This window comes from Mus musculus, chromosome 10 (genome assembly GCF_000001635.26).
Source record: "Mus musculus strain C57BL/6J chromosome 10, GRCm38.p6 C57BL/6J".
Classification (NCBI taxonomy): domain Eukaryota; kingdom Metazoa; phylum Chordata; class Mammalia; order Rodentia; family Muridae; genus Mus; species Mus musculus.
In genome coordinates, this window is record NC_000076.6 from 42,561,572 (window position 1) to 42,632,768 (window position 71,197).

Below are 71,197 nucleotides of genomic sequence, written 5' to 3' on the forward strand. Positions count from 1 at the left end.
CCACACCACTCACCAGTACAGTGATTGCAAACTCCTGGTCAGGACTGGAGTCTGGAAACCCAGTGAAATGAAGACTGTTTGCCAGCCTTGGTCTTCCTCACACAGCAATCTTCCTAACAGATGCAATGACATCTGAGAGCCTTAGAGAATGGGGTCTTATATTTTATTTCTTTATTCGCCATTTTACAAATGAGATTCACTGTAGGAAGGGCATTTCTTTTGTTGCTCAGTTTCTTCCTGCTCTGGGCTGGAGAGCTCTGAGCTTTGTTTTTTTTTTTTTTTTTTTGTTTTTTGTTTTTTAATTTATTTTTTTTACACCAGCTGGGGATGCTACCACCTTGTAACTGATGGGGACTAACAAGCCAGAGAGGTGGGAAAGAATCAGGCAGTGTTTATTTAAATTCAATATATTTTTATTCTTTGTAAATACAATGAGTACAACCTTTTAACTTCACAAATCAGTTAATTCACTTTGTACAAGAGAAGTTTGACTCATCCTATGCTAAGCCAGTGCTGAATTTCCCCCCTCGGGCTAGTACCTAATAAATCAAAACGTGAAAAGTACAGCAGCTATTTAAAACTGTTTGTTTCTATATTTCCATAAGTATAGATTCATACCCAAGGAGCAGCTTGAGAGTATAGGATGGTGTGTGGGGGTGGGGGGTACAGGGTGGGGGGAGGTGTATGTATGCATTTGAGGCTTTATTAGAAACCAGAGTTTTCTGAAAGGCATCCAAGAGTCTCAGGCTGTTAGCAATGGAACGTTCAGGAATCTGTTTAGCACGCATCTCCTTGAAGTTCTTTCTGGCTTGTGTCCCTCCCTGTTCACTGTCTGGTGTGACTCGCTGACCCTATGGCCTTTGGTTTCAGCACTTTGATGACGGGACAGCGACCACCTCACCCAATCACCTGGTTCCACGTCATTTGGTTTTGCTGTCTGGACTCCTCCTCCTTGGACGGAGGTTCTCAGTAGAGCTGTTGTGTCTCACCACCGCTGCGCTCACCCTGAAGTCTTGCGGAGAAGTGCCATTGTCCTCAGTTCCTTTAACGAGGTTGCCTGACCTACGGTATGAGAAGAGAGAAGAGAGAAGAGAGAAGAAAGAGAGAAGAGAGAAGAGAGAAGAGAGAAGAGAGAAGAGAGAAGAGAGAAGAGAGAAGAGAAGAGAAGAGAAGAGAGAAAAAAAGAAAAGAAAAAAAAAACAGAAAGGGGAGGAGGAGGAGGAGGGAAAGGAAATCACACAGCATAAGCTACGTTTCGCTTACTCGCTTGGTTCTGAAGGCCACTTAATGAAGTATTATGATAGAAGGAAAATGTTTGATAATACTTTTGATTTAAAACCTAAGCATTATTTTTTAAGTAAATGTTCCAACCCAATCGAGTTCTGAAGGCTGCAGTATATGATGGTGTCACATAAAAAGCTACTGTTGATCAACTGACTTTATGTGCTACGAAGGAGAAGAAAGCATGGCTTGTCTTTCAGCTTTGAATGATTCAGCGGGATCTTCCAGGTCAGAGGCAGAACCTGGCTCAGCCTGTGCTGGTGAGCCCAGTTCACCCCATCCCAGGGCATGGCGACAGTAACTGTTGTAACCACCTGGCCTTTCCAGCTGTCCTGTTTCAGGGGGACAGCAGGTCATAGCTGTTGTTTTGAGTCCGTTGGCATTTTTTTTTTCCTGAAGGCCACTCCCTCCCAAGTTTTTCCTTCCAGAAAGTCTTTTTTTTTGAGGCTTGACCTGCATGTAGATGTCCATCTAATACTGCCCCATCTTGGAAAAGTGGGTACTGGAGCCCTTAGATGTCACTGGATTTGTACATATCTGAAAGTAGTCTTGTAATCGGCACATTGCCGATGGTTTTTTTGAAAAACACTTCTTCTATGGTAGATGGGCTAATTGACCGTAAAGCTGGTAAAAGCAACAGGAGTTTCCCGAATCGGCAGGGTTGGGTGGGGTATCTGCAATAGGAGAAGGCAGGAAATTGATGTCAGGGCCCCACACAAACGGCCATTCACAGCTTATGCTTGAACACACATCATCTCCCAGGGAACTGCCTGACCAGGGCCTCTTCAGAAACATATTGTTCCCGCAGCAGACTTCAGGACAGGTGCCTCTGTCTCTGTTTCACAGGATGACTACTGGAATCCTCCAAAACAGGAAAAACACTGCCCAAATCACATGCTCACTTGCTTGCTCACTCACTCAATCTATCCATCCATCCACCCACCCATCATCTATCCATCCGTCCATCCATCCATCCATCCATCCATCCATCATCTATCAATAACTTTCTTTCTATCTCAATGTTAGCAAAGGGAGTACATTTTTATTTCTAGAAAAATCAGCCTTAAGACACCTGATGCTAATTTTAGCCACATAATAAAAGCAATGCTATCACTGTAGGGAATGACCATAGGGTTGATTATGAAGTTGGCAGTGGAATTCATATTTTTAAATTCTCAACACTCTTGAGCAGACGATTTCTCTCAAATAAAATGGCTTCTTTTGCTAAGCAATTCTCTAAATTATCATTCAGGCATTATACTTTGTCACTCTCAGGAATAATTCCACCCTTATTACACTGCAAATTAAAGACTAAGTTCTGTTGGGTGGCAGTGCCACCCAACTTTCATGTCAATGAAATTGGCATATAATTAAAGATGGGAAAAATTGCTTAACAATGTCCTTACTTGATGTTCAACATACATTTGCACTCAGATGTGCACGTTCATTTCCCCGCTGTCTTTAGATGCTGTGTCCCACCTCTTAAACCCTGATCCTACTCCAGCCAATCAAAGGTTTGAAGTCGGGCATCAACGCCCTCTGCAGAAAAGCATCCCTTCACTAAGAAAAAGCTACCTAAAACTGAGCTCCAGAGACACTTGCGTGGCTGATCCATGTTCCACCTCTACCACAGGTGCCAGAAACTGAGAGATCCTTCATTAATCCCTTCACAGGACCTTGTGGACTGTGCTTAACTGCCCAATAGCCCCACACTACAGAGAGAGTCAAGGAGAACAACTTCCATGTTCACCTTATTGCTCTAGACAAAGAAGAACTTCGTCCAGCCAGACACAAAGCGTATAAATCACTCTGACCGTTTGGATCTCACGGACGAGGCACCAGAGCACACTTACTAAGGTAATACAGAAATGATGACATTTATCTAGGGTTAAAAACAAATGTTAGCTATGGTGGCTCATCCCCATAACCCTAGGACCTGGGAAGCCGAGAAAGAATGGTTGCCATGAGTTTAAAACTAGCCTGGACTATGTACAGTGATAGTGAATCGGGGTAGGTCTGGCTTATAGAATGAGACCCTCAATCAGACAGCAATAACCAAACAAAAACAAAACAAAATGCTCAACTAAACAAAAATACCAAACAACCTCATTAACAAACAGAAAAGCAAAACAGCTAAGTTTCACCATTTGCTCTGTTGGCTGAGCGATCTGCTAGGCTTTCCTTTAGTTTTGGTCATTTCTCTCTTCTGAGGTTCTGTTTCTCTCTCCAGATTGGGCTCAGGTGAGGTAGCAGAGATGCCTAGAGTGTCTACTATGTCCAATACACCAAACCCTCCCTACTGTGAGAAGCTGCTGCAGAAAACAACACATTCTGGAAAGGATGGACCTGGGAGAACCCAGAAACCACAGACAGCCAATTGCCTTGTGCTTGCGCTGGAATGAACCCAGAGCCTGTGTGTGCACAGCAATCAAGTACTCTGTCACAGAGCCACACCCAAGCCAAGTGTCAGCTCCTGACTATTTGGCAAGTGGGTCAGCTACTCATCCCTTCCACTACTCTTACTCTCTAGCTAGGAAAGAGCTGGCCACTCCGTCAGTAAGAACAGCTTACTACACACGCAGTAGTGTCCCTAGAAACAAAACAATACGTGTGTCCATTATCTGGTTGCTCAAGATTATTTTGTAGTGGATTTAAGGACCGCTCCAAGATGAACTCATGCCTGGTACTGTGTTAATTGGGCTAAGAACCTGTGACTAAGGTGGTCATACACCTTAGAGAAGAGCCTCCTAGTATTATGTTGATAAATGAACACTATCAAACTGCTCTCCTAATTTTTATCCATTTACCCATAGTTAGTGTAGCTCCCAGCTCTCACCAGGGGGGCTGCTTTTTCCAGGAGATCAGTAGATGATACTGCAGAGACCCATACAACTGGTCAAACTGTAGAGAATAAGCGACTGGTGGTGGTGGTGGTGGGGTGGGGGCTGGAGAGATGATGGCTCAGTGGTTAAGAGCACAGGCTGCTCTTCCAGAGGACCCAGATTCAATCCCCACCACCCACATTGCAGCTCACACTGTCTATAACTCCAGTTCCAGGGTTAGACAGTGATAAGCAGGGGTGGGATTCTCCCAGGCCACCCTACTGGAAGCTGTCTCTGAGGTCCTCTGGCACCTCACACAACACCTCTGGTGGCACCCCACCCCCCGGGGCTGCACTCACACTTCCTTACTGAAATCCTTCTACCACAAGAAGCCCCTCTCAGGTGTCCTCTTCATTAGCCAACCTTTCTGGGGCTGGGTCTGCTTTATTCTTTCCCAACTAGAATTTCTCTCTCCCATTCTTCCCTCTCTCCTCTCTCCTGTATGAACTGAAGGTGGTGTTTCTGTCTGCTTCACACAATGGTAAGGGCAGTCTCTTGACCTTGGAGATAATTTACATCACCCTACTTGTGCACAGACTGGGCTGAACCAGTAACTGAATTCCATGTTTTCTGCTCAGTGTTCTGAATATACTCCCAGCTCACAGGGTCAGAGGTTAGTTGTGATATACAAGTCAGAGCTTAATGGGAGAAACATGCTCAGATTAGGTACTGTTCCATTTTGTAACTCTGAATTACAAAATTAAGTGCTTCCGGTTTATATGCTATAGTTCAAAGTGGATTTTACATCTCCAGCCGTGGCACTTTACTGTGGGAAAGCGCACATACATAAACTACCAAGCCAGGTCATTTCAATGGTTTTTGTTTGTTTAAAAAAATGCAGTACAATTTTATTCCCTCAACATTGAAAGGGTGACATATGACACGAATAGGGATGTCCTAGCATCTAAATGGACACTGCTGACTTGGGACTTATCCCTTAGTGAGGGAGGCATTAATGGCCTTTGCCCATAGGCTTACCTCCACGGGGTATCTGTGGCTACTGTTGAGATGATCAACATTATCTCTTAGTCTCCGTTCTACTCCAACCTCAGATCTACCACACTCCTAACTTAGGAAGCTAGACAGGTCTCACTACCCTTTTTAAAGCCTGCCTTTTTGTGCCTCGAAATAGATTTGCAAGGACCACCCTGGTGTTGGACTGGGGGAACTTTATTGATCTTCCAAGTTGGAGAGTTTCTACCAATATCCTGCATCAGTTTGAGGGCCCTGCTTAGACGGAGGTAAAGTTGTGGATGCTGGGACCCTGTCAGCAGACACCAACCACTAAGAGCAAGTAACAGTCAAAGATGGCTAAAAGCTCTGTGCTCCTTGAACTTGGGGTTGGCCTATGAAGGAGCGCTCCTGTCTAAGGGACGATCTGTGCCTTTTCTAACTCAGTGTTTCTGACTGCAGTGCTTTTTGACTTTCTCCATGCCTAGACTCACAAATGCACGCATCCTCTTGGTTGGTCAGCTTGTTCAGCCAGCACAGCATTCTGTGCCCGACAATGCAACACACACACACACACACACACACACACACACACACACACACACACACACACGCCACCTAATTCAATTTGCCCTTCTCACCCTCCCCTCTAGAGACAGGTGAGGACATGGATTCTAACTCAATTAACTGGCTGGCAACAGGATAATTAGCCAGGACGTTTGAACTGGCTTCTTACAGCCTGCTGGAGCACTCACAATGGAGGCAATTTTCTTAAGTACACGTTCCCAGCAAACAGCGGTCACCTGGTATGAATGTAGCTGTTGAGAGTTAGCTGAGCCTCATCTTGGAGAGCGGCAATGGCGGCAGCATTCCGGAAACTTCTCAGTTCAGAACCACTGTGTGTAGGAACTAGAAAGGGAGACCAGGAAACTGTGAGAGACAGCAGGGAGTACCGCGGGCACACTGAACGAGTGATGAACAAGCAAGCAAGTTGCCAACCTTGGAATGTCACTTCTGTGAAAACACCACCTCACCTCCTCCCATGTTTCTCCTTCTCCCCCCCCCCCCCCACCTATAGATCAGTCTAGGCTAGGCTCTGAAGTAGCTGCATGAATAGGGTGGCAAGAGATAGGGGTGTGTGCCTGCTTACCAGCTTTGAAAGTGACAATACATTTCAGACAGGCAAATTCAGTGGCGTCTAATCGGAGCTGTCTGAACCGAGCCACCACCTCTTGCAAAGCCTGTATTTCAGATATGATCTTGTTCAGCTTCTGGGAGTCTGTGTTGTCAGTATTCATGCCTAGAATTGAAATCTGGGATAAATCCTCTACTATGAAGGCATTTTCATGTTTTAATATTGATTTTTGACAAAATCCTGCATATCAATATCTATCCAATTGTCACTCCGAGATATCTGGTTCCATGTAAACTGGCTATATTGTATGAAAGTTAATATAAAATCTTCTCTTGGATGATAACAAACACAGTAATTTGCATTTAAATAACAATGCAAGCAGTCATGAATACAACGAAACAACATTATTTGCATTTAAATATAGATTTATAAATGACAGGTAGACTCTATTGTTCCGCGGGAATTTGTTATTCTTTACATGTTGTTCTTTTTTCAGTAATGTATTTTTATGGTAATTTCTACAACAAAGTCATTAAATTGTGCAATTCTTACCAGATACAGCCAGTAGAGTGTTAGCATCAACCGGAATGGCCCATTGTGCTATTCCTAGAACAAACAGTTCTCTCCACGCGTCTTCCAAAAGCATCAGCTGTCATACAATAGATGTATAATATAATATAGTGTGTAATTTATAAATTTATAAACAATTTCCATATGTAAATTTCCGTTAAAGTGTTTTAAATGCCTGTCTTGGTACATTCCCCCCCCCCCAAATAATCTATTTCCCCCCTATCTCCCACATTTTGCTTTTTGAAGTGGTGCTTATAGACACACACAGGCATTTCAGAGTCAGCCCCTCCAGCTCATCAAACTTCAATCCCCTCAGGAAAGAGTTAACCCCTCATGTCCTTGCTTCAACCTGCTGGCCACCCAGAAACTAGCAGCTGCTGAGCAGGTAGGCTGCTCTGGTGTGAAACCCTGAAGACTGGCTGAGCTCCTAGGTCAGGGTTCCCATCCTCCTGGAGAGGGAGAATTCACTAATTCCCAGGAGGCGAGGGAGGGAAAATCAGGCTGTAATTATGTTAATCGGGTTTTGCTGCGTTTACCTCCTCTCCCTGCCTGATTTTTCTGAGACTCATAAGTGGACAGCATCAAGGTGCCCGCCATCTTCATTCTAATAAAATGTGCTACTGAATATTTAAAATGAAAATCTGGCTCCTTTTCCAAATTAATATACTGAATTCCACTTCACTGTAGTTTGCTTATCATTGAAGGGTTTCTAGTCAAAGGCTAAGTGGCAGACAAAAAGTGAATTTTATTAGGATTAGAGTCTACAAATTCTTGTTTTCAGAAAAAGTAGCCAATTTATACATACATGTGTGTGCACGCACACACACACTCGGAGGGAAGCAAAAGAATAAATGTAACCAGTAAATCTGGTCAAAGATAGGACCTACAACCTTGAAAACAATCCTCCACATTTAGAAATCTGTCAAAACCCTAGCCAACGCTGGATGACTTACATAAAATAATGTAATTACTTCGGAAAGCCAAGACTCATGAAGGTTTGTAACTAAATTCACAATTAGACCAAAATGCTTAATTTTTAAATGCATTCAAAATTAGGGTTTTTTACTGCATCGAATACAGGAAATATTTTTAAATGAGAGGTAAACCATAATTGTGGTCATATCTCACGCTAGGAGGTCACATGTGTTTGGCACATCTTTTGCCCTCCTCAAAGAAGCATCTGGAAGATGTGCTTATGATTAGTTAGCTATGAAAAGAGCTAAACTCTCTGCTTTAAGAACTCTGTATTAGGGATCCATGTGTAACAGTGGCAGAGCATTCGCTGAGCACCCACTGAGCATGTGCAAAGTCCAGGTTTGACCAGAAAGAAAAGAAGAAGAAAAAGGAAAAAAAAAAACAAAAACATTAGCCTTTGGGGAAAGGACTGTCACTACATTTCTGTGAGTGCTCTCGAGAGCCTGTGACTGTGGCTGCCCTGATTCTTTCTTCCTCTGTTTTTAGAAAAACAATTTATTTTTATTTTATGTGCACTGGTGTTTTGTCTACATGCACATCTGTGTGAGGGCGTCAGATCCCCTGGAACTGGAATCATGGACAGATGTGAGCTGCTGCCGTGTAGGTGCTGGGAATTGACTACAGAGCCTCTGGGAGAACAGCCAGCGCTCCTAACCACTAGACCATCTCTCCAGCCTCTTAAGATTAAAAAATACATTGACAAAGACGCATCTACCTATGGAGTCATTAGTTAGAAATAAGTATGGCCAGGTGGTGGTGGCAAGCGCCTTTAATCCAGCCCTTGGAAGGCAGAAGCAAGTGAAGCTCTGTGAGTTCAAGGCCAGCCTGGGCTACAAATCAAGTTCCAGAACAGCCAGGGCTACACAGAGAAAGCTTATCTCAAGAACAACAACAACAACAACAGAAAAAAGAAATGTAATTGTGTCATAATGGCATTTTTAATAATTTTTATATTCCCAACAACAAAATGTATGGGATTTGCTAAAATGCAAGGTTTTCTAATACATAATTTTCTTACTTTTGAACACTGTTTATAACTAAAGAATTACGTAAAATTGCTTTTTTTGTTTTGTTTTGTTTTGTTTTTCCCGAAAGCTCTAAAAGCAGTGAAAGAGTCAAGAAAGAAAGCAGGAGTGTCATCCAGCAATATCACGTTTCTCTCACACACGAGGCCCTGGATTTGATCTCTAGCAAGGCCTCCAAACAGACCAACAGGAACAAACCTAACAAGAGACTAGTCAACAAGACAGGTGCACAGCATCACAGCATCTCCTGGTTCTACATGGTGATAAATCCATAGTCAAAACTGTGCTTATCACAGTGGAGAGTAAACAGTTGAAGATTCTTTTGCCACCTTCTACTCCTCTCAGTTTGAGTGTTTGTAAGAAAACATCATTGTATCAATGGTTTTCCTTGTAGCTGAAGCTGGTTGCAAACTCAAGGTTCTCCTGCCTCAGCCTCCTGAGTGAGGCTGAGTGGGGATTAAGGTTGTGTTTCCTGAGCCTGGCTCGTCACCAGTGTTAGGGAACACTTAAGATTTTAAATTTGATGTCTCAATGAAACTGTAAAAAGATATAATGTACTTCTGTATGTGTTTTACCTAGAGCACATCTGGCTACCCTGAAATAATGTAGTTACATTTTCTTTCTTTTTTCAAGATAAGGGTTTCTCTGTGTAACTCTGGCTGTCCTGGAACTTGCTCTGTAGACCAGGCTGGCCTTCAACTCAGAGATCCACCTGCCTCTGCTTCCCAAGTGCTGGAATTGAAGGTGTGCGCCACCACTGCCTGGGCATAGTTACATTTCTAACTAATTATTCCATAAATATTTTGGAACTCTAGAATGATACTGTTAAAGATAAGTGGCTTCCTTGTGGTTCCGAAAGCATGCTTGCCTTGCTGGTACACAGCATGCTTGCCTTGCTAGTACATGCAAGGACATCCAGCTCACAAGGCTGAGCACCCTTGCTTCCTTTCACACATACCCCTTAGTACCCTGTTGGTCGTACCTGATCTTGTAAAGACAAAGTGGAAAAGGCTGGCACACTCTTTGCCCACTTGATGCTCATAAAGAGAAGCCTGGCAGCTGATTCACACACGGACTCAGTGGCCACTTCGTAGAGATACATTGGGGTCCCATTCACTTCATGGGGATACTGAGAGGAGGAAGAAAGACAAATACTGCAAGTGAGGGAACCCCAGCTTTGCAAAAATAGCTGACATTTCAATGCATCGGTGAAACAGAGGCTGAGCTGCTCTGGTTAAACATTCAGTTGCCTTCAAACATCTCTATCTACAGGGTTTGAGAAATGTTGTCTATTGGGGGAAGCATGTTTGCTTTCTCTGGGGGCTTCTGTCTTCCAAAGGGGTGTCTGGCTATTCTGTCCCCTGCAATAAAAATTTTCTTGGGCTGAGCCAAGTTCCAGGCCTGGCTCCCAATTTAGACAAGAACTGCTTGCATTTGTGTAAATAAAAATAGATGAGAAAAAAGTATAAATTAATAGGCATCCCAAACACAAATATGCATATGAGTATTTTTAGAAAGGATTAGTATATTATGGAAATATTTCAATTAGACATCTTAATCATTCACAGAGCATTCCCATTCATAACTGACAACATATTCATAACACTACTTTCCAGAGCTTATTATACATATCAAGGGTAAGAAAGCAATATTAAATATTGTGCGTGTGTATGTGCCCAGGTGTTTGGCTTCCCTACAGTGTGAGGCTGCAGCTGGCCTCCTCTGGGGGGAAATCCTAGGTTCTTCCCCTTCAGTGGGCGCCTTGGGAGGAATCAACTCGAGGCCTGAAATGCAGTCCCTAGATGTGAGCCTTCCCAGGTCGGTCAGGCTGTGACCCTGCCCGCAGGACCAACCCTGGGGGTTGTTTATTGTGGGTAAGGGCAGAACAAAAAATACAGTCTTTTTAACAGGGATTTCTACATTTTCTCTCTTGCGCTGAAATCGTCCAAGATTATAGATCCCGGGGCATCTCAGGAAGCTCCTTCTCCAGGTGGAGCCAACTTCTGTTCTAATCAGTTCTGGCCCCTGGGAGCACCTGAGGCTGCACTCTGGGATTAGACAGCTCCACTCACCAACTGATTTAGCGTTCCTAAAGGTGCAGGTTTCTGGCTCCCCACCCCCGCACCCACCCCCATCCTCAGGAGTGTGCGTGCGTTTGTAGCGCCCAGAGAGTGGTCTACTGTAGGTTGAGCCAAACATCAGCATCTTTGGCTCAACAGAAGGAGCAAGAGACTCAGAGAGAGCTTCTGGGAATTCCTTCATCTTTCCCAGACCGCGGCTCAGCTCAGAACTGAGCGTGGCCTCCCCCTCCCTTTGCCGAAGAGGAGTCTCTTTGGACCCAGCAAAGCCACTAACCTTGGGCGTGGGCTGAGCCAGGCTCACGAGAGTCTGCCGTTCAGGAGTGGCAGACACAGCGGCCAACTCCAGACCGTGCGGCTCCAGCTGCGTGACCGCTGTGAAGAAAGCAGGGGCTGGCAGCGCCGTGGAGGGGAAGTGCGCAGCGGCCCCATTGTCTTCCTTGTGTCCACGGAAGTAGAGAGCCACCTGTTTGCGGATGGTGGACGTCCGAGGACCCCGCTCGTGCTGCACGGCTACAGAGACAAACAGATGGACACATGCCTGGGATTAAAGGCGCGGTGACACTTGGATGCAGCGGGCTGCGGCTCCATCGTCACTTATAGACCCGCAAGGTTACCAAGGGGGCAGAGGTGAAGAAGAGAGAGGGCACGTGTTGCAGGGCGCTTGGGCACGTTTTCCCGGCATGGGTGGGAAGCAGGGATCTGAGATGGACAAGAGTGAGGGAAACGCTCAGCGGTCCTTCCCACCCAGGCATCTCAGGGAAACCAAGGACCCTCAGGGTCTCTGAAATAACAAGATGCTCTCGCTTCCACTATCAAGAAAGGGAGGATCACACGTAATCAGGGTCACAGAGATGGACTCCCCCCACCTGCAGGTCTCCCCCCACACAAGTGGCTTTGGCCTCCAAGCCCCCCCCCCAAAAAAAAGACTTGAGCTCAAGGAAAGCTGGGGGATGGGACAGGGGCGAGCTGTCTCTACCGTGCATTCGAGAAGTGACAATTACCACCAACAGTTTAAACAAACAAATTAATTCAGGGCAATCTTCCACCCGCAGAGCATGACAAGTTGTCAATACATAAGTTCAACAGGTTGGACGCTCCCTCCTGCTTCCTGAGCAGCCAGAGAGAGGGCATTCCAGACAGGCAGCCCCCACCGCAAGGCTCACTACACAGCCACCCCAGGCTCTCCTCCACCTTCTCCTAGGCCCAGGGATGTCCTTGCAAAGCCCAGACCTGAGGAAGGCTGGGAAATGCAGCTTGAAGCTTTATCTAAATCCTGAACTTATTTAGGACCCAAGTCTGGCTTGACTTTGGGCCCTGGGATGTGGGCAGGCCCCTGATGTGTGACACACCACTGTGTGTCATCCTTCCTCTTTAGCCACCCCCCCTTCTCTCTCTTCTGGTCCACCGAAAAGGCTATTGGAAAGCTTAAGGCCAACTCAATGGCTATACTGAATTTGCCAACGAGGACCTGAAATCTCCCACTTTCCTCTCTCTGTGCTTGGAGAATTCCATAAAAACTTGATCATGAGATCTTAGGGAGATTACAAAAGACTGCAAGAAGAGGTGAGAAACGGGGTCAAGATCCTAAGCAGGAAATATGCAGCTGGGCATGGGATTCCTGCCCTCAAGCACTGCCTTGGTGAGTGTGCGTTTGGGGCGCAAGTTTCCCGTGTGGGTATGGGGTTTCCTGGAATACTGTGGGGTCAGCTGGGGACTGCTGCAGAGAGGCTACAACTCACAGCCTGAGGCCAGTCCCCAGCATCTGGAGAGGAGAGTTCTGTTGGGGAAATGATTTACATGCATAGGAGTGCCATCTATTTTCTGTACATATAATTTACTTACTACCCAATCAAAATTAGAAGAATAAAAGCATGTACTGATTACCATCTTTGTTCATGTTGACTTCCAAACACTTCTTCAGTCGACACGCCCTGCATTGGTTTCTGTGTGTCTTGTCTACGGGGCATCCTCCCTAAAACAGACCGAAGGCAGTCAGAGCCCCCCATAGCCCTTAGGTGGGGGACCAGAACCATCCCGGAGTGTGAGTACCCACACACGTGGGGACTCTGGCCAGCCCCCAACTCAGGGCCAATGTCTGGACCCAATGACCTGGGAGGACCTTGGGCATTACCAGGTAAGTGAGTGTCTGGGATTCCCAGGGTTGAGACAAGAAGATCAGTCCTCGACCTCAGGTTATTGGACAAAGAGAAAAGTTTTTCCTGATTCTCGGACCAAGAGAAGATATCATATCCTTGGGCCAAGAGAAGGAGCTCAAAAAGCAAACAGTAGCGGAACAACGCACAGATGACTTTTTTTTTTTCAGGACCGAAGACAGCGACCTGGTCCTGAACTCAGCTGGAAGCTAGCCTGTAGCTATTGCTTGTTGCCATCCTCCGTGTGAGCCCATTGATCTGATAAGTAGACACCACTTACTCTTCGCACCTAGGTCCTTTCCTTTTGTAGTTAAGCCATCCTTGCACAACTACAAAGCAGAGACAACCCTGAGGTACTGAGGACGGGTCTCACTCAACCTAGATCTACGGGGAACAGCCATCCCTGGAATGTGGGTTAAAGCCAGGGTGTTTAGAAGGGAAAGGCCCGTACCATCCCTGGAATGTGGGTTAAAGCCAGGGTGTTTAGAAGGGAAAGGCCCGTAGAGAGAGTGTGGGGGAGGGCGGAGCTGAAGGGCAGAGGAAAACTCAGAAAGATGCAGAAGACAGAGAAGAGGGTAAGGTAGAGTGAAGAATCAGCCAGATAGTGGGGGGAAACAGTTGCTGCTTTACAAATATTTTTCTGACAAGGATAAGCAAACAAATGTCTTATGTAATTGTATATGTGTGGGGGAGGGGAGTCTATAAAAAGATGATTTAGCTGGGTGTGGTGGTGCACAACTTAAATTCCAGCCCCTAGAGGGACAGAGACAGATTTTGGTGAGACCAGGGTGGCTAGGACTACAGAGTGAGACCCTGTCTCAAAATACAAACAACAACAACAAAACCAAGGAAAACAACAACAACAACAACAACATAAGCGGTAAGGCTTCTTCCTCCCCTGTTTAGTTATCTGGCGCTGGTTTTGAATGCAGGGCCGGGCCAGTGTCTACCATTGAGCTGTATCCCCAGATCATGGGGTTTTTGCGACAGAGTCTTCCTGCTCTATAGTTCAGGATGATCTGAAATTTACTGTGTAGCTTAGGCTGGCCTTAAATCTATGATCCTCCTACTTCTCCTGGCCACCACAGCCAGCCTGGATAGTGTTTCTTTTTAGTGTTTGTGTGTGTCAGTGTCATTACTGAGGGGGCATGTATATAGATACATAATATCTATATGTTTTGTTTTGAAGCACTTCAGATGGAACCCAGGGCTGGGAGCACTGAGTGAAATTCCTAGCCTTCTGCACAAGTACTTTATACACAGAAAAGTATTTTAATTTTGCCTCACAGTTTTACATATTCATAAACACTGAAGTTGGAATGAGTATATTTACATCTTGAAATATCCATGAGGAAAATTACACACAAGAACAACTCATCTAATTTTCTTTACCAATTAAAGTCCATTGCCTCGGGTTGGGGATGTAACTCACAGCATATACTCAGCATGCGTACACACTGAACCAACCCAAAGCAAAGGATGTTGATTTGTTTAAAGTAAAGGTAGATGCAGGTTCACAGTGACTTCTAAATGCCATCAGTGCTGTTAATAAGAAATTGAATTGGTGTTTACATAGTCTTAGAACAAGAGAAGAACTTGGATTTTTAGTTCCTAGAAGTCATCACAGCATCTTTGGCCAGCAGTAAAATAGCTCAGTGTAAAGAGTTTCAAATGGGGCTGGTGAGATGGCTCAGTGGGTAAGAGCACCCGACTGCTCTTCCGAAGGTCAGGAGTTCAAATCCCAGCAACCACATGGTGGCTCACAACCATCCGTAACGAGATCTGACTCCCTCTTCTGGAGTGTCTGAGGACGGCTGCAGTGTACTTACATATAATAAATAAACAAATAAATAAATAAATAAATAAATAAAAAAAGAGTTTCAAATGATTTATTATTAAATGTAGTTGGGTCTCCAATTTGAATGATACCTTCTCCAGTATGTTGATAAACCTTTAAAGGCAAAATGTCTCAAGTGGGTTTTTCAGCCCCATCAAATGTACGGAAAGACCTGGAGCCAGTGAGTAGGAGCCTCAACTTGACACCTTTATTTGTTCTGCCAAGGAGAGGACACGGGCCTGATGGGTTTGCTACCACCTCTTTGCAATCACTGCGGACTGCTGTATAAATGTCTTTGAATTGGTGACCACCTCCTTGGAAGCACAACACCTCAGACTTCCCAATTCTGTCTGTTAGATGCATGTATAAGGTGTGTAAGATAATGTTGCCTGGCGTGATGACCCACACCTGAGGTTGAAAGAAGATTGTGAGTTTCAGGCCAGCCTAGGCTACAGACCAAGACCTCCCAACAACAACAACAACAACAACAACAACAACAACAACAACAGTATTCTAAGTAGAGATCTGGCACTCTACAGAATGTCAGACCCATGGAGCTTCTGGGCCACAACTGGATGTGGTGAGCTAGACACTGAGAGCCCAAGAAAACAGGTGAGGTGTTCAAAATGACTTATCTACCCACACATGTCTTCTTGTGTGTGTGCTGCCAATCAAAATCTATCAGGAATGGGTAAGAGCAAGTGATCCATCTGAACAAGAACTCACAATAATTTACTAGTGCCAGATGACTTTGTGAGTTGACTTGTGTTCTATACATTAACTAGTGGGATTATTATTATTATTATTATTATTATTATTATTATTATTATTATTATTATTTTGGTTGCTAGAGGATGCCTTCTGACCAAGGAACTCTTAGGAGTCTGGGAGGAGTGAAGGGGAGGCTTCTATGTAAAGATGAGCCACGTGTGGAGTGGAAAGCTGGCCACTTAGGTGAGCATGAGTCTGATCTGGGAATGGACTTAGCTCTGACCTGGGAATGGACTTAGCTCTGGCTGGAAGCTATAGTTGGGCTCTGCTCACTTCCTAACTGCCCTGTGTCTGTGAGATAGGTCAGCCCCTGCCAGACAGAAATGCAACTCAGCAGGTTCTTCCTGTAAGCAGAAAAGGAACATTTGGGGCAATTTGATTAGGATCCTAACTTCCTCTGAGCTTTCTCTTCTAGCCAATCCTGCACTTTTCTGAGTCCTTACACCTGTCTACTTCCAGAGCAGCCCTGCATCTGCAGAGCCAAAAGGACCCAGCATCTAGTGCTGCATGGCTTTTGAGTAGCCAGCGTTCACTCTGGAGTCTTAGCTCAAGGTGGAGGTGGCCATGGCTCAGTGGTCGAAGACTGAGCTTGGCTGCTGCTCAGATTGGGAATGCAAAGGGTGGGCAGCCCAATGGGCCACTTGCTGGCTTCTGCTTGCTTCCTTGCAGTCTCTGGGCAGGCCTTCAGACTAGGTGTGGGCCTTGTTCAGTGTCAAAATGTGACCAAGAAAAACCGTGGGAGTTCTGACTCTCTCCTGTAAACTCATTTGCCTTCTCTAACCTAATCTGGCCTTTCCAGGGCCAAAGGGCCACCCAAAGATGAGACAGAGGAGGCACAAGGACCGAGGTCAGGGAATTCAGAGGCAGCCTTGGCAGAAATTGCTGGGGGGCACGTCGCAGAGGGGAGCCACGAAGCTCAACCCTGGGGAGTACCTGGTTTCCAGACTTGCAGACATAGGTCCTATTCCTTCGAATGCTCCTCTTGAAGAATCCGGAGCAGCCGTCGCAAGCGTAGACCCCGTAGTGCTTCCCGGAGCTGCGGTCACCACACACTTTGCAAGGGATATCTAAAATGCGGCCTGAAAGACGGGAAGAGGGGGAAAGAGTGAGAGGGAGCGCGGGGGAGGAGGGGGGGAGATGGAGGAAAGGGGAGAGGGGGAGCGAGATGCTAAGCAATCTGACCTCTGAGGGGATTAGCATCGGAGCTGCAGTAAAAGCAAATAATGAAGAGATTTTATAGCCAAACTTTTTTTCCCTGAGCAAGTGTCAGCTTCCTACAATAAGCATTATTCATGCACCGCTACATGTATTTGGGTCTCCTCTAATCGCCGAGACCCATTTTGGAATAAAAGATTACAGCAGGCCCGGGCAGCAGCTCGGCCCGCCGCTGCCTTTCTGCTCCGCCGAAAGTTTGGCTGCCTCCCTCCTCTGCTCTTGCATTTAACAGGGGGAAAAAAAAGTTGTTAGTGAGCGCGCAAGGAGACAAACTTGAAATGTAAAAGGGAAAAAGAAGAAAAACAAACACGACTGGAACCGGGTTGGCAGCTGGAAGGCAATCGAGCTTTCTCTGAGCTGAGCCGGGCGCTTGTTATTATTAGGATTATTATTGTGATGCTAATACTCAGATTATTAATGATAATAAGGGTAGTGGTAATTGCCCAACTTTCTTTTTACCTATGGAAAAATGCTTAGTGCTGCGAGTTTGAGAAATTATTTCTTTCAGAAAAAAAGTTGAGGGGGAGGGAAGTAACCGGTGTGAGCAAGAGCAGAGATAGCCAAATGGTGGCTTTCTAGTTGGGGTAGACAGAGGTAGTCACCTCTCCCCCTTTACCCCCAAGTCCTTTCCGCCGAAACATCGGTCTCTTCCCTTCACCACTTCGTGGTGGTGGCATCTTCTGCATTTTTTTTTTTCTGCTGCTGGAGGAAAGGGGAGTTGTTTTTGTTTTTTGTTTTTTTCTTTTGACTGGCTCTAATTTGTCTGGGATTGCTACCCACGCAGGAGAACTTTGCATGGGCTCTCCAAGCCTGGCGGCCTTTGGGAAGAGGGCACTAAGAAGGGGTGCGTGTTTTCTCTCAGGCGTGAGTCCAACAAGTGCCTGAATCAAGCTACTGACGAGGACACATTTCCGTAAACAATGGGAATATTTATAAAACGTGTTAACATTATCATTAAAAAAATACAGTCAACAACAATTAACACCTGATTTTCCCATCACTCCGGGTCAAAGGCATTCCAACTCCGGACCAGGCTATCTCCGGCCTCGTGGGAACCCCACAGCAGCTCCGGGAGCACCCAGATTGGGGGCGGGAGAGGCAGCAGTGGGAAGCTGAGCCAACGGAGCTGGGGAGGTGAGGGCGCTGTCTGCGGAGGCCCCGAGGCGAGGGAACCCCGAGGCGCCTGAGGTGGCTTGCACTCCGGGCTCTGGCCTCCTCTTCCTCAGGTGGAGGGGGGAGTGCGGGGGGCCCGGCAAGGGGAGGTCGGTAAGGACCCGGCTCAGCCCGGGTAATTACAACCCCGCCGCAGCACCTGCCTATAGAGCCACCAGTGACCCGTCAAAAAGAGTAGCATGGGAATTCGGACGGCGACAAAGGCTGGCGGGGGAGGCGTTCGGCGTTGCGGCCACCGCCTCGGCGCCCCCTCTCCCGCAGGGCAAGAGCGGAGATTGTGTTGGGGAAGGGAGGGGCTGGGGTGAATCAAGTGTAGTTCTTGTCCTTCACCCCCTGGGGCCTGTCACTACTCCCCAAACAACTCACGGTCGCGCCTGGACTGCGCGGCCACCAGCTCTGCTGCACAGCACTCCCTGTGGAAACAGAACGCAGAGCTCAGATCTTCCAAAGTTCTCCTCCCTCTGGGTCGCTTGGGGCCCCCTATTAAGGGCTCAGGAGCACTGTCGCCCCAGCTGCCCTTCTCGTCCCGGCAGCACTGAGGGTGAGCCCGAAGGGGAAGCAGTGGCGGGCCGCTTACCCAGGCTTCCCATCCAGATTGGAGCCTACGGTCACTAATTTCTGGAGAAGACGAGCTCAAGGTGGATGACCCTTTTCTGGCTCATTGGTCAGGATGCCGGATTGTCACCACTTGGGCTTGCTGCTCGGCCTTAAGGGCTGACTTCCCCATCCAAGCAAAGGAGAGCCAGAGAGAGAGCTGGGTTGGGGCGGGGCACAGAAGGGAGGGAAGCGAAAATTCCAGGGCATAGAGGGTCGACGCCTCCGACTCCACCAACCAGCCACGTTAAGGTGACTTGGGGTCACAGACAAGCTGGTTGACTGCGGCGTAGCTCTTCTCTTTTAGCAAGCCGAGCGAACTCAGATGTGAGTCGAGCGAGTTTCCTGAGGCTGGAAAACGGTTCTTAACTTCCCTCCCCAGGGGGTCCCCTCAGGGCTTTTTGTGGGTCATAATTGCCTAAAGATATATGGCAGCTTCGATTACTGTAATTACCATCAGAGGCTGTTGAAAGAAGTTAGTCTGGGCTGCAAGGGTGACTGGTCAGGGTCTTGGTACCACCCAGGCGGGAATCCGGGTAACAAGGCTCTGTTCTCCAGCCAGCCAAGTAAGATGAAGCCCTCCCTGCCTCGAGACTGGCCCCACTGCTCTCAGAGCCCCCTCACTGCCTGGACCGCAGGGCCACAGAATTTCCGCTGGCCACAGCCTGGGTCTGAAAACCTGGATGAAGCGGCACTTTTTGCAGGGTCTGCTCCCTCACCCAGAGAGCAAAATTTTCAAAGCCATCGGGCACTGACTGGAGTCTCCAGGCCTTCAAGGGCAATCTCCAAGGCTTGATAAGCTAGAAAACTCAACTTTCCCCAGAAATTGCCTTCTCACGTCATGTGCCCACCCTGACTCCCAAGTCCAGAGTCTGCCAGCCAGCATCTGTCTTGTTCACAGGGCTGGGGTGCTGAGCTGAACGCCTAGCTTCGCACCCACCCCTTCCCTCTTCTCCGAGGACCCACTTTTCAAGTTCCATGGAAGCTTCGAGCTTCAAATCTCAAGAGACAGGTTTGGCTGTTCCAGGGTGAACGTGCCAGGGAGGCCTCCCAGGCCCTTCAACCTCGGTGTTGCCTGGCATGCAGGTTTGTAATGCAGCAGGAAGGGTCTCCTGTTTCTCTTGGGAAAGATACTCACCCAGAATTATTATTATTATTATTATTATTATTATTATTATTATTATTATTATTATTATTTCTGAGCCTGCACTACTTTCCAGAGCTCAGAACAGCCAGGGCAAGGATAGGCCAAGGCTAATGGAAGCCGTGGTCCTGCCCAAGTGTCAGTTGTGCACTGAAGCTGTGGTGAAGTTTCCTTCCCTGGGCCCTATCTCTGACCGTTTTCCCTTTCTTTCTTTCTTTCTTTCTTTCTTTCTTTCTTTCTTTCTTTCTTTCTTTCTTTCTTTCTTTCTTTCTTTCTTCCTTCCTTCCTTCCTTCCTTCCTTCCTTCGTTTTTTTTTTTTTGACGTTCACTTTACTCTAGTTTTTAAACTCAGCACCCAAATCAAAACAAGCGCACAAAATGAAAACACAAGCCACTTCTTACGGGGGCGAGAGGTGGAGGCGGGAACTGCATCCATCCTAAGTGAGACTTCATTATCAGTCCCCAGAAGTAACCAAGACTCTTCCAACTTTCAAAGACCCTGGACAATGAGGGCGAGTGAAGGGGGAGGGGGCGGGAAGGAACTCACAGAGAGCGCCAAAAATGTTATGGGGGGGGGGGGGGACTACACCGGTGGCTAGCGAGTTTCAGGGTGTGCGCACTATACACAGACCCTAGAACTCCCAGCCTCCGGCCTGTGGAAGGCGGGAACTGGAAAGCCCCGGGGAGACCGTTGTACCGCGTAGGCGCCCACCACGCCGGCTCAGGCCTACGCACTCCGAGGGTCTGCAGATTCTGTGCTCGCACACGCCCAGCTGCCCTGCACTTCTGCCTGTCTTTGGAGGTCAACAGAGATCAGTTGCAGCAGTGCGGTCTATGGGAGAGGAAGCTGGAAGAAGAAGCGTCCGGAGTGAGCAGGCCGCAGACTCCTGTCGGTGCTGGGCTCCCGCTCCGAAAGTCCTTGGGATTAGGGATTTGGTCCTCTCTTTGCTAGACTGGCTCGCCATACTTTACATTCCCCAGTTATGACCTACGCGGATTTAGGATTAAGGAAAATGTGACTTTTAAATGGTTTCTGCTTCCCGGTTTTGCAGGATTATTTGAAATAGCTGGAAACGGAGTGCAAAGCATTCCATTCGAAATCCGCTTTTTGCAGAGTTGCTTTTGCGCGCTGCAAGCTCTGAGTTTTTGAGCGGCTGCGTTATTGTGCGGCCGCCTGGAGCTGCGGCCCAGTTCCCGCCCCTGGCTCACCCCTCCCACCTTCGGCACCTGCAGCTAAATAGAAACAGCAGGCTGGACCGGTGGGCTGCCACGGGTCGCAACCTTCCTGATACACCGGGGAGACCCGGAAGAGCTAGCATCCAGAAGCAACGAAATTGCTCTCCCAGTTGCACGAAACGCTCCAACGCAACAGTCTAAGAGAGCTAGGCCAACGGACATACAAGCCCGAGAGAGTATTACTCTGGGGCTCAAATTCAGAGCTCTCAGAAGGACCATCCCGGCCTCCCAGCCTGCCCTCCCCAGGCCACGCGCCAGGACCCCGCGGCTGCCCGAGCGGTACCCACTTGTTGATCCGGCGGGCTTGCTCATGCTGGCGGTCCCGGGGCGCAGCGGTTGGTGGGCACTGCCGGATTCCCGACCCACGGCGCCCACGTCGCCGCCGGCCGCCGCCGCTCTCCAGCCGCCCTCCAGCCTGCGAGGCTCCCGGGCGGGACAGACAGGTGGCTATTGGTTGTGCGCTGCCCTGCTCTCCCCGGCGCTCAGAATTCGTTCCACAGTGGAAATGTAAGCATCCTTAAGTTTCTTTCCCGGCTCTAGCAAAACTGCAGCTGCTGGGGATGCGGCTTGATGTGGACACAGTCTTGAACAGACAGATGGAGAGATGGACAGGCAGGCTGAAGAGGGAGGACAGCGCGAGGGGAATATGGAAGGACAGAGATGGAGACACGGAAATGGTCTTCCTACGGAGCAACGAAGGCGAACTTCCCCTCGTTCCCCATGCTTGGTACTGCTTCCAATCTCTCCCTCCACACAGGCGTGCAGAGTGGGCAGCTCTCTGCAGACTGCAGATCTTCTGTGGAAAGGCGAAAATCACAGCCGCAGTCTCAGAGGCAGATTAAGCTCCTCGCTGCCGGAGCCCCGGCGCCGAGAGGGGAAACTAGATTGCTGGGAGATCTTCCAAGGGGAGAGGTGGCCAGATCCGAGTTTCCGGGGACAGCCGCGCACGCAGCGGCGAAGGGTCCCCGAAGTTCATTACCCTGTGACTTTGTGCCTGTCGCTGCGGGCCGGGTCTCTGGTAATATCTCCAGTAGCGCTCTGACAGGCAGCCGCGGGGAGGGGAATAGGGCGTCCCTGGCCCACTTAGCTTTTCCCCCAACTCCTGGCGGGGTCTGACGTCAGCCATGTGCGGGGAGGAGATGGGAAGAGGGAGGGGGTTAAATGCTAATGATATTAATGAACCTCCAAGCGGCTTCCAAAGAAAATGCAAGCGCTCTCGGAGCTGACGAGTTGAGAGTGAATACGGGCAAGCGGCTCCGTGCGTGCGTGATGGTGAGGACGGAGCCGCTCTTGTAATAAAAAAAATATGAATTTTTATATTTCACGGGAAGGGAGGAGGGGAGGGGTGGTGGGGCTCTCTCAAAACGCTTTTCCCCTCTCTCCAGAATGCCAGACAGATAGATTCGTGGAAGATATTGGGTAGCTGTGTCTGTGTATGATTGTGTGCGCCCGGACATGGCCATGTGAGTTGGTTCATTGTTGGTCTCGCGCCCCTTCTGTTGGGTAAAACTTGGATCTGGCCCGAGGTGAGTAATTTATTCATTTTGCAACTATCTATGGAAAGCCAGAGCTGAGGTCGCGGTGCGCGGTCTTGGGGACTGGGCTGGGATCTTGCGGTCCCTCGGCCTCGGCGTGACGGCTTTGGGCACCGCCGCGGGGAGGGCTTCGCCAGCTTCTTGCAAACAAAACCGGCCAACCCGGAGCTGGCGGCGTCCCTCTCGCCTCCATTGCGTGTACTGAGCAGCTGAGAGGCAAAGCCTCAAAGCCTTCCCTCCTGCGGTTGGTCCCCAGCGGGCGTCGCTGGCTTACCCCTGCAGGCCTGGGGACTCTGGAGAGCTCCGCCACCTTCCTCCCCAGCCGGGTCGCCTACCCGAAATCCTAGAGCTCTCTGGCATCTTGGTCGTGGCGCGGCGCGGGGACAGCGCGCGCCGAGGGAGCCTTGATCTCCGATCTCTAAGAGATTAATTCTATTTAAGCTCCCTCCGCCGCTTGAACTTGTCGAACAAGAGCTTGCCAGCCTCTCCTCGGGGCGTGGGCCCGGCCGGGGGTCAGAGGTCGCGCCTCCAGCTCTCCAGACCGAATTGGAGGCTGGGGGCTGGCGAGCTGTGGACAGCGCTCCTCCTGGTCGCTAGCCCACCCTTCCCGCAGCTCCCTCCTCACCTGGCCGCAGTGCCTGTTGGAGTCTCCCGTGTGACTGCCTGGCCCTGCAGATCCAAGGACCGGGTCCCAACTCGAAAGGGCTGTATGCTCCTGTCTCAGGCCTCAGCACGTGAAAGCAACTTTTCCCGGATTGCCCGAGCCTGGGAGGCAAGGAACCAAGAGCAGCACACACAGCAACTACCAGGCTTAGGGCCAGGCCACTTGGAACAACCGAGAGGCGGGTGATCGTGTCCCATACCACCTCTCCTTTATGGTCTTTCAAACAAGGGCGAGTATAGGGTAAGCTGGGGATTTTTAGATGACAAGGAGGGAAAATTAACATTTTTTTTTTGACAGTCAACTTGGGCTGCCAGCGAGCCCTGCTCGCGGCACAGCTCAAACTCGAACTCAGTGCAAAGAGAGGAGAGGCATTTCCGGCTAGGGTTTTAGAGACAGGGTGCCAGGCTCGGCTTTTGGTCCTCGGGTCTAACTCTTGCCAGAGATCCAATTGATGCTGCTGTGGCAGACACCACCATCGCGATGTGGAGGCAGAAGGGGGGTGCTTGGTCAAGGACAAAGGACTTCAAGTGGAACTAATTTGCCGTGGGCAAAGATGTGGGCAAGTGGTGGTGGGAACTAAACACGGACTTGTCTTCAGGGAGAAGTTTAAGGATTTGTGGACAGGAAGAGAACTAGGGATGTTTCAGGTGCCCAGTCTGGAAGGTAGAAGGACTTGGCTGCTCTGGATTCCAAACAACTCTCGACTCCTCCTGCAGTGCCTGCTGACTCATTTACAGACACCAAAACTTGTGAAAAATACTCCCAAACTCACACAGTTGTCCCCCAAACAAAATTGGAATGTTCTTTCTCCAGCCACTAACTAACTCTTAATCGAACTAGGTGCCAAGAAGCCCACTAAACAGACACGGGTGCACACACCCCACCCCCACTCCACACCGAGAGAACGATCCAATTCTGGCAAAAGCCACAAGGGGCTACCCACCCCGCAGCATATGCGTTCTGTATTCTGGGCGCCCGACTGTAATTATCCGCGCGTTTTGCATAATTCACAATACAGTTCTGAAATCATCGTGATGACTTTCTGGCATGATTGGTTCGGTGGTAAAGGCAGCAACTAGCTCCAGAATAGGCTGGCGTGCTTAGGATTCTACAGCCCCTAGATGCGCAGAGAAGCCCAAGGGCTGCCTGGCCTCTGCTCGAGCCAACCAGCTGAAGGCCACAGGGACCCTGGTTCGAAACTTTGAAAAACTGAAGCTAATTGGGACACGGCTCAAAGAAAAATCTTTAGCAGAGCAAAGACTGACTTCATTTCCCATCCACTGGCCTCAACACGCTGCCCGCCTCATAGGAGGTGCCACAGAATGTGGGAAAGAAAGAAGTCCTTGGCAGACTTCCCAAGGGGCCTACCAGAGGCACAGCGAGGCAACCAGGAGATGGGAAATCAGATCCTGCCCATCTAGCTGTGTAACCTTAGGCAAGCGACTAGACCTCTCTGACCCTCAGACTGTTATCTAAAAAAAAAAAAAAAAAAAAAATTGTGCCTTTGTTTAATTCCAGTTTCCAAAGTTCTCCCTATGAGACTCCTAAGGAGAACAATTGATAAAAGCAAGTGCCATCTATCTTTAACAGACACAAAGATACATTTTTAGGTTGGCAAAAGGGAAAAGCCAAATCCAGAGGTCCTCTGCACTGTTTGTCTGTTTGCTTTCATGACATGGTCCCCCTGTGTATCTGGTTATCCAGGAACTCACTATGGAGTAAAGCAGGCTGGCTTCTTCCTATCCACAGAGATCCTCCTGCCTCTGCCCACTGCGTGCTGGGATTAAAGGTGCCTACTTCCCCCTCACCTCTTCTGAGTCTGCTGCCTCAACCTCAGCTAAAGCCTGCAACCCTAGCCAGGTTCGTTTCATTGAAGGATGACTCCATTTTGATTCAGGGGGAAAATTCATGCAACAATAATTAGCACCCAACATGTGAGGCCTGGGGATGTGGATTAATGGTATGGCCCCTTCCTTACTCAGAGAGACTGGGAGTGGGTATGGACACATAGCAATAGTGGTTTGGGGCACTGCATTTAAGAGTTTGGTTCTGCATTTAAGAGTACTTGTTGCTGTAGCAGAGGACTTGAGTTTGAATCCTTGAACTCTAGTGGAAGCTCGCAACCATCTGTCACTACAGTCTGGAGATCTGACGCCCTCTTCTGGCCTCCGTGGACACCTGCCCTGCATGTGATGTACATGTGTATACATGCAAAACACCCATGTACATAAAACAGTGTTTTAAAATTTGAGACAGGGTTTCCTCTGTGTAGCCTTGGCTGTGCCAGAACTTGCCCTGTAGACTATGCTGGCCTCTCACAGAGATCCACTTGCTTGTGTTTCCTGAGCGCTGGGACTGAGAGGTGTGTGCTGGCTAAAACAGCATTTTTAAAATGTTTTAGATTGAGGTCAATGCAGGAGACACTTGGAAAGTATACAGAGGTTCCCAGATCAGTGAGCAGCATTGTGGGTTACACACAGATCCTGGAAAGTTGGTCTTGGACTGAGTGCATACTCTGTGCAGCTTCTGAGACCGGTTCTTACAGGTCTTTCCTCTGTCCAGACAGTTTAAAGCAGTGCTTCAATTCATGTTAACCAGGCTGTGTGAGAGGCAGGTGAGGGGACCCTTCTAAGTCCCCGGGGAGGTGTGTGTGAGGGGGGACAACTGTTTGTGATGCTTGTTCTGCCCTTCACTGGCTTCCCTCAAAGGATGCCATAGCCTCCTTTCCCTGCCTCTCTCCCTTGCTACTAAATGGAAAAGACCTAAAGAGCGGAGGGGAGGGGAGGGGAGGGGAGTGGAGGGGAGGGGAGGGGAGGGGAAGGGAGGGGAGGGGAGGGGAAGGCAGTAAGCTCGCTGTGGAACTCAGCCCCTTCTTTCTTTACATGCTAGTTTGCATGAGGGAGAAACACGCTTTTCAGTTACTTCTAAGTGTATTGCCAGACAGCCCCTGGCTATGGCTTGCCCAGTAGGTGGATCATAGGGCAGAGTCCCGACAGGTAATGACAGGTAATAGGGGTCCAGTAAGATTCTGCTAAGTGGCAGAACTAGTACCAGCCTTGCTTCTGATTCTTCAGTTCTTCCAAGAGCCTCTTCACACATTGCTTGGCTGCTGACCATACTCAGCAAAAAACCACAGAGAACAATCCAGAAAGCAATTCCAGCTCCTCCAGAAGACAATGGACACTGAGCTGCAGACTTTTCTTAGCACAATGCAGGACAGCGCTGCTGAGAGTTAGTTGTCCGTTATAAATCCTGTCTCTGTACTTACACACACATACACACCCCACTGAGCAGAAGAAATTCAATTCTAGAGTCAAAGAGGAGAGACTTCTGGAGTCTCACTGCATCTTGCGCTAACACTCAAATAGAAGTGTCTGCCCTGCTGGGCTGTGGTGGCCCACACCTTTAATCCCAGCACTCAGGAGGCTGAGGCAGGTGGATCTCTGAATTGGAGGCCAGCCTAGTCTAAAGAGCAAGTTTCAGGACAGCTAGCATTATGAAGATAAACCCTGTCTTGAAAAACAAACTAGGAGGAGGAGGAGGAGGAGGAGGAGGAGGAGGAGGAGGAGGAGGCAGCAGCAGCAAAAGCTACCCAGCCCGCTGTGAGCTTAGCTCTAGTGGGGCTTACATAAGTGGGATGTGTAAGTGAACCTGTTTGCTTGGCATCACAAAGCCCCCACACTCGGTGGGACAGTGTTGGGTGAAAAGGTATAGGGATAGGTTGGGGTCCCTAAGTCTCAGGAGGCACAACAGAAGCTGACTTTCTGAAACAAAAGACTGTCTAAGGGATTCCAAACGAGACCTCTTCCTGGGAGATGCTGGGCACCCATCCTCCTTTGCCCCTTCAGTTCCTATAAGTTACCCGATCAGTTTGGTTTTCTTGTAATGCCCAGACTCTCAGAGCACACAAAAGAAAGGACCACAGTACACATTCATTTTTACTGATGAGGACACCGGGACCCTTCAAACAAACAAACAAACAAAACCCTGTCCTTAGTCACCCATCTGAAAATACAGACCACACAAGAATCCTGGTCTCTTGATGCTCCTTAATATCTATTGCATAGCAGGAAGCCACCCCACACCGCCTAAAAAGGCTTCTCGGAGCTCCAATTAAAGGAGCCTCGCTGGATTCCCAAGGAAGGCCTGGGACTTAGGAGCAGTGGCGTGTGCATCCTGAACCTGAAGAGACAGAACGCCGTCTCTGTGACCTCAGCCTCCTTCCCTCACACTCCCCACACTTCCTCTCTACCGCTGCTTAGTTCCTTGTGTCCTAAGGGATAGGAAGCCTGGGAGGTCTTTTCTGTTTTGTAGATGGGCTGCTGAGATTTACAAGGGAATCACTGGAAGGCAATACGCATGGAAAAGGCCAGTGATTAGAATAAACAGTCACTAGATTAGATCAGTGTGGATTGACAAACTGGGCCTCTTAGCTTTTTTTTTTTTAAAATCATTTTAGCACTAACAGAAATAACTGTTAATGTTAAAACATGTATCCCGATTTAAACGTGGTTAACATATTGGAGGATACTTAACAGTCCTTAATATCAGTCCCTGCCAACGCAGGGAAACATCCAACATCCTAGTATGTTTTGTTTCCAAGAGATGCAGTTCACACAGTACTCCGTTGTCCTCAGTAATTTCAGAATTCACATCACTTACAAAGATGCAGAGTGGCTATTTAAGGAAATCTTTTTAAAAAAGAAAAATTAAAAATAAAAAAAAAACACCCTCCAAAACAAAGCAAACATCCCTCTCTCTGCTCTCCCTCCCCCCTCCCCCAACCCCAAGTGCTTGAGCAAGAAGGAGTCAACCAGTGGGATTCATAGGAGGTCCCTAAGTCAAACGCTGCAGCTGCGTTTTTAAAAAAGGGTTGGATAAACTACAGCCGTTAATAACATCTGTATCCCTACAAGCTAAGATGATGATAGGGGTAATCAGATCTCATGCTTCAGGGCGTAAGATGATTGCTGGCTGGGAGCGCAGGATCTGGCCTTTCAGGTACAGGAGTTCACAACTCCAGAATTAAGTTGCAAGAATTTCTCCTCTGTCCAGAAAATTTCACTTGGAATGGAAAATTTCACATGAGATTTGAAATCAGATCAGTGTATTAACTAATGAACTATTTAAAGCAGTTCATTTCTCTCCACCCCCATCCTCACCAGATACACAGCATGGGCATCTCTGCAAGATAGGACCCCCAGGTTCAGGTGCCCTTTTCTTCTTTGATGTTTTCATGCAGTTTAATGGTGAGTGTATAGTAAGGAATTATCCAATAGAACACAGAAGACAATGAGGATACATAGACTTCAGTCCCCGAATTTATGCTTAGGTAAAAAACTGTGTACTTAGCCAGTTTTATATGTTTCACATATTTGAAACCATACACAAGGGCATTTCCAGTTGCTGTAGTTAGGTGGAAGCTCGAATTATATATGTACACTCAGGGTATGCAGGGGATGAATTGATTCCAAAGGTCCTCATCCCTAAGGTAGTTTTTGTTGGTTGATTGCCACAATAATCAAACACGGGGCCTAGCATTCACAGTTAACACAGTTTGCAAACACCTGTGCAAGTATTAGCAGGGTAAAGCTCCTTTTCCTCAGCTATGCCAACCTGTATTGAAGGTCACAGACCAACAGGCGGCTGAGAGCATTACAGAGAGGTTGATAGCGTTTCTTTCTAGCACAGTGGTTACAGCCTTCTGGGCACGGAAGACAGTCCCACCTCTGGCTTCATCCCTGCTACTAAGGAGCGTTCTCTTTGCTTGCACTCAAAAGGGCTGTTCTGGAGCACATGACTGTTAATGAGATGTTTAAGTGATGCTCCGAAACAGGTTTGGGTGTTTTTTTTTTTTTTTTTGGGAGGGGGGAGGGGGAAGCTTGCAGCTGTTGAGCTACAGACAGCCATGGGAAATTTGTCAGGAGCTCAAAGCACCATCGTTAATAACCATTATTCTGTTGTCTGGGATGTTTGTTTAAATACTGTTGACACTGTGTGCGTATTGTCATCCCTCTAAATTGTAGCTCTTAACCGCTGAAATGTTGTTGAAGACCACCTAGGGTTTTCTCCGCGTGGTGCCGAAGCATGCATTCACCTGATGGGTAAACAAACAAAACAAAAAAACAGGTTTTTTTTTTGTCTCATTTTTTTTCCTCATGTGCAACAAGCAAGACATTTTCATTTTCTGAAAGGGAGGGGAAATCGTTGCGGGTACAGTTGAGACATGCTATGGACATACCCCACCACAGCGAGATAGAAAATGAAGGAACCGAATTAATACAGCTCAGGTCGTCGGAACACTTGCAGATCTGTGCAGTGTGACTGCATTTTAAGACTAGCCATTAAGTGAAGAAATCAGCAACTATTCTTCTCACCAACAGCGAGCAGCCTCCACTTAAATTTTGCTTATTAAGTGAGGTCATTCGGCAGGAGGATGTCTCTGGTGGGTGGGGGTGGGTGAGTCCAACAGCCCGACTCCCAAGTTGAGAGTTGCAGATCGTGGCCGGGCAGTACAAAGCGTTTTCTATCTTGACTTATGAGGAGACAATGGCCGGGCGTACAAAGGCGCCACCTGTGACTTAACTCGGTTGACATCTCTGTTAAGGAGGGCAGAGAGGGGTCGCACGTGCACGCCAACCTGACCCACCTTTCGGGCTGCAGCAAGGTGGCCGGGCTCCGGCTGGATCTTTGGCCCTCAGTTGCAAATTGGGGAGCTGGGGAGGGAAAGAAAACCCGGGTGCTGGGCGTCCGCGAAGCGGAGCCCTGGACCGCCGGCTCGCCGGCCCATTTAACAGATGCGTAAAAGCGCAGCGCGGACTTGGGCCACTAGCCGCGGGTGAGCGGGAGTCCCGGGTGGGGCGGCGAGTCCTGGCCTGGGGGGCCCAACCTTCAGACCGGTGGCTTTTTGCTTCCTTCCCGAAGGTCGCTGCTGACAAATCTATCTATTTGGGGCAAATTGTCAGTGAGAAACTTCCGCTCGAACTGCGCTGGACAAAACCCGCTGTTTGAAAAGGGAAAATCCCGCGGCCGGCGCGGCCGAACAATGCCGCGGGCTGAGCGCCGGGGGCGGCGCGGGCCGCACAAAGGGCGGATTAATTGGGGCCGCGGCGGAGCGCAGCGCTCCAGCCCCACTCAGCCCGCGCCGCGGGGCGCCCCATTGACTGGGCCCCGAGCCCCACTTTTCACAAACTCCAAACAAAAGTCAATTTCTTTTTTATAAGGCGGGGGAGGGGGAGGCCGCCGAGACTCTCCACCCGCTTCTCTCCTGTGCTCTTGCTTTGGGGGTGGGAGGATTCGGTGGAAGGGATGTTGGAGGGACGAGGGGTCGGGGAGACCGGGGTTGGAAGGACGAGGATACTGGAAGGATGAGGACTGGGGTGGGGATCCCGGAGGAATGGTACCTAAGAGAAACACCGAGAAAGGACGAGAACCCCTAAAGTATAGAGACCCCAAAAGGATGGGAACCTCTAAGGAACTTTGGCGGGACCACGGAGAGACAGGAACTCTAAAGGGACAGGGATGTTAACCCCGGGAGGAAGAGTCTGAGGGGACTGGGAAAAGGGGGACCAAGGATGGAGACAGGGACGTGGGTGTGGCTGCCAGACCACTGTCCCCGCCCCTCTTGCCCTCTTTGGACTCAAGGAGAGGTGCAGCCTTCCTGCCACACCCACCAGGCGGGATGGGACACCGGCGCCCCATCTTGAGAGTGGCTGAGGAAAGGCGTGGGGCAGTGGCAGTGAGCCTGTTGAGGAAGGGTCCTCTCGGTTGCGGAGTACAGGCAGGTGACTTGGAAGACACAGAGAAACGCCCCAATTAGTGCTCCAGCCTTGGCAGATTTGATCACCCCGGTGGCTACTAAGCAGCTACTGTGTTCTGGCTGGAGGACAAGAGGGGCGTTAGTCTAGGACCTGAGGTCTAGGACCGCAGACTTCTACAGCATCCGGAGAGTTCAAAGCCAGAGAGGGAGAGAGAGAGGGAGAGACAGACAGAGACAGACACAGAGACAGAGACAGAGAGACAGACACAGAGACAGAGAGAGACAGACAGAGAGACAGACAGAGACAGAGAGAGAAAGGGGGCAGGTGGAGGAAGAGGAGGAGGAGGGAAAGGAGGGGGAGGAGCATGAATGTTGAGTGGGAAATCATAACTTGTAACCAGTGACACTAACTGGAAGAAGTGACTTATGGGAAAAGATACATAATTACTCTGTAGACACACATGCTTGGAGAAGTGCTCATGATTTAAAACAAACATGAATTACGGACTCATCCTTGTCCACGATCTAAACACCACAGACAGTGGAGCCTGTACCCTTCTCAGGCTGAGAGAGCAAGGACGGGTGCAGAGCCCTCTTCAACTGACACTGAGAGGAAAAAGAGATTCCTTTAACAATGGATGCTTTCCCCAGCTTGCAAGCGCTTATGAAGGTGCATGTACCCTACAAATATCCCAGAACTAAGTGGCAAAGGCCTCATTCCTCGACCAGAACGAACTTCCAGCTGGGCAGGAGTTACCTGTGTTGTGTGCTTGTGTGTGTTTGTGGAGGGCGGAAAGGCAGCGGATAGAGAGCAGAAGCCAACAGCTGACAAGAGGGGTTGGTTTATCTGAGGAACTCAGATAAATCTCTCCTGTGTCTGCTCTACCATGGCCTTTTGGATTTAGAAGTCTATTTGTTCCTTCCTAGGGCATCCAGCCACCGTCCTGGCACTCCTAGGTGGGCACAGTGGAAGAGTGCTGATATCAGGGACCAAACCCGAGGCATTAAGGGGTGAGGGAAATCTTGAGGGACAGACTGAGGAGGGCAGAAGGCAGAGACCTGGACCTGGTGGTGTCAAAGTGAGAGTTGGTGGGCAGACCTGCTGGCAGAATCCAGTCTAGGCTCTGTTTCAACCACATTTTAAAAAGATCTCTGAGCCAGACTGCGAACCCTTCCAGATTTCTGTTGAATCTGAGGCTGTGAAAAATCAAGGACAAATATTTATCTAAAGATGTCACAACTTTGAATTTCAATGATAACTTCTCTGCTAATTTCTGGTCGGAATCTGGAGCAGCTGTGGCTATTGTGTATTTTGAATTCCCAGAAGAGGAATTTGGGAATCCACGTTTTCCCTCCACCAGGCCTCAGTCTGCTTTCTTTTGGGTTTGTTGGTGCCTTTTGCAAGTGCAAACAAATAAATGCTGAGACCCTCAGCTTATTGTGAAAGTTATTAACTCCTGCCAAAAATTAATACAGCATTCAACCTTTATCAGCAAGTATGGCTATGATGCTAAGCATGAAGCCTGCAGTCGTACATTATGGGATGCAAGAGTGAGCGCGTTGGTGAAACCGCCACACCAAAGCTGTATCTTAAGATGGTGTGCATGACTCCTAACAGGTTTATAGCTCCAGCCTCTAAGAGCACCCAGCATGGTTGCTTACATTCCTGTTTTACAGGTGGAGTTCTGCTTAGCATTTATGAGAGGCCCAGTCACACAGAGGGTGATGCAGGTACTAATACCAGGCCTCCCCATGACTCCCTAGTTAACTTTTTTCCTTTTAAGATTCATTTTATTATTTGTAAGTGTGTGTGGATGTGTCTGTGTGTTTGTGAGTACTGACCCTTGGAGGCCAAAGGTGTCAGACCAACTCGAGGACCTGGGTTTACAGGCAGTTGTGGGTCACCTGAAATGGGGTGCTGGGAATTGAACTTGGGTCTGCCCTCTTTTTGTTGTTTCTTTTCTTTTTTCTCTCCTGAGACAGGATTCCTCTGTGTAGCCCTGGCTTTTCTGCATCTCAGTGTGTAGACCAGGCTGGCCAAGAACTCAGAGATCTGCCTGCTTCTGCCTCCTGAGTGCTGGGGTTAAAGGTGTATGCTGTGTGTTGCTACCACTGCCACCTGGTGCAACCCCATTTGAGCCACCTCCCCAGCACTCCTTGGTTAATTTGCAAACCAAGTTTGAAGTACTTTGTCTTTTAGGAAAAACAAACAAACAAACAAAAAACAAAAAAACCACTTTTTTTTTTAGTTACTCAGTGTGGACACCATTAGAGCACAGAGGTCAGAGGTCCTCAAAGTGTGAACCTAGCTGAAAAGAAAGAAGGAGGGTCCTGACAGCTCAGGCTCAGGTGGCCAGAAAAGTGCAGAAATGATAGGGAAGGAGCAGGGGCCCAGATCAGGAATCCATAGTCAGGAGCCCCAGAGAGAGCCCTGCACACCCACGTCCTCTAGATTTAATCAGTCACAGAATGGAAAGGTGGTTGTGGGGCCAGACTGTAATCCTAGCTGTTGGGAGGCAGGAGGACCATCAGTCCACAGTCACCTTCAGCTACAGAGATTGTGAGGACAGCCTACTCTACAGTATGAAGACCAACAAAGGCGAGGGAAAAGGAGGGAGTGGGGGAGAGAGGGAGAGGGAGAAGGGGAGATGAGGGGAAGGGAAGGGAGGGAGAGGGGGAGGAGGAAGAGAGGGAGGGGAAGGAGGAGAGAGGGAAGGGGAGGGAGGGGGGAAACAGGAAGAGGGAGAGAGGGGTTAGGGAAAAGAAAGGGGAGAGGGAGGGAGCCCTACCCAAGAGTGATGCATTAATAGGCTAGTCCTCCAAGAAGCAGAGCAGAGCAGTCTGCACCTCAATGCACTAGCCAAGGTCAGGGAATTAAGATATACTTAACATTTGTGTCCACAAGGAGGCCACAAGGAGGGACAGCATCACCCACCCCTTCCCAACAACTCACTGCTTGCATTATAATCACACACACACACACACACACACACACACACACAGAGAGAGAGAGAGAGAGAGAGAGAGAGACAGTTGGTGAAGTTTACTTTTTATCAACTTTATGAACAGAAGCAAGCGTTACTTAGTCTTCAGTGGGTTGTGCTTTCTGCCCTCTCAATAGGTTTAGTGTTGGTATTGAGTCCATTGTAATTCCCTCCATGTACAGGAGTCTCATTGGTGTGTAGATGTCTGCTGTGGGAATATGATGCAAGTGACCACGGTGGGGGGGGGGATTCCACCTTCTCCAGCTCCTCTTCATCTTCCTGGCTCACCTCTTCTTGCATCTCCTCTTTCCCCTGCTTCTCTTCTTCTTGCCCCTCCCTCCTCCAGCACCTCCTCATCTCTCTGCTTCTCCTCCTGTTTCTGTCAGGTAGATCTGCCCATCTCTCCCCCTCCAGCCCCTCTCCCCAAAGTGCTGGAAGGGAAACTCCACTCAGCTTTGTCTTTTTTTTTTTTTTTTTTTTTTTTTTTTTTTTGAGACAGGGTTTCTCTGTGTAGCCCTGGCTGTCCTGGAACTCACTTTGTAGACCAGGCTGGCCTCAAACTCAGAAATCCGCCTGCCTCTGCCTCCCAAGTCCTGGGATTAAAGGCATGCACCACAACAGCCAGGTGGCTTTGTCTTATTTTTGTTCTCCCAAATCATTTACTGAGTTTTATAGTTCTCTGCCTACCTTTAAGTCTTCACCCCATTAGGTGTGCTTTTGCAAATGGTGTGAAGTGGGTGGTAAACCTGTATCATCCAGGGTTAGTGCATCCCCTCGGTAACAGGGGTTGGATTTTTTTTCTCGATTATTGAATTGATTTGTAGTGTCTCCTAGGCACGGCACGGTGTGGGTGTGGATGTCAGAAGACAGTTTGCAAGACTTGGTGCTCAACTCTTACCCTGTGGCCTTCAGGCATCGAACTCAGACTGTCAAGCTTGGTGGCAAGCTCCCTTACTTACTGAGCCATCTCAGCTGACTCAGTTCAATCTTTTTAAAGGCTATCGTCAGTGTTTTGTAATAAGGTTTATTTTTTTTCTCTAAGCCAGCAGTGTAAAACTTTTTCTTAAAAAAAAAGATTTATTTATTTAATGTCTATGAGTACACCATTGCTATCTTCAGACACACCAGAAGAGGGCATCAGATTCCATTACAGATGGTTGTGAGTCACCATGTGCTTGCTGGGAATGAACTTGGGACCTCTGGAAGAGCAGTCAGTGGTCTTAACCACTGAGCCATCTCTCCATCCCAAATGTACAACTTTTGTTGGACTTAAATGATATATTTTGCCATTGTGATGATTCCTCCTCCCTCTCTTCCTTCTCCTCTTCCTTTTCCTCCTCCTCCTCCTCTCCCTCCTCTCCCTCCTCCTCCTCCTCCTCCCCCCCTCTTCCTTCTCTTCCTCTTCCTCTTCCTTTTCCTCCCCCTCCTCCTCCTCCTCCTCTCCCTCCTCCTCCTAGTCTGTTTTTGTTTTTGTTTCTTGAGACAGGGTTTCACTGTATAACCCTGGCTGTCTGGGAACTCACTCTGCAGACCAGGCTAGCCGGGACTCACAGAGCTCCACCAGCCTCTAGCTCCCATGTGCTGTGATCAGAGGCACATGCTGTCACCACCCAGCATTAGTGACATTTTCCTAAACATTACACTTTCTTATCAATATTTTTACTGTATTTAAATATACGCTGATTGACGAATTCTTTTATGGATCATAATAATTTTCCTTAGCTTCTTTGGGGTTGTCTGTATGGTCAATACAGCATTTGCATGTGGCACGTTTCTATCCTCATTTCTTCTAACGTTCGACTTGTTTTCTGTTTGCCACCTCAGGCTAGGCCTCTGATACAATGTTGCGTAGAGTGGGGAGGCACTAACTCTGTTTTTTTTCCACATTAAGCAGTAGAGGATTTAGGATGCATATGGGTGTAGAATTTGTATCTTTTTAGTAAATTAGTTTAAAAAATCATTTCTAGTAATTCTATGGCTTGATCTTTTAGCTACACCAGATTTCTTTTAAAAATTATTGTTCTTATATCATTAAATTCTTCCATACAACCACTTTGACCTCTTCTCTTTAATCAGTTCATTGTTAACGTTGAGTCAGCTACGTTTGTAGCTAGCTCCTAGAACGCCGTGTAGTCAGGCTGGCTTTGAATTCACGGAGATCTGCCTGTTCTACTTCTTGAGTGCTGGGATTAAAGGCATATGCCGCTATACCTTGCTCGTTTTTCCTATTTTTCGTTTATTATATGATATTACTTATATAGTACTATACTCTGCACTCACAGGGCACTCACATGCTGAGTTCAGGTTTCCCCTGCTTTTGGACTTCTGTGCTTTTACAATCACAGCTCTCTGTGAGTATTTCTTCCTGTTTCCCTGGTAGGTGTGTGCTTGGCCTCTTGGGCCTGAGGACTGGTACCTTTTAACAACTTTGGGAAAGTGTTTACTGTTACCTCTTTGAAAAATGCCTCCTCTCCAATTTACTGGTGGTGGGTCATACCTTTAATCCCAGCACTTGTGAGTCAGAGACAGGCGGATTTCTGAGTTCGAGGCCAGCCTGATCTACAAAGTGAGTTCCAGGACAGCCAGGACTACACAGAGAAACCCTGTCTCGGGGAAAAACAAAACAAAACAAAAACCAAAAAACAACAACAAAAAACAAACAAACAAAAAAAAACCACCAAAAACTTTTAGCACCTTCTTCACATTTTTAAACTTGACTTCTTTCTAGAATTTTTTTTTTTTTTTTTTTTTTTTTGCACTGTTTGCTTCTGAACTGTATTCTGGAAAATATATATACCTATTTTCCACTTCACTAATTTTCTCTTCGGTATAAATGGGAAATGACTTCCAAATTAAAGAGGAATCACTGAAATTTTTATTTCCTAAAGTGTGATTTAGATCTATTCCAGAGCTGATGAAATGCTCCTTGTAAACTGCTTCTTGCTGACGTTTTCTTTTTATTTATTTCTTTTTTTTTATTTATTTAATGTATTTAATGTAAGAGTACACTGTTGCTGTCTTCAGACACACCAGAAGAAGACATTGGATTCCCATTGCAGATGGTTGTGAGCCACCATGTGCTTGCTGGGAATTGAACTCAGGACCTCTGGAAGAGCAGTCAGTGCTCTTAACTGCTGAGCCATTTCCCCACCCCCAACCCCGCCTTTTTTTATATTTTCTGTGTACGATTGCCTGCCTGCATGCATGCATGTATGTGAACCACGTGTATATGTGTGAGTGCCCTCAGAGGCCAGAAGAGGGCTTTGTGTTCCTTGAAACTTGAATTGGTGTGTGTGTGTGTGTGTGTGTGTGTGTGTGTGTGTGTGTGTGCGCGCTAGGGAACTGAAACCAAGTCTCCAAAGAGAAATTTAACTGCTGAGCCATCTCTCCGGCCCCATCTTGCTAATGTTTGGAATTCATTGTTGATAATGTGGGGGAGAGCATGCATACTGTGGTATTGGGGGGGATCGGGAGCGGGGGCAGGGGGGGTGGGTCCTGGGGATTGAACCCAGGTCCTCGGACTTGCACAGCAACACATCTACCCAGTGAGCCCCCTTGCTGGCTCTACTCACTAACACTTATAAGGTCCCATTTTGTTTTATTAAGCAGGTGGCACTTGGAAGTAGACATTTCTGGTTTCTTTGGAGACTTAGTTGTGTCATGTGATGTTTTTCTGATAACTCTTTTATGAGAAGATGTTTTTGCTGAGGCAGATGTGTGGGAGGATGTTCGGCTGAGAACAGACACTTGGTGTTTTTTTTCTGGACGCAGCCTGGAAAAGATGTTTTGCTAGAGTGAATGCTTGAGAGAACAGGTGATGGCTCAAATTAAACAAACAAAACCAAGCTTGGTTGTCCAAGCCTTTAATCCCAGCACTCAGGAAGCAGAGGCAGGCAGAGCTCTATAAGCAGTGGTTGGCTGGTGTAGGATTATTTTCTTCTTTATTATTTTTCTCTGCTTTTCAACTTTTGTATAATAATCATAAAATATGTTTACTTTTAAGGTTTTTTAATTTCATGTATGTGAGTACACTGTTGCTGTCTTCAGACACACCAGAAGAGGGCATCGGATCCCATTACAGATGATTGTGAGCCACCATGTGGTTGCTGGGAATTGAACTTGGGACCTACAGAAGAGCAGTCAGTGCTCTTAACCACTGAGCCATCTCTCCAGCCCCATACCTTTACTTTTAAAGGTTTATTTTGTGTGTATGACTATTGACTCCATGTATGTGTGTGTATTGCTGATGTGGCGAGTACCTAAGTTGGTCAGAGCACTGGATGCCCTGGGACTGGAGGGTGGATGATTGTGAACTGCCATGTGGGTTCTCAGAACGGAATCTGGTCCTCTGCAGAAGCAGTAAGTGCTCATAACTGCGTTCCACACTCATCCGTTTTTAAAAATCCTAGGTTCTCTTTAAATTCACAAAGCAAAAACGGAAACACTGAGAAATATTTATTTTAAACACAGTGAGATTTTTCTTATGCTTGTTCTATAAAATTAGGCTTCATTTTTTTATAAAATTACATCCAGATAAATTATTTCTACTCATATTCAGCCTGGAGCTGCAGCTCAGAGGTGGAATCCTTGCCTGGTACCCACAATGCCTTGAGTTCAGTTCCCAGCCCAGGACAGAGAAAGATCCTCTCACAGACAGATCTCTGTGAATCCCAGGCCAGCCTGGTCCACATAGTGGGTTCCAGGACAGCTGGGGATACAGGGAGATGAGCATACACTAGAGCTTGCTAGTCAGCTAGCTGAGTCACTCAAGGTTCAGTGAAAAACTGCCTCAAAGAATAAGGTAAAGAATAAGAAAAAGATAACTGACCTCTTGGCCTACACACACCATATACACACACACATACATGACCACATACACCACACAGACACACGTACACAGATGCACATGTGCACACACACACATATATATACACATTCACAAGACACATATACACACATGTATGTGAACACACATACACCACACTCACACACATGCACACACATGTACATGCACATATGCACACACATTTATACCACTCAGACATACACACTTACACATGCACACATATACTACACAGACACACATGTTCACATACACACAGATGCACATGTGAGCCCATACACACACACACACACACACACACACACACACACACACACACACACACTGCAGCTTTGTAGGCAACTTTCATCACTTTCATTCAAATCCCTGCTGTCTTCACAGAGGCTGGCTGTAGTTTGGCTGTGAGAATCAGGAGGCAGGTCCATCTGTGAAAACTGAGAGTCTTTGGAGTAACCAATCAAGTCAGAAGGACTTGTTCAGGGACAGAGACTCAAGGTGGGCAGCTCCTACTGCAGGGGAGTGGCATAGAAGGGAAGTGTGCATGGCCTTGTACACACACAGGTGACTTCACAAAGAGTGACAACTGACTGAGGAGCAGTGTGTGTGTGTGTGTGTGTGTGTGTGTGTGTGTGTGTGCAAGTATTTGTATATGTGTGGGTGTGCATGCACATGTATGTGTTCGAGTGTGTGTTAAGACTTCCTAGGAGGTGGAGGAGAAAGGGGAGGAGGAGGAGGAGGAGGAAGAGGAAGAGGTCTTCTGACATTCCATTGGTCTCTGGGAGGTTGGAGGAGGAGGAAGAGGAAGAGGTCTTCTGACATTCCATTGGTCTCTGGGAGGTTATCAGGATGGTACTCACTGACCCCTCTAAGAGCAAGTAGCATCTGGATTAGCAGAGAAATTAATAAGCAGCAGAAACCCAGAGACCGATACTCAAATCCAGAACATGTTTAATGTGTCTGTACACAAAAAGTGCATGTGTATCAAGTTTAGCTTTACAGAATCGGTCTAGGGGACAGATACGGTGGCTGACACCTGTAATCCCAGCACTTGGGAGGCAGAGGCAGATTGAGAGTTCGAGTTGCAGAGATGGCTCAGCAGATAAGAGCACTAGCTGCTCTTCCAGAGGACCCAAGTTCAATTCCCAGAACCCCTATGGCAGCTCACAGCTGTTTATAATTCAAGTTCCAAGAGATCCAGCACTCTCACACAGACAAACTTGCAGACAAAACACAAATACACAAGAAATAACAATAAATACATCATTTAAAAAGAAAGAGCACCGGTTGCTCTTCCATAGGACCCAGGTAAAGTTCCCGTTGCACGTGCGATGGCTCACAACCTCCTGTAACTCCAGTCCTATAGCGCCTCCTCTGGCCTCTGCAGGCACTGCATGTGTCGGTGACGTCTAACCCCGCAAACGCCCCAAATTACAAGTTCAGCCTTTGACTTCTGTCTTCTGGCCTCTGTCACATATAGTGAGGTAAGGGATGGTTATGGTGTGAATACTTAGACGGGGAGGCCCTGGTCTCTCTGCTCATCCCTACCTTTCCCTGGGGATTCTATTTTCCCTAAGAGCAAGTAGGGAAACTAATTCAGGCACATCGATCCAGAAACCTACAGAGACACAAATGGCCCTAACCTGGAAGAGTGCTTTCCAAAGTTACTTTCTCTACTGCCTGGTCTGTCAGGTGCGCGCTTTGTATACTATCTGGGCTTTCTTTTCAAAGGCCCATTAACAGGTTAACACAGACAAACAAAATGCTCTTCTCTGAGTGAGGGTGGGGGAGCATTGACCTGGGGCATGCGCTTCCTACCCCCCACGACCGACCGCCAACTTAATCCACAGTTGCGGTGTAAGTGATAAACTTCACAGATAAAAAGTTTCACACTCATCGGGCGGGCGTGGTGGCGCACGCCTTTAATCCCAGCACTTGGGAGGCAGAGGCAGATGGATTTCTGAGTTCGAGGCCAGCCTGGTCTACAAACTGAGTTCCAGGACAGCCAGGGCTGCACAGAGAAACCCTGTCTCGAAAAACAAAACAATACAAAACAAAAAAGTTTCATACTCAAATCAAGTACATTTGTAAGCACCCACGTGGGGATAGAGTGAGACAGAGGGGAAGGACTGTTAGCAATGTTTGAAACTTCCAGCAATTTGTATTTTTATTTTAAATTTTCTACTATTCAAACTCAGTATTATACTTTGCTTCTTTAGGTAAATGTTTTTGTTGAAACAAATTTTTAGTAGTTTTTAACTAGTTACTTATCTTGCTATTTCGATTTAAATTTCTTAAAAATTCTTTTTATTTATTAAATTTCGTCTGTGGCATGCTGTGTAAAGGCAAGAAACATTAATATTAAAAGATATGAACTCTGTAAGATTTCACCTAATTCTGACACTAAAGCCATAAATTACTACCCCAAGTGATTCATAGTAAGCAGTATATTTGAAAACATGATTTACACACAGAGTTAAATCTACTCTGCTACATTATCCCGGCCATTGCATCTCAGTTGTTAAAAAAAAAAAAAAAAAAAAAGTCTTGGGACTGGAGAGATGGCTCAGCGGTTAAGAGCACTCAGTGCTCTTCCAGAGGTCCTGAGTTCAAATCCCAGCAACCACATGATGGCTCACAACCATCTGTAATGGGATCTGATGCCTTCTTCAGGTGTGTCTGAAGACAGTGACAGGGTACACACATACAAAACATAAATAAATCTTAAAAAAGAAAAAGAGACCCCACCCGGGGATCCATCCCATAATCAGCCACCAAACCCAGACAATATTGCATATTCCAGTAAGATTTTGCTGAAAGGACCCTGATATAGCTGTCTCTTGTGAGGCTATGCCAGTGCTTGGCAAATACAGAAGTGGATGCTCACAGTTTTCTATAGGATGGAACACAGGGCCCCCAATGGAGAAGGTAGAGAAAGGACCCAAGGAGCTAAAGGGGTCTGCAACCCGATAGGTGGAACAACAATATGAACTAACCAGTACCCCCAGAGCTCGTGTCTCTAGCTGCATTTGTAGCAGAAGATGACCTAGTTGGCCATCATTGGAAAGAGAGGCCCCTTGATCTTGCAAACTTTATATGCCCCAGTACAGGGGAATGCCAGGGCCAAGAAGTGGGAGTGGGTGGGGAGGGGGGAGGGTATGGGGGACTTTTGAGATAGCATTTGAAATATAAATAAAGAAAATATCTAATTAAAAAAAGAAAAAAAGAAGAAGAAAAAAGACTCTTACTGTGTTTAAAGAAGTCACTTAACACCTACGTATATGAGCCTGTGTCCTGGTTAGCTTCCTGCCATGTTGCCATGATGAACCACCGAGATAAAAACCCACCTTGGAGAGGAAACATTGTTTTACCTTACTGTTTGTTCATTAGCAGAGGAAACATTGTTTTACCTTACTGTTTGTTCATTAGCAGAGGAAACATTGTTTTACCTTACTGTTTGTTCATTAGCAGAGGCCGTGGAGGAACCCTGCTTACTGGCTCCCTTTCGGGACCACATTAGTTGCCTTTCTTGTACATCCCAGACCCACCTGTCTAAGGCTAATACCACCCACAGTGGGCTGGATCTTTCTATATCAGGTAGCAACCAAGAAAAGCCTTCATCTCTTGCCCATAAGCCACTGATGGAGTCAGTTCCTCAGCTGAGAATCCTGCTTGCCAGGCGTGTCAGGATGCCAACCAAGATTATCCATCACAGACTGACTTTTGGGGACCAGGTTAGAGGACTTACAAACTACCAGGAGATTGTATATTAAGAGAACTAGTTACCCAACCTGTCAGCTAAACTCTAAAGATTCCGTACTCCTGCTGGCTGCGAGCTTAAACGGAATTGCCATTGCAATTATTATTAGTAGTAATCAAAAACTGACCCATTTTTCATTCTAAAGATTCTCTTAAAATCTATATATTTTCACTAAATTTTTATGTCCAGCTCTAATTACTGACAGTTATTACACTTGAAATTAGCAATGTTGCATTAATCAATGAGTAGCTTACAGCCCAGCCATTATAGCAAGTATCTTGAGTCTTAAATGTTTTAAACTGCATCATTCTTAAATATCTTAGCATTTTAATTTTAAGTACTTTTAAAAATTAATTAATTAACTTTGGGGGGAGGTGTTCTTCCCCATATTCATGCCACAGCATGCCTTTCTAGACTTTTCTTCTTTCTACCATATACACCCTGGAAACCAAACTCAGTCAGACATGACATTAAGTGCCTTTACCCACTGAGCCATCTCATTGGCCCAGATTTTAGTATTTTAAGCTTAGTAGAGTACGTAAAAAGAGAAAAGCACTGGAAAATAATAGTGCAGGCTAAATTATGTATGAAAATTAAAATCTGATAGTTTTTACATTTTCACAGATTTGTGAACTGTTTTGAAATCCTCAGGCTGATGAATTTGAACTACTTTTTTGTATCAAAATCTGAAAGTTAGGGAAGTGGGGGGGGGGAGGGTATGGGGGACTTTTGGGATAGCATTGGAAATGTAATTGAGGAAAATACGTAATAAAAAATATTAAAAATTAAAAAAATCTGAAAGTTGCTATTACCTTTTTAAAATTGTATAATAACTGGGGCTAGAGAGGTTCATGGATACACTGCTCTTGAAGAATGCTGGGCTTCAGTTTCCTGCCCTCAGCAGGCAGCTCAGAATCACGTGTCTCCAGTTTTGGTAATCCACTGCCCTCTTCTGGCCACTGTGGGTACTGCATACAAATGGTGCACAGACACACATGCAGGCAAACACTCATATCAAAAATTGTGCAATAAAACAAGTACACAGACAGACAGGGTCTGTCTGGCCTGGAACTTATTATGTAGGCTAAATTAGCTCCCAACTCACAGAGATCCCCCTACCTCTGTCTGAATGCTGGGAATCAAGGTGTGGGCCATGATGCGTGGTTTCTTATCTATTCTTGCTGTGTGCTAGGAACAACACAGAGTTTAGCTGTTGTCTTCTAAACCCACACATCCTCCCTGGAAGAAACTACTGTTCTAATCCATCTTACAGATAAAACAATGCAGGCCTGTGCAGGAGACTAAACCCAGAATGCTTGCTCAGATATATCACAGCTCATCTGTTCAGTTACAAAGTGTGTAAGTCAATGTAAAAAATGTGTAGGATGCTTGAATAGAGATAAACACTGCTCTCTTTAAACACATAGTCTGCTGACAAGTGGAATCTTTTTATTCAGTTTTGCTTTAATGACTGCATACATGAAAATCAAATTAGGGGAAAACATTATGGGGTGTGTGTGTGTGTGTGTGTGTGTGTGTGTGGTGTTGGGGTTCAAATCCAGGGACTGGCACATGCATAAGGAGAAAGACATTGGGAAAATGATACTGCAGACAACTGCAGAACATAGGTAAATACTTTCCCTGATTAACGACACTCTTTTTCTTCCTGAGATGGGCATCTCACTGTGTGGTTCTGGCTGGCTCAGTGTTTTAATCCCTGTCTTGGGATAGGGACTCCACAAGAAGACCAACCTGGACTCTTGGGGGCTCTCAGAGTCTAAACCACCAACCAAAAAGCATACAGAGACCAACCTAGACACCAGTACATATGTAGCAGATGTGTAGCTTGGTCTTTATGTGAATTCCTCCAACCACTCGAGTGGGGGCTGTCTCTGACTCTATTGCCTGCTTGCAGTTCCTGTTCCCCTAACTGGGCTGCCTTGTCTGGCCTCAGTGGAGATGATGATGTGTCAAGTCCCTGCAGTGACTTGAGGTGCAGGGTGGGGGACTTCCCCTTCTCAGAGGAGAAAGGAAAGGGGAATGGGAGGAGGGGCTGTGTGAGGGAGGGGCTGGGGAGAGCGGGACTGTGATTGGGGTATAAAGTGAATAAATAAGCGAATGAAAAAAAAAAAAGAATTAAGAATCCCTGTCTCTCAGCCTGTCTGGGATCACAGGCACGTATTACTACAGTTGACAAAATAACAAAAGCTAAAATCAAAATGAATATTGTCCACAGTCATTTTTGAAAGCTGACTCTGGATGGCATCCTGTGTCTATCCTCTTCTGTACCTGTTGCCTTGCCTGGTTTATGGAGTCCTGGGAGTCACTCCCGGGGCTTCCACTACTCTAGCAAGTTCTCTAGCAATGAAGCTACATCCACGGCTAATTATCAAGCCATCTTTCGAGGCAACACATTAAAAAAAATCATACATTTTTTTGAGTCAGATCTTTTCTATGTAGACCAGACTGGCCTTGAACTCTGCCTCCTGAGTGATGAGGTTAAAAGAATGGGCGTCACACCTGATCGTTCACCCTATGTGTTATGTATGTGCCTGTGCAAGTGTGCATTGGGGACAGGGAGAAGGTAGGAGAGAGTGTCAGATTCCCTGGAGTTCCAGGCAGTTGTGAGCCACCAGTGTGAGCGCTGGGGGTACTGATGAGCCCTTCCCCAGTGCCTAGCGCCCAGCTTTTGAAAACATTAACACCGAGGTTGCAGTCAGGATTTTGCATGTGGTAGGGTAGTGCTTCACAGATGAACTCCATCTTTAGCTCTTCTCTGCATGTCTTGTTTTCACTCTGTAGAGCACTGCTCCTCTGAACAATCTTGACAGGTTTCCATGGCGACTGGGTGAGGGGGTGCTTTTTAAACATGCTCTTGGGCATGCTGCTGGGTTCCAGGAAAACCCCATATCTAACTTTTGGAGGATCTGCCAATCTATTTTCCAACAACAAAACACAGTAGATCAAGTGGTCACCAACACCTGTCATTGCCCATCTTCTGGTTCCTAATGATGTGGAGGAGGGTGGCTTCCATGAGGTTGTCATTTGCATTTCCCCTGAAACTGGTGACATGGAGGAGGCCTCTGCTTTCATTTATTTTACTTAGTTAGATTTGTTTATTTTAGTTTATGTGTGTGTGTTGCCTGCATACATGACTGTGTACCTCGTGAGTTCCAGGTGCCTGAGGAGATCAGAAGAGGGCACTGGATTCCTTTGGACTGGAGTTACAGATAGTTGTGGGCTATGGTGCCAAGTCACCTCTCTAGCCCCAAGGCATTTCTTTTTATGATTTAAAATAATCTTGAGCAAAGGAGCCCTGTAGACTCCCGTGAGAGGTTTTTGTATGTACTCCCTGGGTCACACTCAGCAAGGTGAACTTGACTGCCCATCACTGAGGTTTCAAATGCAATACAAGAACAATTCAAAATGGCCCAAACAGTAAGGAAACCTGCAAAAGTAGCTTCTATTCTCCTGGTGTAATTGTCATTTCAGGGTTTACTGCCTCCTCTGCTAACCTAGACGGAGTCCCGGAAGCATCTAGCCTCCATACAATCTGATCTAGGTCTAGAATGTTTTCAGCCTCTGAGACTTACTGCTGAATAAGCTCACCCTTTCTAGTTCTTTCTGGCTCAAACCCTTCTCCATGCTGACTGATTCAATCTGGTTTCTCTTAACTTCTCCTGAATTGCTCTGCTTGGCCTTATCCTAACATTGGCAATCTGCTGTAATGCCTGGCTCCTTCTCATTCTCTGGCTCATTCTGTCTCCACCTGTGTCTAGCTTGTTTTCTCTCTGCAACCTGTTTCTGTAAAACTGTCTCAGTAAAAACCCCTCCTCTTTCTTCCGCACTATAGAAGCCCCCAAGTAGCTTCTCTTTCCTCTCTCTTCTTGTATGAGTTGGGCATATCCCATTCTGTCAAATCTTTCTCTGATTCGTCACTTTGTCTGTCACTCAATTGAACATCACTTTTAAACATGGGTGCTTCTGCAAACTAACTTTATGTCATTGTTTGGGACTAAAGATGTATACTAAGGGCATGTCTATTTTCCAGCCAGAGGGGTTAAAGGTGTGTGCTATGGGTAAACCACACCACAACTAAAAAAAGTTTTTCACTGTCTTGGGATAACATTGTGATCAAATATCCTGGAACGGAAACTTATTGTTTTACATGTTTTCCAAGTTCCTCCCTTTGCTGCGGTACCTAAGTGTGCATGTTTTTGTTTGTGTATTTACTGCTTTGTTTGTGTATTTACTGCTTTGGCCACGTGGCTGCTGGAATTCTGGGCAGCCCAACTGGACCAGATAATGTCTAGTGAGAGAAAAATCCCTCCTAGGAGCCTCTGCTGGTCCTTTCTTACATCCCTAGAACTATACTTGTGCCCTAATCGAACCTAATCACTAGCAAAATAAATAGGAATTCCTAACCCTGAAATAAGATGTACCATTGTAGGCTTTGATTTTTTTTAACTTACTTTTAATAAGGGTGCTCAAATGCTTTGACCCCCCGCCCCTTTCTAGTCCATGTCCAAAGGTAGAGGAGAAAAGATGGTAAATAGGACAAGGGGATGTGGACCTGCTTAGAAGTAGTTCTTTGGGGTGATTCCAATTTCCGTTGTCAGGATACCAGCAGTCCAGTTCAGTAGTGTCAGGATACCAAACACTGATCAGCAGCAATGGCATGATGTAGGGGAAGCAGCCAGGAGTTCTCTGCTGTGCCTCTTCACTGAAGTGAAGCTCAGCAAGGATGAGACTAATGAAGCTGTCCCAAGCTAGCTGTGAAAGCGCTCATCACTGCTGAGTCCTCTGTATATACTCCCATGGGTCAGAGTCTGTGTCACACAACCCTACCAGACACTTCCACTTCGTACCACTTCCTTCAGCAGGAACCAAATGATTGTTTTTACTGACAGAGGAGGGGAAATGGATGTTGGTCCAGGCAACTAACAGCGTCCTCAGTACAGGCAACAGCATCATGAGAAGGGAAAGATTAGGTTGGGTCTCAAAATTGCTTCCCTTGAACCATTGACACAACACTAATTCTTTATGGCTCAACCCAATCATTCCCGGAGCCATTTAGACAGACAGATTGGATCAAGGGACAGGGAGAAAATAGTGTTGGTCGCAGGTTTAGTTCAATCACTTAAGACAGCTCATGAAGTGTGATTCACTGAGAGTGATTGATACAAGTAAATCAGGGCCCTGTGGGTGAGAATAATTTGCATAATACAAGATCTTAACTGATGTCTATTCTTCTTTATCTCTTTCTTTGAATGTCTCAAATGCTAGGCATATCTAGTCCTGGGCAAAGGCTAAAGTACCTGGCCTTGAACTCATGCTGATGATGGTGGTTACTACTGCATTTATACAGGCTTAACAGCTCGTTGAGTTTTATTCTTAGACAATTAAATCAGAGAATATGCTATTTTGTTTTCATTTAAAATTGTTAAAGATTAGCAAGAGAAAGTGACTGCACCTTCCATTTTTAGGAGTCTTTTATTCCAGTACACCATGAGAAGTCTCCAGCAAATTACTTATAAATATGGTATTGACCAATACCTAGGATTGGGCCACATGTTATTTAATTGTGCTGAGCTATGCTCAGATGCTTTGGAGACTGGGAGTCCCTTCTCTCTTTTAAAAAGGTTTATTTTATTATGTGTGTTTGCTTGTGCGTGTGTGTCTGTCCCACTGTGTATATATGAGTGTGTTTCTCTTTGTGTGTGTGTGACTATTTCTGCGTGCATGTGTGTCTCTGTGTATGTGTGTTTCTGTGTAGATATGTGTGTGAGTGTCTCTATGTATGTATATGTGTCTCTGTCTGTGTGACTCTCTGTATTTATGTGTTTGTGTCTCTCTGTGTGTATTTGTGTGTGTTTCCGTGTGTGTCTAGGTATATCTGGGTCTCTCTGTCTCTCTGTCTCTCTGTCTCTCTGTCTCTCTGTCTCTCTGTCTCTCTCTCTGTGTGTGTGTGTGTGTGTGTGTGTGTACAGGCACATGTTTATATGAGGATGCCCAAGGAGGAACAGTTACAGGCAGTGGTCAGCAGCCTAAAGTGAGTTCTGGGAACTGAACCCTGTTCTTTGAGAGAGCAGAGAGCACTCCTAGCCATCAAGCCATCTGATCTGTCCAGCCCTGCTGTTCTCTTTTGTAACTTTGAATTTCTAATTCTATTTTTAAATAGTAAATATGTTGGCTGAATACAAAATTCAGAAGATACAAAGTTACAGGTTCCTCTCGCAGCAGTTCCTCATTCCCTTTGCACAACAGTACTGAAAGGAAAACCCTTCTGCCAGACTCCACCATCCTGGTCTGTGGAAGCTTATCTCACACAATGATCTCTCTTTATTCTTGTTTTTATTCATTTAATAGACTAAAAATCACTCCAAATTGATTAAGAATGCCCCCACCCTCTGAGACAGGGTTTCTCTGTGTAACCCTGGTTTTCTTAGAACTCACTCTGTGACCAGAAATTCGGACACCTGTCTGCCTTTCTGCCTCCTGAGTGCTGGGATTAAAGGTGTGCACCTCTGCACCTGGCTGAGAAGCCTCATCATAGTTGTATTCTTTAAATTGTGTGTGTGTGTGTGTGTGTGTGTGTGTGTGTGTGTGTGTGTGTGATATGTTCGGTACACAGGTGCCATTGGTGTGTGTGTACAAGTCAGAGGACATCCCGGTGTCAGTCCTTGCTGCCTGAAGCAAGCTCTCTTGTTCACTGCTGTGTAAGTCAGGCTGGCTGCTCCTGGGGCTTCCAGAGTCTCCCCTGTCTGCCTCTAGCTTGCCCAAGGATTATAGAAGTGCATAACTGTGACCTGCTATCTGATGTCTGTTCTGGGGATGTCAGCAAGCACTTTGCCATGGAGCCAGCTCCTTGTCAGCCCACCTTTATTTATTTATTTATCTATTTATACATTTATTTATTTATTTATTTATTTATTTATATACAATATTTTGCTGTGTGACCCAAGCTATCCTTGAACTTGAGATCTTCAAAATCTCCCCCTGCCTGTCTACTTAACTTACGACTAACCAGTGGCTCTCAACCTTCCTAATGCTGGGACCCTTTAAAACAATTTTTCATGTTGTGGTGAACCCCCAACCATAAAATTATTTTTGTTGCTACTTCATAACTATAATTTTGCTACTGTTATGACTCATAATGTAAGTATTTGTGCTTTCTGATGGTCTAAGGCGACCCTTGTGATAGTGTCATTTGATCCCAAGGGTCTTGACTCACAGGTTGAGAGGCACCGTACTCATGTCTGTCTGACTGTCTGTCTGTCTGTCTGTCTGTCTGTCTATAGCTGTGCTGTGATTAGATCCTGGGACTTATGTATGCCGGACCAGCACTCTGTCATCGAGCTGTGTCCTCAACCCTTATTCATGAATGAATGTTCATTTATGAATGTGTACTATTTCAATCTATTGAGGGATTGTGTTTTCTTAACCAAACTCCTGTTGGTAGATATTTGGTTTTTGGCTTTTCGTGCTTATGGAGAATGTTGGAAAGAGGGATGGGTTCCCGTAGTTGATTCATGCATCATCTTGAACATGTGAAAATACAAGTGCTGTATCAGAGGCTGTACTTCCCCTCCAGTTGTGGATAGAGCCCAAGGTTTCATTTGACCTTTAGGCTGCACCCCTAACCCTGAATGGATGCTTTCTTACCATCCAGAGGGGCGAGGACACTTAAATTTCCACTGTGTACGATTGGATTGTCGAGAGGAGAAATATCTCTGCTGCTTCTCACCTTATATACATACAGGCTTAGGGGCAGGACTCCAAAAGGAGCAGGTTTCTATTCATAAAAGATTTTTAAATCTTTCTTTTCCTTCCTCCTCCCCTCCCCTCCCCTCTCCTCCCCTCCTCTCCCCTCCCCTCTTCTCCCCTCCCCTCTCCTCCCCTCCCCACTCCTCTCCTTTCCTCTTCTTTCCTTCCCTTTTCGAGACAGTTTCTCTGTATGGTCCTGGCTGTCCTGGAACTCTCTCTTAGACCCGACAGGCTTTGAACTCACAGAGATCTTCTTGCCTCTTCCTCCTGAATGCTGGGATTAAAGGTGTTCATCCCCGCCCAGTTTCCCTTTACTTCTTAATTGTTTGTGCACATATTGCACCGTGTGCTGTGGTCAGATGAAGGTGCTCAGGGCTCGCTCAGGGTTCTCTCCTCCCACCATGGAGCTTCCAAAGACCAAATTCAGGTTGTCAGGTTTGCTGCCTTCACTGGTTAGTCTCACCAGTCTATGCTATGTCCGTTCCCTCCCTCCCTCCCTCCCTCCCTCCCTCCCTCCCTCCCTCCCTCCTTTCCTCCCTCCCTCCCTCCCTCCCTCCCTCCCTCCCTCCCTCCTTTCCTCCCTCCCTCCCTCCTTCCCTCCCTCTCTCCCTTCCTCCCTCCTCTCTCCCTCCCTCTCCCCCTCCTCTTTCCCTCCCTCCCTCCTCTTTCCCTCCCTCCCTCCTTTCTTCCCTCCCTCCCTCTCTCCCTCCTTCCCTCCCTCTCTCCCTCCCTCCCTCCCTCCTTCCCTCCCTCCCTCTCTCCCTTCCTTCCTCCCTCCTCTCTCCCTCCCTCCCTCCCTCCCTCCCTCCCTCCCTCCCTCCCTCCCTCCCTCTCTTAGAGTGTCAGATCCCTTGGAACTGGAGTAATGAATGGTTATGAGCTATCTGGTGGGTGCTGGGAACCAAACCTAGGTCCTCCAAACAAGAAGGCCAAGGGTTCTCAGTAATGAGACATCTCTCTAATCCCTCTCTTCCCATTTTTATAACACACAAAAAAATGGTCATGATGTGGTATTGAGGTTTTTCTGTGGTTTTTGTTTTTGACAGAAACTTTGGGGCATGTGCAGTAAAAATGATTCTTACCTTTCTCTGTCTCTCAGTCTCTATGGAGATCAAATCGGGGGGCTCTTGCACGTGTGCTGCTGACGCTCTATGACTGAGCTGTAACCCCACTTTCGCACCCCACTGCTCTGGTTACCGATTTTGACAGAGCAGTCTTCTCCTCTGACTCTGCGATATGGTTTGCCCTCCATTCACACGATTAAAAATATTTGGGGCAGAGGAGAGCGTGGCTCAGTGGTAGCGTGCTTGTCTTGAGTACAGAATTGGCTGTGCACATCGCCCAGCTCCGGAGAGAATGCCTGGAAGCCAGGCTTTCCAGTTCAGCCTACGGACTCAGACCTCACCTCAAAAAGAACAAAACCAAAAACCCTTCCAAGCTCAACCCCTGAAGATCAGAAAAAGCCCGACTGTCCTGCTCAGTTTTTGTGCCCCCCAGGCGAGTCAGAAGAAGCCTCAGCAAGGGTGGTATGCTTGGAGCATTTCCTAGGGAGGTGACTCGGAGGTACCCAAGCCCCTGCCTGGTCCGTCTTGCAGCCCCTCCACATAAAGGCTGGTAGCTGCTGCAGTAGCAATTTTCTCTCTAAACCCAAGTCTCTTTTGTTGGCTTGCAGAGGCTTACATTCCAAAAAAGGTAATTTGAAAGTACTGCTGAATTTAGATGCGTTTTTGCTAATTTGTTTTTATTATGCATAGAAATATTGGTATAAAAGGTGTTTCAATTATTTTCTGAGGGAGGGGCCTATGTATTCTCTGCAGCCACAAAGCTTTTAAATGGAGTTATTTTTCTCAGCCTATAATCGGTCTCCCTTTTAAGTACCCCACCAGCAAAAGTAAGTTTACTGCTCCCGGCACAATGGGCCTCTTCAGTTTTTAGGTTTGGGAGACCTGGGTGACCTACGAAAGTTAATTAGAAGGTTAACAAAGACGAAGACAGAGTCGAATCCATCGCCTCTCCTTCAGCCAAAGATGTCATCCATTAATTAGGGAAATCATTCAGGTGGCCTCTATAGAATCCATAGAAAATCTGTCGGTGGCGGCGCACAGTTTTGATCAGGTTTTCCTCTCCCCCAGAATGCTACCCTTAATGGTACGAAAAGCAGCGGGCCGGGGTGGGGCGAGGGCGCGGGAGGGGGCGGGAAGGATGGGTTTCAGGCGCGGGGCAGTTAACCAGCCGCCCAGCGCCCGCTTTGATTCTCAGGCTGCCCCGCATACTTGCAGCATGATGTAATAATCCTCATTGAACCCGGGCGAGCGAGCGGGAGGAGGGTGGCGCAGCGGCCGCCAGGGCCCGCAGCCTGCTCCCCGGAGCTGGGCGACTGCGGGAGGGGGGGAGGCCGAGGCGCCGTGGGGGGCCCCGGCCTTCGCATCCTCATGGGCCACTCCTCCCGGACTCCTCTCCCGTCCCCTAGGACCCAGGACTTCGAAGCAGTCGGTCACTCGAGGCAGGAACAACCCAAGCAGACATGACCCTCTTCCATCCGTTTTTTTCTCCACCCCTTTCTCACCACGTTCATCTCGAGTTTCTGATTTGGATAGTCCAGCCTGCACGGTTTCAGTTTGGGTAGTAGGGACATAGCATACCTTTTTTTTTTTTTTCTTAATGTAGATTTTTAAAATAATAAACCTTTTAAACCACTTAAAAGCTGATTTGTATTTGTGGGTCAACATATTTATATTCCCAAATAGTAACTTGTGTGCTTTCTGGAGAATTTGGGTTTGGTTTGATGTGATATCATCATCATCATCACCACCACCGACACCACCTTCATCACCACCATCATCCCATCGTAGTTCTTTTAGACAGAATTTAATCATGTTGCCCAGGCTTCAAGCTCACTATGTGGTCCAGGCTGATCTAGAACTTGTGGTACACCTCCCAAGTTCTGAGACGACTACAGCACACACCATGCCGGACTATTTACTTATTTTACTTCCAGGGATTGAGCGATATTCACTGAACTATGTACCCTCAGCCCCATAGGAGACCTTTGTAGCTGGTGCGAGCTCTGAGTTGAGCCGCACACAGTGCCTGTGTGGCTTCTCTGCCCCAATATTGCTTGTGAGGTCTGGCCGCTTGGCCATCCTGAAATCCTCCTGAGAAGAGCTTTGTCTCAGACGGAGAATGTGAGACACGGGAGTGGGGTAGGACTGGAGTGAGATACATTTTAAACGAACTCCCTGAGGATTCCAGTTCACACTTGTAACAGTAAGCCATGGTCGGGAACTGAGAAGGGTAATTTTATGCATCGTCCAGGATTCTGTGTGCGCTTGTGACCTTGTGACGTGCCTCTGGGTCTGGTTAGTGGTGGCCATTTGTCAACACAAGCTAGAGTCAAATGGGAAGAGGAACCTTCACGCAGAAAAACACCTCTGTCAGACTGGCCAATCGGCAAGTCTGTAGGGCATTTTCTCGGTTAGTGATTGGTGTGGGAGGTCCCAGGACGCTGTGAGCAGATAGTCCTGGGTTGATAAAGAATGAGCAAGCCACGGAGGAGCAAGTCGGTGAGCAGTGCTCCTCCGTGGTCTCTGCCCCCAGTAATGGACCACAACCTGGGAGGTGAACTAACCCTTTCTTTCCCAAGGTCAGGATAGTTATCATAGCAACAGGAGCCCTAACCATAGGAGGTCAACGATTACGTGGGTGGATTGAGCCTCCTGAAGGTGGGTGCCGCCCAGCCAGTTGAAGGATCAGCGGACCTTCCTAGGAATGGCTGACCACCTTTGAGATGGGACAGTGGTGTTTCCTTCCCCATCCCCACCTTGAACTCTAAAACCGTGCCTGTGTCTCTACATCAGCACCCACACTTGTCCGCCTGAATAATGCTACCTGTCAACCCCACTTCTGTTCATGCATCTATCCACCCACCTTTCCGTTTGTCTTTCTCTGGAGCCTTCCTTGACAATTATAGACCTTTGCCCGTGCTCAGTAAGGGGTTATTGTAACAGTTACCTGTCCTGTGCAGGCATCTTTGGGACTGGACCCTTGAGCTAAGACTTTTGAACTGTGTCTAGATCATGGCTTCTGAAACCGTGGGTTGTGATCCCCACATGGGAGTGTGCAACTGACTGTATGAGTTTGGCAAGTTTGACAACAGTAAAAGATTTCAGAAGAAGTAGCTACAGAAATTAACTCAAAATCAAATGCATAATGAATCAGGGTGCTTCTGGGAGAGCTTGTCTGTGTTGTAGCCCATGACCCCCAAAGCTTGGTTCTGAATGCATGCTTCTGTGGGCTATCAGACATGCAGTGCCAAAGAACCCCATCAAACACTCAGATCGTGTGCTACGCGTCGAAGTGTTTTTAGTATGCATATAAAGCCTTCCACTCCTGTCGAGATATAATGGCTTAATTACTGAAAACAAAGGCACTGAGTATTTTTCAACTGTATTGCTTGGCATGTAAGTATCAGATTAATATAGTTTAGCATTGTTCTGTTAGATTATTTGATTATTTAAAATTCCCATCTGAGTTGCAGACTCCCATACACACATGCAAATTGTTAACGAACATTTGACTTGATATTAGGACAGAATTTCTAAAAGAAAAATTGTTAAATGGCTCCGAACTCGTGTGAGCAGTGGCCTGAGCATGGATGGCTATAAAATGGAAACATCAGTCAACTTTTATATTAAAAAAAAAAAAGGTCGAGGGTGCTCTGCATTCTGTAGTATCAAACATTTGGCAAGATTTTATTATTTTTAATTTTTAATCTTTATTTATGTGTACGTGTGTATGTCTGTGGGAGTATATACCACGAGGTCAGGTGCTCATGGAGGCTGGAAAGGGGTACCAGACCACCCACCCAACGTGCAGTTACAGAACAGGGGTGCTGGGAACTACACTATCCTCTGGAAAAGCTGCAATCATACTTAACTGGGGAGATAGCTCCCCAGGCCTAGGTTTAATTCTTCACATAAAAATAGATAAGCATGGGCTGGAGAGATGACTCAGTGGTTAGGATCACTGACTGCTCTTTCAGAGGTCCTGAGTTCAAATCCCAGCAACCACATGGTGGCTCACAGCCATCTGTAATGGGATCTCATGACTTCTGGTGCATCTGAAGACAGCAACAGTGACAGTGTACTCACATATATAAAATAAATAAATCTTTAAAAAAAATAAGCACATCTATCTCATTAGTATGCAAGCTTACTTTCATCTTTAATAAGTGATAGGATTGTTTTAAGTAAGTTTCTTGGGGGCTAGCAAGCTGGTTCGGCTGGTAAAGGCGCTTGTCACAAAGTCTGAAAGCCTGCGTTTGGTCCCTGGAACTTCCTTGGGGGGAGAGCACTGACTTCCTCCCATCATCTTTGGGCTCCACATATTCAATGTGGCATGCATACCTTCTCCCACCACAGATATAAACCAAAACTCTTTAAAAATAAAAATAAAGGATTGTAAATGGAAAAGTTAAAAAAAAAAACAACAAAAAAAAAAACCTTTGGTCTGAGGAGCTGGAAAGCTGACTCCATGGTTAAGAGGTCTTGGTGCTCTTGCAGAGGACCTGGGCTCCGTTCTCAGCACCCTCATGGTGGCTCACAACCACCTGTAACTCCCGTTCTACAGTAAACAACGCTCTCTTCTGTTCTCTGCAGGCACTATTCACACAGTGCCCAGACAGGCGGGTAGGCAAAACACTCGTACACAGAGAATAAAACATTAAAAGCACAGTCTAGGATAATTTGGAATGTATGCCCCACCAAACAAACAAACAAACAAACAAAATGAAAACAAAACTAAGCCCTCTGGTCTAGATTGCTTAATAGATGGAATATGGACCTTACATCCTCTTAGGCTGAAGATTCAGAAGAGAAAGCCATCATTTTTCTAGAGAATGCATAAAGAACAACAGACCAACTGTTGGTAGAAACAAGGGCAGTAGAGGCTGTAAGCTCATCATTACTACAGGGCTTGCCAAGTTCTGGCTTCAGGGACTTGATCTGATGGGGCAGCGAAGGAATGAAGCTAGACACAAGGTCACAGCCGCAGCAAAGCTGGGATCAGCTGGACCAGGCTTTTTGATGGAGAGACTACAGCATCCCAGAAACTCAGCGTGTTTACTGTATTCATGTGAACATGGAGGCAGGGTTATGTCGTACAGCTGACCGAGGATAAAGCGTTATTACGTACAGACAGATAAACAAGGCATCCGGGTTATTGGTTACATATATAGCTGAACAAGGAAGTAGCGTTATAGCCGGTCTGGGTAGGAGCAGTGTGGGAGGAGTTTGCAAGCTGCAAATGTCCTGGGGAAACAGCTGCAGTGGGTGATTTCTGTACACACTATGAGCATCCACAGGTGGACCAGAGGACTGATGGCTTTGCTGTTCTGCTGAACTTCACCAGGTGTGTGTGTGGGGGGGAGGCTTTGGCACGCCCATAGGGCTGAAGCATTGGGGTCCTTGACATGGCCTTGTTCATGTCAACAATACACAGTCACTCAGGACTTAATTCGGTTTGTCCACTCCCTGCAGCACTTGAGCTGTGTTGTACTCTTTTGTGGAAGGCAGTCTTTGCAAACAGTAAAATAGCATAGTCAGCAGAAAAGAGTGTGTGTGTGTGTGTGTGTGTGTGTGTGTGTGTGTCCCTTTTCCTCTCACACTCTCCCCTTCACACTCACACTCTCTCCCCCTCCCTCCCTCTCCCCCTCTTCTCCCTCTCCCTCTCCAGAAACTCAGGCTGCCTTTGAATTTCCTTTGTAGCCAAGAATGACTTGGAGCTCTGATCTTCCTCCTCAGTCCCAGGGTCACTGGGCCTGCGCTGCCACCCCTGGTTCACTGGCACAGGTGGGAGGAGGGGGTGGCGCTGTGTGAACACTAAGCAAGCACTGTAGCAACTGATCTTCATTTCCCACAGGAGATCTTTGAGGTTAAAGTAACTGGGGCCTCTTTGCTGCTGGTAACAAACTGTGACTGACAGAAGAGGGAGAGACAACGATGAAGGAAGAATTAATTATTCCACAAAAAAGTAGCAGAATTAGAAGATGTGGAAAATTCTAAGCCTCTCTTCCTGGAAAACTTGAAGCCGCATGCTCTGAAAGGAGCCAAAGGTGTGGCCCAGGAGACCTGTTAGTGAGGGTGTTAGTGTGGTTAGTGACAACTGCGGATCTGACCTGCGATCTCCACAGTCAGGAACAGAGAGGGACCATAGCAAAACTGATGTTGCCAAGTGGAAGGAACCTGAGCCTGCCCCCCACACAGCTGAGCTTCCCAGAGCAGAGGTGCTGCCCCTCTGGAAGGCAGGGCTGGTCTCCAGCCTTAATGGCTGACTGCAATACACCAGACACCCTCTCCTTCATACTGTTTCTCTCTGTGAGCCAGGAGTATCTGTGTGGGGCAGGCCCACACTGCACATGGAAGCACATGGTGGCTTTGAGGGGGAGGGCTCTCACCTGGAGGGATTCACACCTGGAGGGACTCACACCTGGAGGGGCTCTCACCTGGAGGGACTCACACCTGGAGGAGCTCACACCTGGAGAGACTCACACCTGGAGGGGCTCACACCTGGAGGGGCTCTCACCAGGAGGAGGGACTCACATCTGGAGGGACTCACATCTGGAGGGGCTCACACCTAGAGAAGACTGTGGCTTAGCTTGAGTCTCACCTTGATTGTTGATCTCATATCCAATCGGGTGATATTTATATTAAGATTAGGAACTTTAGAGTCAGATTTTTGGGAGTGCAGTGGGAGAGGATATGATTTGGGATGACAAGGAAGGATACTGCATGCTAATGTTAAGTCTCAAACCAGGGACAAAGGCTGCAGTGCCTATATAATATATCAAAGCAGACCAGGCCTCCAGGTTCTCCCAGCATCCCTCAGTTCCTACCTGTTACAGGGTATGGCTGGCAGACCACACCCTCTATCTTGAACACTGCAGGGGCTGGGCTGTCCTCCCCCAGATGCCCTTCCCTATAGAATCTAGACATTCTGGTTACCTGGTTTCATCTACCCTCTAGTACACTGGCTCTCCCTCTCCCCTCTCCCTTCTCCTAACACAGCCTGGCTTAGGGCCATGTTCACTCTGGATGCTCCCAGATGCCCCTGCCTCTGCCTCTGGCTATGTGCTTCCTTCTACCTACAATAAACCTTCTCCTCCCCCATAGCCTATAAACAGTCACATTCTTCCTTTTCATTTCTTTTTTCAACTGTACCTTGAACCTGGTGATCACTAGCTAGCACTGTAAAAGCCACTCAACAAATCTAACAGTGCAAGTCCCAGAGACTGAAATAGAAATGGCGCCTCGGTGGCTCCATCAGCTTTCACACACACATCCCCTCTGGGTTGAAAGTGACCATTATGATTGGCCATTTCCCCATATCCTGAGAGGTGAATGTGACCCCATGACTTTTAGGGACCTCTCGAGGTTCCTTTGATTGGATAGATGAGTGAGGGGTACGTGACCCTAAACTTCAGCACTGTCCAGTCCTCCCAGTGATCTGTTTCATGCTGAAGAATTGTTTAGTTTGAATTTTTGCAGTATAAGGGATAAAACCCAGAGTCTCCCAGATGCTAGGCAAGCACTCAACCACCGAGTATCCTCAAATTGCCCAAAAATAACTACTGATTAATAATAAACATCACCATAGTGAGTGAATATGGGTGTTTTGCTGCAGATGTGTCTATAGCACATGCATGCCTGATGCCCTCAGTGGCTAGATCCCTAGAACTGGAGTTAGACATGGCTATGAACTGCCTGCCGTGTGGGTGCTAGGTACTGAGCTCATGTCCTACTAAGCCATCTCTGCAGCCCCAGAGAGATGGTTAAATTCGTGACTCCCAAGTAAACAGCAAGGCTACCATGTTTATGCAAAGAGGAAACACTTTATTAGAAACACTTTTCAGTGCAAATTTGATTAAATTGTTTTTTTTCTGAAGTCTGGGGAGATGCCACAGATAATAAGAGCATATGCTGTTCTTGCAGAGGACCCCGTTCCAGCACCCACTCTGTAGCTCACGATTGTCTCTAACACATATGCATTAAATAAGTAAAAAACCAAACCAAACCCCAAAGACCTTCAGAGGTTGAAAATAAAAGCTTTATCTGATTAACATGAGATTTTTGTTAGAAACAGTTCCTTTCCTCTGTGCCTGTTAATTCAAATTTGAATATAATCACTTACAACTTAAAATGGCAACTAAAGGCCAGCAAGAAAGTTCACAGAGTGCTTGCCAACAAGCCTGACATGGCCTATAGTCAATCCCCGGGACTCACATAGTGGACAGAAAGAATGGACTCTCAAAAGTTGTCCTCTGAAACTCACATGTGTCATGAACACACATCTCCACCATAATAAATAAATAATAAATAAATAGGAAAAATAAGGCATCGTGGCCATTTCTAACAACATGAATAGAAATGGTAATTGTCACCGTGGACTCCCTCAGTAGATGTGTGTGATAGCTGAACCCTGCTAAGTTGTTCCTCACTGAGAGCTGTTATGCAGAGTGTGCACTGCTGTCCAAATAAGGCAGAGCATGGAGGGTGGAAAGAACGACAGAGCATGATCTAGACAGGGCCCAGGCCAGGCTGAGAGCATTGGGAGCTGAGGCATCATAAGAAGGGCAGCTATAGACAGGTAGTGGTGACCTCTAATCCCAGCACGCCGGAGGCAGAGGGTCTCTTGAGTTCAAGTCCAGTCCTGTCTACATAGTAAGTTCAGGAGAGCCAGGACTAGATAGAGCAGAGTTTCTCAGCCTGTGAATTGCGACCCTTGGGGGGGAGGGTTGAATGTCAGACGTCACCTTAGAACATCCATGTATCAGATATTTACATTATAATTCATAGCAGTAGGAGAATTACAGTCATGAAGCAGCAACAAAAATAATTTTATGGTTGGGTGGGTCACTACATGAGGAACTGGGTTAAGCAGCTGCACCATTAAGAAGGTTGAGGATCACTGATATAGAGAGACCCTGTCTCAAACTAATAACAACAACAAAAAGGACGTGTGTGTGTGTGTGTGTGTGTGTGTGTGTGTGTGTGTGTGTGTTTGTGTGTGTGTGTTGGGGGAGATGTGGCTATTCTAACCCCTCCACAGTATCCCACACTCCATCGTGGCCTCTGCTCTAAGCTCTGAGGCAGAACACCTAAGACATCAAAGTCACTACTGCCACGAGCTTTGCAGATGAGGCATCGCAGGACTCCAGCTAAGCCTACTGTGGCATTTCCCTATCGAGGATCCAGTTTAAAAAAATCTCCCTCACATACAGGCACCTTGAATTGGTGTATTTGTGAGAAAAATGTTACCTGAAACAAAAAGGAGCTTCCTGGACCAGGCTCAGCACTCTCCATCCAGCGGAGGGTACAGGAGCATGCGGCTTCAAACATCTGGGCTTGGCACAGGGGGATGATTTTGGAAGGGGATCTGGGTGGGGCAGACTAGTGTCCCTTTACATGGTCCACAGGTCAGTCTGCAGTCTGCCAGCGCTACACCATGGCCAGGCAGTGTGAGCACCAGGGACAGTCCAGGTCTGGAGGCCAAGATGCACAGAACCCATGCACTAGCCTGTCCTGCTTCTGTCAAAGGCTCTCCTCTTGGGTGGTGAGTAGCTGCCTTCTGTCTTCATGAGCAGAAAAAGAGAAGATGAGAGAGATAAAGAGGAAGGCTTAGTGTCTCTTGCCATACAGCATAGGCCTCACTGGCCTCACCTGGACTTTTACCATTTTTTTCAGGGTATCACTACACAGTCTAGGTTGCCTAGGATACACTTTTTTGTTGTTGTTGTTTGTTTTTGGGGTTTTTTTGTTTTTGTTTTTTGTTTGTTTCTGGCTGGTTCTGAACACCACAGGCTCCAGTGTTAGGATTACAGGGGTCTAGGGCTTCATAGCAATTTTGATGCTACATAAACAACGGTGAATGAAAAAAAGAAATGAAAAGGAAGGATGTGACTGTTTATAGGCTATGGGGGAGGAGAAAGTTTATTGTAGGTAGAAGGAAGCACATAGCCAGAGGCAGAGGCAGGGGCATCTGGGAGCATCCAGAGTGAGCATGGCCCTGAGCCAGGCTGTGTTAGGAGAAGGGAGAGGGGAGAGGGAGAGCCAGTGTACTAGAGGGTAGATGAAACTAGGTAACCAGAATGTCTAGATTCTATAGGGAAGGGCATCTGGGGGGAGGACAGCCCAGCCCCTGCAGTGTTCAAGATAGAGGGTGTGGTCTGCCAGCCATACCCTGTAACAGGTAGGGACTGAGGGACTCTGGGAGAAGTTGGCAGTCAGGTCTGTTTTGATGTGCTAAATAGGCAACCGGATCATTTGTCCTGAGTTTGAGGCCTAACACATAGAAAATTAGGATTGTCTGTGTATGTCCTTGACCATATGAAACTAAGATTCAAGATTCTGGGGTTAGCCCTTTGAAGTTGGTATTTATACCCTGAAGAGAGAGATGCTATTTTCAACATGTATTCAGTTTTCTTTCTTTTGATGTTTTTTATTATATTTATGTATTGTCTGTCTGTTTATCTGTCTAACTATCTATATATCTACCTACCTACCTACCTACCTATGCATCTATCTATATATCTACCTATCTATCTACTTACCTACCTATGTATCTATCTTTTGGGGCAGGATACACATGTATCAGGCTTGTATAAAGAGGTCAGAGGACAACCTCCTACCAAGTGGGTTCCAGGGATAGAATCAGGCTGTCAGGCTTTGAAGCAAGTACATTTATCGCTGGCGCAGTTTCAGTTCTCTTACATTGGTAAATAACGATCGCTAAAATAGGAGGACCTCACTTCTCACCTACACAAGCAGACAATGTGATTCTGTTGTAGCCAGTGTGGATGCTGTACAGGGAGAGACCCATACAGCTGTACACAGTAGCACTGAGTCTCATTTGCCACAACGTAGCATGTGACCTAAAGTGCAGTTTATTCCTATATGGCTTCTTTCCCCAGATATATGGAATTTCCCACAGATAGAATTTCCTCATTCTTTGGGTTATACTATATATATATATATATATATATATATATATATATATATATATACATATATATGATATATTATATATTATGTATATAATGTTGAGCATGATAGCATGTGCCTATAATCTCAGCACTTGGGTGGTAGAGGCAGGGGGTCAGGAATATGGGCTACATAAAGACACTGCTTTAAACAGAAATACATGGAGAAAAGATTAGTGTGGGGCTGGGGAAGTTGTTTAGTTGGCAGGTTGCTTGCCCAGCATATACAAAGCCCAGGGCTCCATTCTCAGAACCACATAACGCAGGTAGGAATGTAATCCCAGCGCTCGGGAGGTGGGGCAGGAAGATCAGAAGTTCAAGGTTGTTCTCCTCTACTTAGCAAGTTCAATAGTGGCCTAGGATACTGGAGACCATGTTTCAACAAAGCAAAACAACAAAACCGTTTTAAAACATGAGATTTAGCCAGGCACGGTGGCACATGCCTTTAGTCACAGCAATTGGAAGGTAGGGGTTGCCAGATCTCTGTGAGTTCAAGGTTAGCATGGTCTACATAGCTAGTTCCAGGACACCCATGATTACATAAAGAGATCCTGTCTCAAGAATAAAAGAAAAGAAAAAAAGAAAAAGAAGTAAAAAAAATAAAAGCATGAGATTTTAGGTCTCAGGTCTTAACTCCCAATGGATGCTTTAGGTAGACTGGGCAGAGGTGTCACAGAGTGGGTACCAACCTCAGTTGTTCATGTGGAGACCTGGCAGGGGACGAGACAGGAGGGATGTGCTGGCACACTGGGCTTCTGGATGCTACCTGAGCCTTGTTTGAGGCGTCCTGGAGAACAGTTCTTCTCACATCACAGAAACACACAGGAAGAGCTCTGAAGTCAGCTGATGCCCTCTACTGTAAGCATAGCTTGTGGCTACGGACCACTAAGGGTTCTTGAAGCTACTAAGTGGTTTAATTGACTAAAATCTAATTACAAATGTCCTACCATCCCCAGGCTTTGCTGTGCCATAGAGAAAGTTTTCATGACAATCAGACTGAAGAAGTAAACCTCAAAATTAAATTAAGGTGTCACATACCCAGTTGCAAAGACTAAATCAGAAAAACATTTTCTAATCAGAAACTGCAAAGAAATCGGGGATTGAACCTAAAAGCCAAATTAGGGTTTGCATGTGGTATCTTTTTTTTCAACTAACTTTTCACGAATATTTCCTGGAATGGGCCCAAGGAATGCATGCTGACTTAGAGTAGTCTTCCTCAGACGATGCTAAATTCACTCTGTTAGGTTACTGTCTTTTGTCTGGTGGTAACGTGGCTCTCACCTGGCAAGGCCTGGAGCTGTGTTTGACCCCTCGTCCTCAGGGATGCCCCACAAATCTCCAAGGCTCTTCTTGCTTTCTACTTCCAAGGTCTTCCCTAGCTCTGGAAAAAAACCAAAAAAACAAAACATGTCAACCCTCTGCTCAGCTCCCTCTAATCTGGGGAGGACATTTCTGGTTTCTTTGGAGACTCAGTTGTGTCATGTGATGTTTGCCTGGAAACTGTCTTATGAGAGGATGTTTTGCTGAGGCGAACATGTGGTATTTTTCTGGAAGCTGTCTGGGAAAAGGGCATGTGATGTTTTGCTGGAGAGAATGCTTGAGAGAACACGTGACATTTGGAACCCAACAGACAAGGGACAACACTGTGGCACTGGGTCACTTTGCTTTCTTTGCTGATCATCGTTCGTTGTGACTTTGTAGAGGGAAATGCACCTAAGAATTTGTAATATTCTGGTGGCTTCTTGCCACTTCTGCAGAGTCATGTGATTGTCAGAGCATCATGGTTTCTTCTGGATCAAACTGTCATTGCTGATTCCTGAGTGGAGTTTGTGAGTGGATCAAACTACTCGCTGCTGATTCATGTGGACTGAACTGCTGATTTCCTGACCAAAAAAGTCTGGAATCATCCCAAAGGACTATTTCTAAACATGTCCACATTCCCCTTTGCCCTATTAGTAATCTTTTCTTTCCCACTACCTCTGGTGGGTGGTGGGCTAGAAAGGAGGTTCAAGTATTTAAGAATCCTTATTACAGTAGGTTTTGAAAAATCTAAGCCTGAACGAGCCTTCCTGGGAGTATGATGGGAAATGACATCTGAGTTATCTGAAGCATCCCAGACAGGGTGGAGCACTCTGAGAGGCCCACACAGGGTGGAGCACTCTAAGGGGCCCACACAAGGTAGAACACTCTGAGGTGCCCACACAGGATGGAGCACTCTAAGGTGTCCACACAGGGTGGAGCACTCTGAGAGATCCAGACAGGGTGGAGCACTCTGAGAGGCCCACACAGGGTGGAGCACTCTGAGGGGCCTTGGAAAGGAGAAAAATTATGCTTTCAGTGTTTGAGACTCAGAAAGGCTGAGCCGCACACACATGCTGGAGAGAAAGGTCACTAAAGATGCAGTGTTCCCATTATGAGACAGTCTTGTTCTCCACCACAGGCTTCTGTCTGGCATCCTCCACTGAGTCTCATGACAAGAAAGTCCTCTTCATGGGAAGGACAGCATTGTCATGAGTTTCCATGCTAGCTTGATGAGAGTGCTCCTCCTAGCAGGCTGGCTCCCTGCTGGTTCCAGAGGTTGACTCCTAGTACCTCCCCAGCCTGTGTCTTGAGGGTAGAGAGATGGACAGGCAACCTGGCTCTCTCGAGTTTTGTCCAACTTACTAGTTTTCACTTTAAAGATTTATTTATTTATGTATTTATTTAGTGCAGGAGTGCTTATTTGCTTGTATGTTGGAGTACCACATGCTTGCCATGCCTGTGAAGGCCATGAAATGACATCTGGAACTCAAGTAACACAGTTGTGAACCGCCATGTGGGTGCTGGGAATTGAACTTGGGCCCTCTGAAAGAGAAGCCAATAGTTTCAGCCACTGTGCCATCTCTCCAGCTCTGACTTTTTTGCTTTTGTTTAGAGATAGCGTCTTCCATGCTGGCCTGGAACCAGGCACACAGATAAGGCTCACCTTAAACTCTCTAGAATGACATGAACATACCACTACATCCACAACTTCTCACGAGAGAGTGTGTGTGTGTGTGAGAGAGAGAGAGAGAGAGACAGAGAGACTGTGAGAGAGAGAGAGAGAGAGACAGAGAGACAGAGAGACAGAGAGACTCTGTGTGTGTATGTGTGTGTGTGTGAGAGAGAGAGAGAGAGAGAGAGAGAGAGAGAGAGAGAGAGAGAGAGAGAGGGAGACCTGTTCTATCACTGTCCGTTGTCCTTATTCCCTGGAGACCAGGTCTCTTACTGGATTTGGAGTTACTGAGGCAGCCAGAGAGCCCTAATGGTCCTTGTGTCCAACCCACATCAATACTGGGCTCATAGGAGCACAGAGCCGTGCTTGGCTTCCCATGGGCATGGGGGATTCAAAACCAGGTCTCCATACTTGTACAACAGATGCTTATATACTCTGCACTTTTTCCCAATCTGCTTTTCACTTTGATTTCCTGTCCTGCAGCACTGTGGATGGAGTCAGGGCCTCTTGCATGCTCCACAAGTGCTGTGTTCTACAAGTGCTGTGCTCCACAAGTGCTGTGCTCCCTTTCTTGTTGACTGAGGGTGGAGAGAGAGCTTGTGAGAGGAGTGTAATTTGAATGCAGAATTTAAAATATGTGTGTGTGCATATGTGTGTGTGTGTGCATATGTGTGTGTGTCCCCATGTGTATGTGTGTGTGCATGTGTGTGTGTGCGCACGTGTGAGTCTGTGTGAGTGTATGTATGTGAGTATATGCGTGTATATCTGTGTGCATGTGTGTGTGAGCGAGCTTGTGTGTGTGCACGTGTGTGTGTCAGGAAGCACCTCACATGGGCTGCAGTGCACATGTGCTGACATCATAAAGGCGTAGGTGCTCTCTTTTTACCCATGGTTCCAGGGATCGAACTCTGGTCTTCAGCCTTGGTGGCAAGCGCCTTTACCCACTGAGCCATCTCACCAGCACTGAATCTTAAAAAAGACTTCCTTTCCCTCTTCTTTTTGTTCGTGGCACCTCTTAGGTGATTGGCTGTGCCAAGATGGAGCTGAGTATTCCCTCTCAGCCACCAGCAGCCAGAAATCCATTGCAGAGGATGACAGACACAAACTCTGCAGGAGACACATATGGCTGCAGAAGGGGCTGCTGATGCTCTGGGTAGAGAGTGGATGTGTTGTGCATCCGAATCAGTGGTGGGAGCCACAAGCAAGGCTTTCCCATGAAGCAGGGTGTCTCACAGCAGAGTGTGCTTGCCACTGAGTAAGAGGTATTCTTGCTATAGACCAAGGAGAACAGGAGAGAGAAAGCACGTGTTTGTTCAAGTATGCCAAGTTCAGTGTTCTCAGAGTGAAGGAGATTCCTGGACAGACAGATAGTACTTTCCATTGGAGGTTGGGGGTCAAAAGAGCTAGCAGACTTTGAAAGGTTTTTAGTTTCTCTAAAGAAGATGATGTCTACTGGGTGTGGTGGCGCATGCCTTTCATCCCAGCACCCTATAGGCTGAAGCGGGTGGATCTCTGAGGCCAACCTGATCTACAGATCAAGTTCCAGGACAGCCAGGGCTACGCAGAGAAACCCTGTCTCAAAAAACCAACCAGCCAAACAACACCAAAGTGTAACAAATAAGTGGTCAGACCTTGTGTGGAGAAACTTTCTTTCCTCTAAGGAGTATATCTTGTCTGTCAAAGGCCAATGTGGTATGCAACCAACACACACACACACACACACACACACACACACACACACACACACACACGTGCATGAAGGCACGCACGCACGCACACAACCTAGCTTCCCAATTGGCTACCTCTGCACATTTCACGCCCGGGCAGCCTTCAGCTCAGGAGCCTACAGTCACAGGCTGTAGAGCTCAGTGAGGGGCCAGGATACATTTGCCATGAATGGCTGGCTGCTCAGGTTGGTTCTCAGCCACAGCTATAGGAGTCTGTGTGATTTCCACCATGTCTTCCCCCCAAGCCTAGCTGCCCAGCCTGCAAGCACAGCGTCTACGTGCAACATGAGAATGGACTGCTTGGAAGAAGAGCCTCTTAGGCATGACATAGGCAGCCAAGTGTGAAGGATGGCAGAAGCCTTGGCCTGCCTGCCTTGGGTGGGGAAGGATGTGGGCCAAAAGAAGGCCCTGCAGAGAAGAGGGGAGTTTGAGTTTTGCTTGCCCCTGACTACCTCCCAAGTGCTGGAACTAAAGGCATGTGCCACTCTGCCCAGCTGGGTCTGTAGCCTTTAAAAGTGTGCCTCCAGCCCACCCTTGACTTGGCTGTCTCCGTTTGGCCAAAATCAAATTATTCTCAACAACCAGTTACTACAGCGAAATAGTGTTGTTATCTTGGTTTCCACTGAAACAGAGGTGTCAGTTCTATTGGGTCATGGTCTCCAAGTTGGGGCTACCAGAACTGAGGGGACAAGAGATCCCCTGCTTCCAGAAGTTAAATTCTCTCACTGCGCACCTGTCAAGGAGTGTTACTTGTTCCTAGCACAGAAGTAGTGTCATTAGGGTGTCACTGAGAATAAAAGCACGGGGACAGGCACCTGTGTTCTGTCACTCGGCACCAGGACACAGTGCAGGGCAGGGAAGGCTGGATGGGAGGTGTTGTTGGTCCATACTTCTGATGGTGTCCCTTGGCTCGTATGTCAGATACTGGAAACAGGAGTGAGAGACACAAAGAGGCAAGGAGTGTGCCACTGCTTTCCAGAACAGCAAGGGACAAACAGCTCTTTATTGCGGCAAGTACTACCCAGCATCCTTGCCTAGCTCCACAGCCTGTCCTGAGTCTGTCCTTTGCCCTCTCACCAGCCTGCCTCGGCTCTACCTACCCTAGGCTTTGCTTGGTTTCTCTACATGTCTCTTCTTGGGGTCTCTGCACCCTGGGATGGCTTCAGGAAAGTGTCTCTTGGGAAAGCAGGGCAGTGGAGTTAGGGTGGAAATTGACAGACAAGAGTTGGGGATGCGCTTCGAGGAGTAGCTGGGGAAGTTTCGTAGGAATGGGGAAATGGGCTGGTAAGATTAGATTGCTCAGTGGGTAGGGATGCCTGACAACTGGAGTTCCAGTCCCTAGGACCTTCGTGGTGGAAGGAGAGAACTGACTCCCCGGTGTGCAGGAACCCTTCTAAGCCCTTAGAGCTGAGCTTACCTAGGGCAATAAAGAACAGGAGCCTGCAGGGAAGCTCAATGGGTAGATGCACTTGCTGCCAGGCCTGACAACCCAGAGTTTGATCCCTAGGTCTGATTGGTGGGAGGAGAGAGCCGACTCCTGCAAGTTGTCCTCTGACCTACACATACACTCTTACAAGTGCGCGCGCACACACACACACACACACACACACACACACACAAACTGATACATATGTGTAACAAAAACATTTTTCTTAATTAGAAGAGACAGACAGAAAAACAGACAGAAAAACAGACAGACAGACAGACAGTCCCAGAAACTGGGAGGACATGATCTGCTGGAGTGAAGAGATTTTCCTTGGGAACCTGGCTCAAGTTGCTTCTCTGGGCTTCAGAATTTGTGAAATACTTTATTCCTTGAAGTTCAGGTGCTTAGAGAGCAGCACACCTAGAGAGGAGGAACTCCTAGGAGATAGCCCAGGCAGCTGCTAGGGTGGGCAGATAGGGGCTCTTCAGAACCTGGATGTGTGTGTGGGGTGTTGTGTGTGTGTGTGTGTTGGGGGGGACTAGAAGCCAAGGGCTAAAGGTTCAGTGCCGTCCAGGGAGGCATTGGTGGCCTACCAAGGCCAGGTCAAATCCCTCTGCAATATTACAGGACAATCTGACCTCACTTCTAGCCTGACTTCAAGTACCCACTGCAGGGGAGAAGGCTGGAGTGGCCAGCAGTGGGGAAGGCCAGGAGGGATGCTTTCAGAGAGTGGGGGAGGGGAAGAGCTGCGGGCTCTCTTTGGATTGCCCAAGTGTCAGAACAAGCCCCTCATGCGGGTTTTTTTTTTCCCTCTAGTGACCCCATTCTGCCCCATGGATGTCACTTTTTCTTCTTGTTCCTTTCTTTCTTCGAGCTGCTGGGGAGAAGAGAGTCTAGGGAGGTGGGTAGGAGCATTTTTTTTTTTTCACACGAGCCCTCAGAATTACAGTTCACAAACTATTCAGTAAACTGACCGGCCTCAACCTCCCCTTCAGCGGCCTAATCTAAGGGGTGGATCTACGTGTTTTGTTGCCTGTCAGGAACAATCGCAGCGCGGCCCATTACATTTACAGCACGTCGCCCTTTAATTGGTGTAACACGCCGAGGCCTGAAAGAGAAGGGGCCTACAAAGGCAGCGTGAATGAGCCCCGACTCACACAAAAACACTCTGCAGAAGTTCAGAGCTGGCCACTAACAAGGAGGTAGGGAGTTAGTTTGAAAAGAGGGTGAAGTTCAGAAATGTGTACCTTGAGAAGCGTCCCATCAAAGCAATGGTCGCATTGACAAGCTGCAAAGAAAAAAGTTAAACCATCAGTGCGGACCTGCCTTGCTGGGTTTCTTCTTGCACTTGAGGAGGGCCCAGGAGAGGGGCCCTCTTCCTCCTGCGCCCCCCCCCCCCAGGCTCGCTGCTTCTCTCCTCCAGAGAGTTGGATTTTTTGATGTTGTTGTTGTTTTTGTTTTTTGTTTTTTAAAAAGCTGGAATGATAAACATACCTTCCACCCCTCGACTGAGATATTTTATTTTAAAAAATACCTGAATTTTCATTTTAGCAGATCCCACGAGGCTATGGGAACAGCGGGTTGTTCTCGCACCCCTGTTTGTGCTCCTTTCTCGTTTTTTTTTTTCTGGGGCGACATCCTCCGTTGTGGGGCTCAGGGAGGGCGAGGGGGAAGGTGTTTGCTAATGCTCTGTGGGAAATGCTTTGCCCGTGGGTGGACTCCCGCAATGGCAGAGGGCGTTTGCGCGCGCCCTTTAGAAGCGTTTGGCTCGGTCCGATGCGGCCTGGAGATATTTTGTTGCTGTCCAGGGGAAGGAGGACGCCGCTTTCCCTCCTTCTCTCTGCCTTACCCAGAGAAGACCCCTGAGTGTGGAAGAGCGCGTTCCCACTGTGCAAAAATGTGGCATGCTTAGAACAAACTGTCGGTGCGTGCAAAGGCCAGGGGTGAGGGTTAGGGTGGCTAGGTGGTACCTCAGTTGTGTCCTCCCTCCCGTGCCCCTATCTCTGAGATGACCTGGCTCCTCAAAATACCTTCTGGGTTCCACAGGCCTGAAATCACCCAAAAGTGGTGGTGCCGCGGTGGGTCTCCCTAGCCACCCTCTCCTGCTCCCTGATCCTGGTTTAAGACTGTGGGGGCTCAGTCCCTCGCCTGCTCTGGCGGGACACCTCGGCGCCCCGCTCCTCTGGGGAGCTCCCTAGCGCCCCGAGTCCCCCCCCACCCCGCCTCCGCGCCGCCCCACACTCTTCGCCTTTGTCTTGCAACCGGACCCCCGCCCCTCCGGCCGCTCCTGTGAACTGCCTGCCCCGTGCGAAGGCGGGGGTACTTTTCAATGCAGCGCCGCAGCTCCCTCCAGATTTGTAATCCGCCAAAAAGCCGCTGATTGCTGCAATCGTTACTTTTCATTAAAAAAACTTAGAAGCAATTTGGGAGAGCCCTTCTCAATGAATACATTTACCCCCGAACGGTCTTTATTCTCCGACTCCACTTGATGAGTTTCTCTGGCGAATCCGTTCTTACAGGCACAGAATGGGCAATCCCTTGATCCCCGTCAATTGTCATCCCGAGTCGGGGCCACTTTGACCGCCAATAGTGGGGAAGTCAGAGCTAATCCTCAGAAGGAATCACGGGAAAAGAAAAGCAACAATAACCAAGTCAAGCGTAAAAAATGAAAGAGAAATCTCTATTATCACTCAGTACATTTCCC

At 47.3% G+C, this 71,197-nt stretch overlaps 1 protein-coding gene, 1 long non-coding RNA gene and 1 pseudogene across 3 annotated transcripts; 1 reads left to right on the forward strand and 2 right to left on the reverse strand.

Annotated features, from left to right (window-relative positions):
* Window positions 1-391: 391 nt before the first annotated feature.
* Window positions 392-22,019, reverse strand: Nr2e1 (nuclear receptor subfamily 2, group E, member 1). 2 transcript variants are annotated; one of them, NM_152229.3, is made up of 9 exons: window positions 21,311-22,019; window positions 16,595-16,740; window positions 12,785-12,872; window positions 11,175-11,410; window positions 9,802-9,948; window positions 6,802-6,898; window positions 6,265-6,414; window positions 5,918-6,023; window positions 392-1,955 (listed from the first exon to the last, which is right to left on the reverse strand). In NM_152229.3, exons 1-9 carry the CDS (start codon window positions 21,333-21,335, stop codon window positions 1,793-1,795), a joined length of 1,158 nt encoding a protein of 385 aa, NP_689415.1. In that variant the 5' UTR covers window positions 21,336-22,019; the 3' UTR covers window positions 392-1,792. The 2 variants fall into 2 exon arrangements, with proteins under 2 accessions (NP_689415.1, XP_006512764.1); XM_006512701.2 differs by lacking the exon at window positions 21,311-22,019 and adding an exon at window positions 17,862-17,889.
* Window positions 22,020-22,220: 201 nt separating this feature from the next.
* On the forward strand, window positions 22,221-24,252 carry Gm38491 (predicted gene, 38491). The gene is made up of 2 exons (NR_169130.1): window positions 22,221-22,295; window positions 22,409-24,252. It is a non-coding gene; the product is annotated as a predicted gene, 38491 (long non-coding RNA).
* Gm5036 (predicted gene 5036) lies at window positions 30,103-32,181 on the reverse strand (annotated as a pseudogene).

Bases quoted from the DNA above. Each gene is read 5' to 3' on its own strand.
- Nr2e1 (NM_152229.3), bottom strand. From the start codon at position 21,335: ATGAGCAAGCCCGCCGGATCAACAA. The intron at 16,741-21,310 runs GTGGGTACCGCT...CCCGTCTTTCAG, and splicing joins CAAGCCCGCCGGATCAACAA to GCCGCATTTTAGATATCCCT. The intron at 9,949-11,174 runs GTTAGTGGCTTT...TCCTCCTCTCAG, and splicing joins TGGCTCAGCCCACGCCCAAG to TATCCCCATGAAGTGAATGG.